Genomic DNA, 72,089 nt, shown 5'->3' on the forward strand with positions numbered 1-72,089 from the left:
TTATGTCTCTGTTGCTAGATGGTGAACTGTGAGAGGGCCAACCCACATACACAGTAAAAAATAAAATTTATTTAAGATGCCAGCAAGAGGTAAAGCAAGAGGTCAAATAAAAAGAAGGAAGTCCAGCCCAAGTGGAATGAAAGCAAGAGGTTCAAATGGCCAAAACAACAGCCTACAAAAATGCGGTGACGAACGACCAGGTGTGTTAACAGCTGACCACGAGTCAAGAGTTAGAAAAGTGGGGAGACCGTGTGATGCGCAAATACCACGCAAACAGTACTTATGGGGTAATTCTGCCATTGTATTATCCATGAATTATCCCTTTACTATGTATAGCTACAAACACTAGTGTTATAGAAGGCTGTAGAGCAATTTCAGAGTAGGGAAAGAAGTGTAATTAGTTGGGACATGGACTGGGAATAATGGTCCTGGAAGGTGGACCTTTAAAGGGAGACTTGACAGACTCCAAGAAAAGACTGTACCCAGCCTGTGATAATCATCAACTTTAAATCTCCACTTTACATAGAATGTGACAAAATTGATTTAGTATTGCAGAATATGAGCCAGATGTAGGTAAAACTCCCTACCTGATGTGAACTGTGTAACTCACTTTTAAAATCTAAGCAACGTTCTTCTAAAAAGTTATTTGAAAAATCAAATAGATTCTCCTGTTTCTGCAGTAATACAATTATATATGAAAGCAGAGAGGGATATTAGAACTACTATTCTTTGCTTCCTTCAGATTCTCCGTGGGAAAGGAGAGAGAGAGCAGCAAGGTGGGGGTGAATTCTGAAGGCTGGGAGCTCTGTTTCTGCTCAGTCACTTCTGCTCCCATTAGTCTCTAACCTTGGTCAGCTATTTAAAAAGAACAAAAGAAAACAAAACAAAAAACAAAACAAAACCAGCAGTAGCAGCAGTAATAACAATAACAATAGCCAGAATTTACTGAAGTTCACAATGTGCTGGTTACTGTACTAAGTGATTTACAGCTATTCTTTGCCAACTTGCGCAAGTTACTTAACTTCTCTGTGCTTTAGTTTCTTCATTTGCGAAGTATAGATAATAATAGCATCTAATTACTGTGATAATCAACTGAGCTGATATATGAAAAGTGTTTAGAACAGAGCTTGATACATAGTAAATACTTAATAAATAATATATTTTTATCTCATTTAATCTTCGAAGCAAATCTTAAAATGTTGCTACTACTTATTCCTCAATTTACAGATAAGCAAATTGAGACTCAAAGGGTTTAACTGATTTGTTTAAGACCATAGAGCTAGTAAGGGCCAGAATAAGGACTTAAACCTCCAAATGTCCTGCTTTTTTAACCTCTACACCATGCCGGCCTTCCCAGTTCAGTACCTAAATCCCAGCCACACCACATAAATTTCTCTGATTAGTGAATCCCTATGTTGAACACATCATGAGCTTTCAAATCTCATTGCCTTTTGCTCATCTTGTTATTCCCTCTATCTGAAATGACTTTCTCAACTTTGTCAAGCAGATTAAATTAAAATTATCCTTCAAGACTGAGTTCAAGTGTCACCTCTTCTATCTCACCTTCCTGCTCCCACTTTCACAGAATTAATTGCTTGTTTGTGTTCTTTTAACACTTATCTCACATATCTTCTTTACAGCACTTATCACATCATCTCATAATTTGTTGATGTCTCTGCTGCTAGATGGTGAACTATGAGAGGGCCAGCCCGTCATACGCAGTAAAAAATAAAATTTATTTAAGATGTCAGACTCTGCTAAGGGCTTCACAAGGGTGCACACTCCCTGAATCCTCTCAAAAACCCTAGGACATATGTACCATTGCAGTCCGCTTTTTATTGATGAGGAATAGAAAGGTTAAATAACTTGCCCAAAATCACACTGCAGTAGATGCGCAATAAATGATTGTTCTACTGAATTATGTCTAAGTAAAAATGCTTAAGAAAAATGTTCAAAAATTCCCTTTTTCACAGAAGAAAATGATCTTTTAACTTTTAAATTTTTGGATGAAAAAGAACAAACTCTTTTTTCATCTATTTAGTCAGATTTTTCCCCCTGAAAGCTATGAAAAGAAACAATTAATTAACTTTAGCTAGTTCAAGCTCAAGTGTCAATTCAGCTTTAAAAATTATAATTACTTTTCCTTATATTGTAGGATTATAGTCATCTTCCTTATATTGTGGGATAATGAATGACTTGCTTCCTTATCCCATAATCTTGAATACCCTTATAAGTTAAATGTTACTTTATTGTCTGTCAAAACCACACAAACCAGGAAATACATTACAGTATCAGTTTTAATATTTGTGTCAATAATCTATTATTTTCCAAACACAGAGAGAAAAAGGAATTGCTTTCTGCCTCCAAGCTGAACTTGGAACCTAGGTCTTTCTGAGCACGATGTTGTCCTACGTCCCCAGAAGGAGCCAAGGAGGCAGCTGTGAATGTCAGATGTGAATAATTCCAAACCCCAAACCACCTGGGGCTTTGAGGCCTTTTTTTTTTTTTTTTCCAGTTACTCAGAGGGAAACACAGTCTCCTTGCTGTCCTCTGGGGACCTTTCAGGGAGCCAGCCCTTGTAATAACTGCCTGTTGTGGTGAGAGGAAAACTGGCTTTAAAAGCCTTTTAACCCAAAGGGATTGAGAAGCTAATAGACATCATCCCTTTGGCAAAAAGGGATGATGTAAAACTCCTGCCCCATTTTAAAAACCAGGACTTGTTTATATAATCTTTTCATACAGTTAAAGCTTTTTTGGTTTTAATATATTATTTAGAGCCTGTTACATTGCAGCATAAGGAAAAAACAGTTATCAAAAAAACAAACAAACAAACAACAACAAAAACTTCTCTCTACATTGCTCCAATTCAAATATGCCTTTAACTTATTTGACTGTTTTGACTGACGGCCAAAAAAGAAATTCCAGTCATTTGCAAATGTTATTTTCATTTTAACCACTATACAGACTAATTATGAATTTTTGCCTCAAAACTGGGCAGTTCTACCATTTTAATGTGTAAAAAACGTTTCTGAGTGAATTAGAAAACTCACCGAACGCTGACATGCCCACAGCTGACAATAACAACAACAAATTTCAGCAGTAAACAGTTCTTAGTATATCCTGCAATTTCCATTTAAAACATTTATAAGAGAATATTAACAAACATGAAAGTGATATATTTTGCATAGAAAAATAAACTCACAAGGTTTTAGAACCATAAATAACCCACAATTCTGGTTACCATCTACCTTGATTAACGTCTTTAGCCAGTATTTGAAACATCACCATTTATCATCTTAGCTTCTTTCTTTTCTTTTTAATATGAAATTAATGCAAACTGCTTTTGTTTTAATAATAATAATACAGTCTATGCTACACATGGCATGAAATAATGAAACCCAGTAAATTTATCCAATAGTGAATACACATAAGTGAAGAGTTTTTGCTCTGTTTGCAACTGTCCTACAGTAATCCCAGGTGCAACCCAACTCATTATGACACAGTTTAGCTGAAAAATGTAATCTGTATGGTTATAAATCAGTTTCATTGTACTTACAATAGAAATAAATTTTGGAGGTCAAACCAACTTTTCAGCTGACAGGCGATTAGGGAGTTTTATTGTATTCCAATTAAGGAGCAAAAAAAACATTGAAGGGGTGGCATGCTTTAATAATAAAAGATATGCAGCCTGTTTCACAAGTTACTTGGGAGGGCCCCTGCAAGTCATCGTAAGATGCACACAAATAAGTCATTCCTTTGATTGCATTTTACCCATGCATTTTCATCCTATCTTGCAGGAAGATATGAGTATGTCAGAAAAGACAGCTCCATGTCTCTTAAAGCAGTTGAACTATCTCTGTTTTGGAAGTGGATAGTTGGGATATGAAGGGAACTTTGGAAGGGAAAATAGATTTTGCTGTTATTATGTAGACAGAATTAACTACATGGGAGCTGGTTCTAAAATACAACACACTGATTCGTCTAAGTGTGGGTGAAAGGTTCTTGGTGCTTTGAATAGAATGAGGGGGTTCCCTCTCAGTTGAGGGAGTATGTTATAATATATACGAGATCCCAAATAACACTGGGCAAAGATAGGTGATAAGGCACCGAAGTGAAAATGGAGAACAGTCCATTTATGGCCATTAAGACCAAGTTCTTCTTAGGGAATTTTTACCATATTAACACTCACAACTCATTGCTACTATGTATTTATTGTTTCTTTCCCACTAGATTAAGAAATCTAAATGAGAGACTGTTCTGCTTTGCTTTCCACCATGCACTCAGCACCAAGCCCAGCACCCAGCACATATTTGTTGAATAAGTAAATAAATGAACAAACAATTCAGGTAGCATCCATGGAAGTTGAGGCAAATGGATAAGTGGCCGTATTTATGTGTTAACAATCATAAATCAGTTAACTTCTATAGACAATCCTGGAGAGAAATCCAACCAGCTGATATCTGCAAAAGATAATTCAGTCAATAAGTTATCCTATCTACAAATAATTTTTTCATCTAATCACTATAGTCAATTTTGTGTTATTTAAATGGGGTCTCTGTGGAGAAATGGGCAAGTTACTCACCTCTTTCTGCCTCGGTTAATACCTGCATAGGATTCCACAGTCACAGACTGAATGCCTAGCTTCAGCCAGGCATCTCACAGATAAATCTATTACGTGCAAAATGAACCAGATGAAATAGTACAGATGTATCCATGCAAACATTATCACCACCATTATGAAAAACAATTTAAAGGCCGTTCAGCTCAGATGTGTGCTCAGTCCAAGAGGGAGACACATTATTATTGATAATCAGTCTCACAGGGAAGTTGGACACCCCCTGCCCCGCTACAGTGGGAATATATTTTTATGGATTAAAGATTAATTACATTAAATACTGAATTTTGGAATGAGTGCTAAAATAGATAATGTGATTTGGTCATTAAGACACTGAAGCAGGTTTTTATTTTGTATGATTACTACTCTTACCAGTTGAGTTACAAATGGCATTGATTCACTGAGGATGTGTCTTGTCAACTGCTTCCTGCTTGACCTGCAAATGCCAAGTTAGTCAGGAGTAGGCTTAAATAAAAGTCACTGCAGTTCAGCCTGACTCACTGATTACTGGGGCTGGTTGCTTACCAAAACTGTGGGAATCGGTTATTCCAAATAGCTAGGTGGAGTCAGGCAGCTTCACGTGGCCTTTGCTCTTGACTCCTCAGTCCCCAACTCTTAACCCATATCTGTTTTCTTGTCTATGCAATGGTGAACCTGTTCTCTCTGGCCTTAAGATTATTGCTGAATTTTCTACTGATTGCTGGTGATATTTGAACCTCTAAGCAAAGTTAGTCATTATCATCATTGAAATTACATTTCTACTATAAATATTTTTGAGTTGCAATCACAATGTTATCAGAACATCTTTTGATAATATTTCCTTTATTTTAGATAATGATTTCAGTACCAAGGAGACTTTATTGCTAGATCCAACTCACTGTTGTGCATTAAATTTTGTCTCAGATCTAATCAACTTTGCTGTAAAGTAAAAATGAGGTCAGAATGCTCACTAATTCATGGCTTGAGCTGTCCTTACAAGAGCAAAACTGAATAGTTGCATATATCATTGAAACATTTCATTGATTAATTTTCCTTATTTATATTGATATTCTCTTTACAGAAGTACTATAGCAATATGGAATTCTGTTCTGTTAGATTCCTAATCTTAATTATCAAATACCAAAAAAAAAATAAACTTCACAAAAACCAACCAATAAACAAAACAACAGAAAGCAAACAAAATAATAACTTTTTCTAGTTTTGTCATAATGTTAGTGTAAACCATTCTTCTTACAAGTTGTGTATTTAGAACCCCAAATTTCTATTGTACTATGCTCCAAATTAAAGTGTGATGTTTATATTAAAATTCTGAGCCAATTAACTAAGCAGGTACACATCTCTAAATACTACTGGCATTTAAGAATAATAGAGGGATGATTATAATAAACTACCAAATAATGCTTTTACAGATAATATTATGTCAGTTTATCAGCATTATGTTGATTATCATTCATACATTTCCAGTCTGGAATATAGTAGCTACAAGAATCAAAAAGCAAAACCATAATAAAGCTAGTCTTCCTAGTTTGTGCTTGCCTCCCAGATTAAAAAAAAAGTTGTTATGTGCCAAAAATGTAAAACTTATTTCAAGAAAATTAACAGGCTACACGGGTAAATTTTGGCAAATGCAACTTTATATTGAAGTTCACACATCTGTATCTTAAAGAATGAGACTCACAGACTCTAATGTATTTCTAAAATACCAGAAATCATATTATAAGCTTTCACAAGTTAAAACTGAAATAATTTAAACTACCAATACACTGAATGTGCAGAAAGTATAAACAAGACTGTGCCTTCAGTAGAATAAATGCTTCACAAATTGTGCAGGATGTCATACTAAGGCTGTGGTCTCCCCTTGACAGCTGACTTAAAATATAAACATACATCAACTGCCTGCTTCTTAGAACACTTTAGAAAGGGTAGCACACCTCAAAAGAAAATCTCATTATTTCAGTGATGTGCACTTTAAGTTTCAAACCATGTGAGAAAAAAGGAAAAAGTACTAAATGATCTTCCATGCACTTTCAGATGAATGACCATGACCGGTTACTGATTTGATATCCCTTGGCTATTTGCTCCAATGCTAAATAAGATGAAGGATACTAGATAACCCTTTAAGGCAACATGTGTTTATTCTGCATTATTAGAACTGCTCAGTTGTGACAGGCTGGTACCATTAATGTTGCCTCCCAGACCAATATCTAGCATTTGTAAAATATAAATGAATTGGAAAAACTTTATACCAAATCAACAAAAACCACATAATACAGTTCAATGCTAGCAATCTTACTAGTAGATAAGGAAAGTGGTATTTAGAAATAGCAATGTATTAATACAAAAAAAGTAAACTCTAATTGGAACCAATACACTGCTTTGGAATGCTCCCCAGAACTTACAAGGCGGTTTTTAAAGTGTGATATTCCAATAATTCTTGGCACATCTTTAGTGGATTACAGTACTTTAAGTCCCCAAATATTTTAGTCTTTGCAAAATAATGATAGTATGAAATGTTTTAAAGTCTTCCAACTTCTAAAATTAGTTTTTATCAACACATTTACCTCATGTCAACTTAATTTATTAAGATGTCCAATGCTAATTGTTTTTTGATGTTTTTTCATATGTAGTGACATACAGAGCATTTAGCACTGATACTTAGCACCTGCTACTTCATTATCTAGTTTTTGACCACATAAAGAAACTTAGGGCAGTGGTTCAGTCCTTTCTTAATTACAAACCTTCGCTGGCAGTCAGCAGGATCACTCTGAGATTTAAAATAGGATTATAGGTGAACTATTGCAAAGACTGCAGAATGTTGCCCAAATCCTTAAAACTGCTGATTCCATTCTTGAATTTCTTCTCAAAATCTGGCTATGGGCCACAATTGCTCAGCAGAGAAGGTTAGTTTTCACAAGGCTAAAGATTTACAGATGCTCCCTCATATAACACAGTAAGGTTCCCTTGGTAACCTGGATTTTCTGCAGTAAAGAAGGGTTGTGCTGAAACAGCGCCTCAGCTCCCTGTTTGAGAAAATGCAGACAAAAGGATTGATTCCTGCTTGGGCAAAACTCATCCAGACAGCAGCTGTTAGAAATCCCCCTGGTACTACAGGCCCTCTTGCAAAAACTCTCCAATAACAGGCCACCAGGTAGGGGCCCCACAAGGTTAGAAACAGAAAAGTCATTATATAGAACATTCTGCTGATTCTTTTCTCCATTTTGAACTCGTCTAAGACCAATAGCCTTCTTCTGCCTGTGGTGTTTGCATTTTGCCTGATGCCCAGCAAGGTGGGTGGTGTGGGACCCCTTCCAAATCCTGCTAGCCAATTGGCAGCTGCCTGGCCACTGGCTCCAGGACCATGAAAAGTCCAGTTCTGGCTGACTGCTGCTACAAACTGGACTGGCTTCATTTTCCTTCGATCGTGGACGAAAAATATCAGCTTGAGGTAGACAAGCTGTGTGGCTAGGAGGATGAGAGCAAGAAGCAGCATAAATCCTAAGGAATCATTAGCCCTGAAGGAGCGGTGTTGGAAGGTGCATTGATCTTCCTCCCTAATGAATGAGTAAGTGCCCACGTCTAAAACCGGGGGAAATGCCATGGCCACAGACAGAGTCCACACCATACAGATCACAGCCAGACACGTCCAAAAGGTCAGCCTCTTTGTATAGAAGCGGTGATGGGCGATAGCTAAGTATCTGGTGACACTGATGCAGAAGAGCATGAAAGCAGTGTGGAAGCAGGACAAAACCCCCAGAAAGGCAATCACTTTGCAAGTCAGAGTCCCATAAGTCCAGGTAGAGCCATTTTTGACAGAGTTGAATACAAATGGGAAACAAATTGCAGATCTGAGGATATCTGAACAGCAAAGATCCAACAGGAAGTAGTAAGGTGCTCTATGCAAGGTCTTATCTTTCACTAGCAAAATGGAGATCAGGAGGTTGCCCACCACGCTGACTCCTATTATGAAACCCAAGGAAGTCAGTTTCAGAAAGGCTGTTAGAGGCGATAGATTTTGCAAAATGTTGTCGGCTGCATGGCTATAGTTCGCCATAGATGGATGGAGGATAAGGATACAGCCTCAGTCAAGTCTCATGATCTAGATATAAGAACAAGGAAAAGATAGATCCATACATTTTACTGAAAATATAATCCACAAAGAGAACTGATCAGGATCTGCAGTCATGCTTCCTCTTTTCTTCCACTTGTTTTGCCATCAGAATATCTGGAAAAAAAAAAAAAGAGCTATCAGTTCTTAAGTTAACAAGCAATGATGTCAGACAGTGCTAACAAAGCTGTTCACTTACGGGGAAGCAAATAAAGTTTTAATTTTGAATACTAATATTTGCTTTACTAAATATTTTTGCTCGAGATTTCAGAGAATTGGCTTGTTTAGTTTTCCAAGCTAAGTGAATTTTAAAATGTCCCTATTTTGGACAATATCCATTCGATAGGGTACCTTTAGGAGAGAAGGAATAAAATGTCCCATTCTTGTAAAATATGCCAGTCCAGGAATTAACCACTGGAACTGCAATGGAATCTACAAGATTGCTATTAGGAGGCAGAGACACTACCTACATTTATTTGAGATCTGTTAGTATCTGTCAGTGTTTCACAGGCAGCTTCTCTGTTTGATGTGGGTCCAAAGAACCCGTGCAAAATATATCTTAAGTGCCACTATTCATGCTGCATAAGAGTATTTGTTGATTCATCTTAAAGCAAAATTTCAAAATTAGACTTCAAAATTAATAGGAACTTACTTGTCCCAAGATTTGATGTGATTTAATCATTTGTATTTCCCTCTCCACCCTACCCCCCACTTCTGGCAAATCTTTTAAGCCCACATGATTATTAAAATGGTTAATGTAAATATTGGACAGGGAAACACACCCAGAGGAATAATGCACTTCCATTTGTAAACCTTGGCTGCCTGGATTCAAATGAATGTAACATGAACCTGTATTTCTTGGGCAATTAAGCCTTTCCCATTTACACTGATAACCTTTGTTGCAAATCACTAGTGGCTTCTTTTTAAAACAAAATGCACATTGTCTCGTAGGTGCCTGGACCACATCAGGGAAATCGGCTTCCTCTGTTATTCCCACCAAGCGTGTTTCCTTTGCCACTTCTCACTGGCCCGGAATATGCTGATGGAAGCCCAGGCAAAACTGCGTTCGATGATTTTAATTTCCCCACCGGTACATCCTCGGGTAAATACCGATCGCATCATGCAACATTACGAAACCTGAAATCCGCCACCCCTGGATTTATAATGGGGGGAGGGTGGAGGAGGGGGAGAGGGAGAGAGACATGCATTACATACGCGAAGATGGGGAGAGAGATTGCTTCTGTGCTGCAAAGGAACCGTTCCCGGTGATTCGCAGTCTGATATTCCTCAGTCTTGAAAGGCTTTCCAGAAATGGAGCTCTCAGTAAGCCCTACTGAAGATGCATTGTCTGAATGTACTTCCATTATGCAGTTTATTGTCACAACACACACACACACACACACACACACACACACACACACACCCCACACACACACACACAACCTGAGGGAGGGCTCTTTCTCGGTGAACCTGCAGTTTCATCAACACTGTGCATTCCCCCACGTCCCCCAAACTTAACCAAGAGTATATCCTCCTACCTGTTGGTGTTGGATATCCCGACAGACTATAGCTTCTTCTTTCTATAAATTGCTGATTTTTTTTCTTTTTTTCTTTTTCTTTTTTTTTTTTTTTTTTTTTTTTTCCTTAGTGCCTTGACTGAGCATCCAGGCAGGGCTCGGCGGCGCCTGCGCGCTGGAGCCTCCTTGAGCTCCAGCCGCGTCCTCCCCTGTCGCAGCGGCACGGTCTCCCCCAGTAACGCAGGGGCCGCGGCGGCGGCGGCTGCGGTTGCGGTGGCGAGGGCGGCAGCGGGGCTGCTTCAGCCTCTGTGGAACCAACAGGAGCCCCTACCTGTCTCCAGAGCTGCCTGGGTTTATTGACTGCCCTGTCCAGTTCAACTGGCAGCATTAAGCTTTTGTCCCTTCGTGGCTGCTTCTGAACTTTTCCCTCCCTGCATTTGTAGTGGGGGGCTGGAAAGGCCCTTTCAGGACCTCAGGCCCATCCTCTTCCCAAAGGCAGAGCACGAGGAAGTCACAGTGCCCGGGACTCCCGCCCCCTCCCTCAGCTTCCCGGAATCCTAACCTTCCCCAAACACTTTCTTCATTTTTCTTTTAGGGTGGTCCAAACCACCGGAGGCTTCTTTTAGATTTTTTTTTTTAAGTGATATCTCCAGCTAACCTTTAAATTTGCAGGTTAACTGGAAAAAGACAAGAAAAGAATGGGAAAAAAGAAAAAAAGTTATTTAGTTATTTATTTATTTTTTCCCACAGTTAAAAATCTTGTCAATGGGGAAGAAGGGAAGGCACGTTAGGGCAGCTCTGTCTTTGTTAGTCATCTTCTATTCTTCAAAGCACGCAAATATGCGTAAAAGTAGGGAGAAAGCTAAGTTCAGAGGACAACTACAATATGATTTACATTCAGTCTACCTTAAAGGATGTCACTAAAGAATCAGGCTTATAAAATGTTTAAATGGCTATTCCTGGCATTCCACCCCACCAAGCAACAGTATTCCTTTTCCCTTCTTGCAAGTTCGGCTGACCAATGATGGGTGATGTCAAAGCAGTTATGTGTACGAGTTTCCTTTTTTCCCCTTTGTTATTACAGATGAAAAATACTAGAAATATAACAAATACATAAAACTTACACCAGTCCAAAAGGTCGGATGATACCACAGACACCACAAAGCCTGACACGTGGGTGCTTAGGAATGCCTCTAGAATCATGCATTTTCTTATTTTACCATTTCCGAAGAGTTTTGTTTGTGGAGGTGATATAAAATTTTAAGCAACAACTTCCCAGTTCTCCTACCCAAAACTAGCAGACACGCTTTCATTAATTCCCAGTGTAAAACGTCTGCTTCTTTTTCTGCATGCTTTTTGCTTTATAATAATCTGTTAATGAAACAAAAAATAAAAATCTTCTCTACAGTAATAATCTGATCTCGAGACAGCAGTAAAATACCTCATTGCTGGGTGGTGAGATTGTGACATTCAGGGGAACTCAGGCCAATCAGCATACAGATAATATGGGTTAATTTACATACTGTATTTCTATTGGACGAGCCGAAGTAAAGCCTTATCTGTTTAAAGCTTGATGTCACAGTCGTTACACAAAGCCCTATGTTGTTAATACTGAAATGTTAAATTTCCCTGATTTGTTCTTGAATTTCCTACGTCCATTTAAATACATGGATGATAGGTTTTTTTTTTAGAAAAGAATATACACAAGGCACTAAACTTTGGCATTCCCTTAACTTAGAAAAATCAATCCTACAGCTATGCTGAAAGTAACTTGAGGGCATTTCCATTCAAGTAAAACATTCCACTTTTTGCAAAGCAAATGAATTCAAAACTCAAAACCATGTGGTGGTTTGCAACTTCTAAGTAAAATGCCAAATTCGTTTTTATGAAACTACAAATCACTTCAACTTGTGCTTTTTTGCTTCCCAATAAGTGCTTCAATGTACTTTGCAAAGAGTTATTTCCTGAATTTTTACAGTTTTAAAAAAATGTATAGAATAAGAGACTTAAGTTTGCTGAAGATTCATAATTGGTCAGAAGTTAGGTTGTACAGATTAGGGAAAAGCTATTTAAAAGTAAATTAAAAGAGTCACTGCACTGCCAGGCCATGAAGCAATAATGTACTCTGCCAAAAGTTATAGGGCCAAGATCCAAGGGTTTTAACTAGTCTTATTCTTTAAGTAGATATTGATTCCTTAAAAATAAGGGAGAGGGTATGTGTGTATGCAATATTCTTTCATATCCACATCTCAGGGTATAGTAAAGCTATTTTTTTCCTTTGCGGTTGAACACAGTTACATCCACTAATTCTTCAGCTTTTCCAGCTGTTAGATAAGAATGTCATTTTCTTGCCTCACAAGGAGACTCAAGAAATTAATGAGATATTTTCCATTTAGCTCATTAACTCTACTGGAGAAAACATTGTAAGCTACATCCTTCATCAGCAGGGCTTTAAAAAATATGTTTAATAGCTGACAAAAGTTTCATATCATCTACAAGTTCTCAAATGTAAAGTTATCGCTTCAAATTGTTTAGATTGTAGGCTTAATTGGTCTTAACTAATTTCTTTTTTTTTTTATTCCCTATATCACCAAACCCAGAAAATATGATTTTCAGGTTAAGAGTAAAAGAACAAAGCAAATACAACAAAACTATATGCCCTAATCCTTGGGTTTGAAGGATTCTGAAGATTTACAAACTGTTGGAATACTACATGTACTATATTGATCAGTGTATTAGGAAAACTGATATAATTTGCTTAATTTGGTTCTTATAAAAAGTACATGCCATTTTATTTTAAAAACCAATGACCTTGCTTTCAAAATTAATCTATTTCAGATTTTTGCCAACTGATGCATAGTATCATGATCAGCAAAAAAAGTGTTTTTTTTCTGTGTATTGTTTACATGAAAGTGTGTGTCAGGAAATAACACTTGGTAATTGCAAAGAATAATAGACTAAAATAAACATTCTAAATAAAAGATTTTTAGTAATTCATTTCAAATGACATGTCTTCTGCTTAAAGGGTAAAACATGTGTCTTTGGTGCTCTCAACTGTTATCAAAATTTAAAGTTGAATTTGATAAAGAGCCTTTTTAAAGTTTTCTTTAAAACTTTAGCTATCTTGGTAAGAAAGGCTCTCACTGGGGGTTTTTGCACAGAAACACTTTCTGATTGATTATTTAAAAAAAAAAATCACTAACCTGGAATAAGTGACCGATACAAAGGGAGATTATACATCTCCCTTTTTTGATAATGGTTTTCATGTCTTAGTTGATAATGGTTTTGATAATGGCTTTCACATCTTAGTTGATAATGGTTTTCACATCTTAGTTGCTGCAAAAAGTGACCTTTTTCACAGTGACATCTAAGTAACTGAAGTTTTTAGGGCATTATATTCATCTATTTGAGGAGCAGAATGGTGAAATAATATGCTAGACAAATCATGACTTGGGAGTTGGGAATAACCATAATTGTGAACATCCCAGTGAAATTTTTTCAGAATGTTAATGAGTTTTTAAAAGACTAAAAATCTGGCATGTTTCTTTCCAAAATGCTAAAAGGTTCATTTGTTAGACTTTTCTCTCTGCTCTGCCCCATAACAGGTTCCAAAGTGTTAATATAATTCATTTTTAATTTTAAAGTTAACTGCCAGGTTTTTGAAAACTTAGCAGTTTACGTTTTCTTTTTCCCTTTATGTTGACAATTTCCTTCTCTCAGAAAACTTTAAGACTTGTTCCTTTATTCAATTTATTTAACAAATATTTCTTGAGCTCCTCCTACTCTGTATGAGGCACTGTGCTAGATCTTGCAAGAAATAAGAAATCAGGAGGTAGGACCAGTTTACAGATGGACACATCACAGTAGGGACAGCCTGAATTGATGGAAGTGGAGCGGGAAAAATGAAGAGAAGCAAAGTAAGAGGAGCCATATTTCTTATGGAGTAATTGGCTCAGGGAAGCAAAGGAGATCAAGGGGTAAGAACAGACTCAGGTTTGGAACTTGGAGAAGAACTGGGAGGCAGAAGACACCATTAACTAGAGGAAACAAGAATTAAAAAGGAAGGAGCTGGTTTGGTAAGGAAAAGAGTGAGTTAATTTTAGACATGCTGAATGTGAAATGCTGGTGGAATATTCAAATGTTGATGTGTTACACTCAGTTGGAAGTGAAGAGCCCAAATTCGGAAAGTACTTATAGAGAAACGGGCGGCATTGCCAAGGGAGAGATTGTTGAGAAAGAAGAAGGTTGAGGTTAAACAATAAACAAGTATGCCCATTCCCCTCCATCTGAGCAAACCAAAAAACAAAGAGAATGCCTACATATAAGAAACAGGAAGATCATGGAAGAACCAGACATAAAACAAACCAAAAGAGGAGGATCATCTATGTTATAGACCCTGAGGGAGGAGAGAATTTCAGAGAAGGAGTGGTCATCAGTGTCAGTTGTGACTTGGAGATTTAGAAGAACAACACATAAGAAGATATCCTTGGATCTGGGGGTGAGGAAAATCATTAGCAATCTTTGAGAAAGCAGTTTCAGAAGAGAAAGTCAGACTATAAGGGATTAACAAGTGAGGGACACAGGCTTAAAGGCTTATGAGGTCAGGCTAAGAAACTATTTTGTCATTAATGACAGCACTGTCTCAGTGATAAAGGTTTGAGTGAATTCTCTTGAGGTTTTATGAACAAAGTGATGGTTATTTAAATAAATACAGCGTGGTTTCTTCTTCTGGAAGTCTTTAAGCTCTTTTTATATTACACATTACTGAAATGTGACCCTGTGAATGAGAAGAGCAAATGCAAGTTTTCCTACTAGTGCCTGGTAAAACTTGAGAGCTTAGAGGAAAAGCCCTTTGTCTGTTAAAATATTCTAAGTTGTCTCATTCACCTTTGCCTTTTTTTTTTTTTAAAGATGCAGTTAGCCTCAACCATGTAAAACAAAAAAGTGACCCCCACATGGGTATGTCATGGGTGTGAATGTGTGTGCATGTGAATGTATCGGAAGGGTAGGTGGGAAGAAGAAGCAAGTGTTGGTAAAATAACTAAGAAATAGGAAGTTAATTTACTATTCAGGTTAATGGAGAGTCACACATATCTTACATGCATTGTAAATTTTCATGAAATAAAAATGCAATATAATTTTTAAAACTCTAGAAGTATGAGGTATTTTTTCTTTGACTATTCAGAGGTTATCTCAGTCATACAGTGCATTAGGACCGTTATTATGAGCATGTGTTATATGATATGAGCAGATTATGGTTATTTAAGCTTTTGTGGTGTTCAGCTTTTGGACAAATGAATGTAATTAAAACATGGCTGAAAGTAAAGACTCTAAGATAAGTAAAGTTACCTTAGACTCTAATTAAAGAGCTTCTCATATTGACTAACCAAACTTGCATTCTGTTTAGTCCTTCCACTTTCATTTCTCTTATTTTTTTTAAACTTTACAACTTGACCCTATAAAATAAAAACAAAGACAAAACTAAAATTCCCACCCCTCATAAATATGGTTACTACTTTAATTTGGTTAACATTTGGTTAAAACAGAAGTGTGCTATCATCTGTCTAATTTCACATTAAAAAGGACTATATTAAGAATAAGTCCTGGGGGTAGCATTATTTCATTCATTTAATGAATGTTCGAGACTCCATGAGAATATGAGCTCTATTATTTTGTCACTATTCATCCCTGGCATATCAAAGATACTGGATACATTTTTGTTCAATGGGAATTTATGACCCTACTACATAAAAAATGCTGTACTAGGCACTGTTGGGGAGGATATAAAAGAAGAAGAAAGACAATGCCACAGGCTCCAACTGGACTCCATGTTTTTCTTAATTTCATAACGTTGGGATAACTATTTGTATGACGGGCAGAAAGTTTTTTTGGCCAAAGATTTACTCTGGATTTGGGGGAATTTTGTTTGCTTTTTAGCCTTATTACATTAGCCTTATTACATTCTTTATTTGCTTCACTACTCAGTAATTTTAAACTATTTTCTAATAAGTTAATGTCTGTCATGCAGATTATGAGCCAAGAGCAGATATTTTGTGCCTTGAGCTCATAACCTGGTGCTCAAATAGATGACAAAATATCTGCAGCTTTTATCTGGCTTTGGTCTTTAATTTGGATCATTAAATTTTTAATAGCCAAAAGGGTGGTGCATCCTGAAAAAAAGACCTTAATTTATCAGTACAGAAGTTTTAGCTCAATAGTATAAAAATAAACTTTTAAATGATGGATACTTTCTGCTCTAATTTTGCCTGTGGATTATTAATAATTACCTATAGGACAGAAAGCAAAGGGGTTGAAACAGAAACTGTTTGTTTCTCAGAAAAAGACTGCAAGATGATGTTAATCTTGGGTAAAAATCAGGATTATAGTTTATTGCATTTTCTTTGTCCTCCTTTTAAAAGATATTCCTTCCCCTTCTTTACCAGGCATAAATTAGAGCTGAATATAAGAAGTTCTCATATAAAATAGTGCTTATTCATCTTACTAATTGAATATAATAAAAAAAAGCTACCAGCCAAATCACTCTTTAAGTCCTCTAAGCTTGAACACAGTTCAGAGCTGATAATAAGATTTTCTAATATCTGGAACAAGGAAGCACAGAACGAAACCTCCAACAATTCAAAACAGGGCGGCAGCAGCTCACTTTCAGAAGGTAGTAATGACTAGGGCTAGTAATGACATATAATTTCAGCACATAGAATTTGGTTGGGATTGCCTTTCTCCTTTATCTGATCTAGAATCACAGCATCCTGTATTGGCAGTTGGTATGTGATTTATAGCAGTTGTTTTCTGGCATGGCTATAGTTAATGGGCCATTAATCATTTCTATGGGATATAAAGAATACTGTTGCATGCATGTATTATGAAAAATGTGTCTTGTTTATAGAGATTCAAAATACCAAATGCCTTACATCTACAAACTCTATAATCTGTACTTCTAGCTGTTACCCATCATCTCTCTGAATGGCACTATACTGCGTAGTGGTGGGCACGTGAACAAGCTTAGGAGGTGGAGGTAGGAATGGTCCCATGCACAGGGTTCCAACATTTTTTGACTTGTGCATTTCATATCACTTAATCCTGATTATGATTGTAGAATAAAGGTATGATTCTAACACTTTCAGGATTAGTTTCTAGTTGTTTGGGCGAACAGTTGTCTAGGTAAACTGAAAGGCAGCAGTCCAGGTAAAAAACTGGAAGGCATCCAGGTAAATGAGCTATCCTCTTGTGAGAATTCTGAATGTGGAAATTTCTGGCAATTTTAATTAGTCTGGTGCCTCCTCTAGTTACTATGGGGGTGTGGTGTGCAACTCCAGGACTGCCATCATTTCGTTTTTACTTGTATTAAATCCTTCAACAACCACAGGTCTTTGTAAGCTCCAACTTTTTTCTAGCAGGTTTCTTCTAAGGGAGCCATGGGTCTTTTGCATTTCTTTCATAGTAGATCCGATCAGTTAATTAAAAACAACAATTCCATCACATAAAATTTAAAATTTCCTCTCAGGCATTCACCAGTTCAGGAATGTTCTGTATACAGGTACAGTTGTATATGCTGCATAGCATTATATAAAATACCTTCACATACATTGGCTCTTCTACATCTAAAACATTTATGCTTGAGTCAGGGACTAAGACCCAGTTGGTCTGCAGACTCAGGCCAGAGAGTGTTTTCCACTACACCAGGCAGCTCTTCAGCAGTCAGCCTCCAATAAGCAAAGTCAGAACACTGTGTGATCTGCTCTCCACTTACAGTCTAAACAGTTCTAAAATTTGATTTTAAAAGGCCCTTAGAATGGCTCTTAACAACAAGATGAATGATAACTAGTATTGGCAAAGATGTGGAGAAAAGGGAGCCCCTGTATACTGTTAGTGGGGATGTAAAGTGGTACAGCCATTTTGGAAAATAACATAGAGCTTCCTTAAAAAACTAAAAATATAATTTCCATATCATCCAGCAATCCCAGTTCTGGGTATATATCCAAAGGAATTGAAATCAGTATGTCCAAGAAATATCTGTACTCCCATGTTCATTTCAACATTATTCACAATAGCCAACCTATCCATCATTGTGGATGAATAGACAAAGCTATTACTTCCTTTGATGGAAGCAATGTATCCATCACTGTGGATAAATATTTGAAGAAAATGTGGTATATATACACCATGTAGTAATACACAATCTTAAAAAATAAAGAAATTCTGTCTTTTGTGACAACATAGATGGAATTGGAGGATATTATGCTAAGTGAAATTAATTAGGTGCAGAAAAATAAATACTGTGATCTATTTGTGGAGTTTAAAAAAGTCAATCTCGCAGAAATAGAGAGTAGAACAGTGGTTACCAGAGGCAATGGATGGCAGGGAGAAGGATGGAGAAAGGGAATATGTTAATCAAAGGGTACAAAGTTTCAGTTAGACTGGAGGAAAATGTTTTACTGACCTATTGCACTGCAGGTGACCACAGTTAATAATAATGTGTATCGCATATTTTAAAATTGTTAAAATAGATTTTTTATGTTCTCATCACAACAAAAAATAAATTAGTGAGGTGACTAATATGTTAATTAGCTTGATAGACTCTTTCTATAATGTATACATAGATCAGAACATCCCGTTATACCCCATAAATATAGACGATTATTATTTGTCAATTTAAAAAAAAATCCTTATCAAAAACATATAAAAGGCACGCTTTTATCTTGGGGATCTTCAAGACTTAATTTTCCAGTTAAGGATTGTTTATTCCGTTCATGCGCTGTTGATTTCTGTAAATTCTAATGGGAGTTAAAGCACATAAATCCTTGGCACTTAGTTGAAAGACTAGGAATCATGCAGCAGCAGTACTTTTGTGTATAGTCTACTTGTTCTCCACTCTATAAATGGTTTGTTTTTTGTGCCATCTGGCATCAAATAGGTGAGATTCTTGCTGGAGTTTCATGATGAGTCTTACTACTACAGAAGAACATACATAACTTGACATTTGGTGAAGAGATGGACTGAATTTTTGATCCTACTCACAAACTATGTTCAAAATAGTGTTTTAGTAAAAAGTCAAGGAAGTTGGATTGATGCATGCCAACGTCACCCTTGAAGTTGTGTATGTACATACACATATGCTTGATATTTAACTTGCTGTCTCTGTAATTTTGATACTGCATAGCTCCAAGAAGACAAGATCTGAGTCTGGGTTGACTGTCTTTGTGTCCCTGTTCCTATAGTAGTGCCTGTCACAAGGTAGGCATTCAGCAATTATTAGTGGAATAAATGAACGAATGTTTCCATTTTAAAAAATTATCACAGGGCCGGGGGTGGTAGCTCATTCTTGTATTCCCAGCACAAGGTAGGAGTGTAGCTTGAGGCCGGTAGTTCAAGACCAGCCTGGGAAACATAGTAAGACCTCGTTTCTACTGAATAAAAATAAAATAAATAAAATAAAATAATTAGCTGGGCATAGTGTCACACAGCTGTAATCCTAACTTTACTCCACAGGCTGAGGTGGGAGGACCCCTTGAACTCAGGAGTTCAAGGTTGCAGTGAGCTATGATCGTGCCACTGTATTCCAGCCTAGGCTGCAGAGTGATATCCTGTCTCATTAAAAAGAATTATCACAATTAAAAATTAAATGACTCTTTTGAATCTATTTCTCCTAATAAATCTTCAAGCACTTACGCATCTTTGAAAATAAATTAAAAAATAATCTCTTCCTTCCCTTCAGGAGCTGTACCATATATGATGATTGAAATCTTTTTTCTCACAGTATGTCCACATACTTCTAAAGGACAATATGTTATAGAAAGCCTCAAGTCAACCTAGTAACTATGCAGTATCAAAATTATTGAGAAAGCAAGTTAAATGCCCAGCATATGTGTATATACACAAGTATTGGGTGAGGTTAACATCAATCCTGAGCTTTTTTGACTTTTTACTAAAACTTCACTTTGAACACAGTCTGTAATAGAATAAAAAAGTATGCATAGTAGACCAACTTACTGATACACTAGAGTGAAAAGGTGTGAAAGCTGAACTTATATCCACTTTGGCAGGACTTGAACTTGGTAATGACCATCAAGCATTGCCTAGATTTGTTGACTTTTAGAGCTGAACCGTTACTCATATGTGCCTAGTTGTAATGATTTATAAATTAATTTTAAATATATTATTTCATTGGATTATAACCTCATCCTTTAAAGTATCATTCTCCTTTCAATATAATGAAAACCAAGTTGAGAGATATGAATAATTAATAGTTATATGGTACTATTAATATGACAGGTTTTGTTCTTCACATTTATTATTTCATTTTCACAAAACCTTATAAGGTAGGTTTTATGATTCCATTTTACTGAAGAGAAAATTCATTTTATGTGAGGCACACAGAGATGTAATAACTTGCTAAGGTCAATGGAAAAGTTAGCGTTTGTGCTAAGTGACCTACCTAAAGAAATAATAAAACCAGAAACTTGATTTAGGTTTTTCTGACACTAAATATTATGTGCTTTCAGTATGCCACAGTGCCTCTAGGGTGTAGATCAGCGCTGTCCACAGATATTTAATGTGAGCCATGTGTGTAATTTTAAATTTTCAAGCAGCCAAAATAAAAAAGCAAAATGAAACAGGTAAAACTAATTTTAATAATATATTTTATTTAAACCAATATATCCAAATATTATGCCAAGATATAATTAATACAAAATTATTAAAGAGATATTTTATATATTCTTAGTAAGTCTTCAAAAGTCAGTGTGTATTTATACAACACTTACAGGACATCTTAATTCAGATTAGATACATTTCCAATGCTCCAGCCAGCTTTAAGTCATCAGGAATAAAGTCTTTGTGTATAGATAAGGATAATAAGGCCTAGATGAATTCCTGTAGTCCCACAGTTAATCAGGTGCAGAAAAGTCAGGTTGGTGACCAGAGTTGAAGAGAAAAATCACTTTCCAAGACTTGAGCCCTGGTGAAGTCTCAGCTGCCCTACTATGTGAGTGAGGTAAGGCTTTGCGGCACTCTGCCTATAAGGTTTCTCTCAGCAACTGGTCACATAGAAACCTAACTAACCAGAACCCGTTGAACTGCATTCCATTTCCCAAACTATGAAGGCCAAAGCAGCTGTTTAGGCATGTTAAATGGTATTTATTTATTTACTTTTGCAAAGTTGCATGAAACAAAGAAAAAGCCAAAAAAAGTTCAAATGTCTGTGGGACATAGGAATCTGGAAATTCCCACTCCTCATATCTTCCCTCTGTTTAAACACAGATGGACTATGGAAAGCATTTTATCAGAATGTGATTCGATTTGGCAAGAAGGTTGAGCTCTTATGGACTTCGGAAGGTGTGTTGTGTTAGAAATGTTCCCTGACTTCATTACAAATATTCTGGGCTTTTACAGGTTTATTACACCGTACTGTTGATGCTGGAAACCCAGAATGGTTTCTGTATTTTACCCTAAACTCATTCAGACTTTTCAAGTTGTCAGAGCTGTAACTGATCTAAAAATGCACGTAATAAGTAGAAGTCTAAACTAGACATTTCTTTTCTCTAATACTGTTATTATAATTATATTACTAGAGTCCAAAGGATTAAAAATTTAGAGCTAATGAGGACCTTAAAACGTCACCTAACGATGGTTTTTGAACTTTTTTCTTAGGGTAGTGGTACAAATTTTCAGATGTGATCATACTTGGAACTCACATATAAAACAGATAATGAAAGAGCTGCTGTGAGTTAAGCAGGGTTGGAGCTGGGGACTGGAGCCACAGCCTGAAGGTCTCTTACTGCTTGATTCTGGCAGCTATCCAGGCAGCTCTGTGGAACCTGGGTGTCTGATTAACACAGATGAAAACCACTGATTTAGATTTAGTCCACCCCCCTTCCTTCATTTTTTCCTCCTTGCCAGGCTGATGATAGCCAGAGACTTTACAATTCTAAAGTATTTGAGCTTATGAAAAATTGTCCAAGCATGAGTACTATGGTGATAGAAGAGTCAGCGGAGAAAATGCAATGAGAAAGAACCAAGGTAGGTCAGAATTATAGCTGAGGATGGGCGTAGAACAAGTTCAAGCTTGGCTGGCTAGGAGATTGATGGACACACACACACATACACATGCACAAACAGACACACATACAATCAGACAAGGCATTCAGTTTGACAGGAAGATGAGTTAAATTTTAGCAAATGAATATGAGGTGACAGCCATGCAATCACATGGCATCATTTATTAGCACTAGTTTGTCTTAAAACTTGAACACAGAGAGTCAGGGCCAGCCAAATGGAAATTGTCTGCTCATAGGAGAAGCCCTGGGGCCATACTCTGAAAGAGGTAGCTTGGCGACAGACAAATTTTCTAAGAGAGACAGTATGGGGAGAAGAGAAGGCAAAGGTCCAAGACTCAAAAAATGAGTGAATGTTAAAACATCAGAAGAGCAAGATAAACGAGTTAAGAAGATGGCACAGGAGCCGCAGAGAGGTAGGAGGAGAACAATCCTCAGCCCCTCCCTGTTGGCTCCCTTGACAAAATGACTACCTTCTTTTCCTAAAGCCATTGCAACAGCCTCCAAGTTGGTCTCTCTCTGGTACCTTTTCCAACGTGGAGTTTATTCTCCTAAGAGCAAAAGTGATTTGCTTAGAACATTAAATTAGAGTGTATTTCTTGTCTGCCAGAAACCCTCAGTCCCTGCCATGACCTACACCATCTGGTAACCCTCTGGTCTCATTTACACTTGATATCTTCCTCACTTTTTGCTGTTATTTGAACACACTAAGCATACTTTCATCTCAGGACCTGCTGTTCTCTCTGTGTGTGGAAACTTCCTTCAGCCGGCCACATGGCTCAATCCTTCACTTCCTTCAGCTCTCTCCTGATATATCGCCTTCTCAGAGATACCCTCCCTGCCTAACCTCTGTGAAACAGCATCCCTCCCCACCCATTCCTTTCTATTTTTCTTATTGTGCTTTATTTTTCTTTGTATTTCTATCACCAACTGACGTGTGTGTGTGTGTGTGTGTGTGTATAAAATGTTTTTGGCTGGGTATGATGGTGCATGCCTGTAGTCCCAGCTACTCGGGAGGCTGAGGTGGGAGGATCCCTTAAGCCCAGGAGGCGGAGGTTGCAGTGAGCCAAGATCACACCATTGCACTCTGGCCTGAGCTATAGAGCAAGACCTTGTTAAAAAAAAAAAAAAAAAAGAAAGGTGGTTTATGCACTCCCAATGCCTAGAATAGTGTCTGACATTGAATAGGTGCTCAGTAAATACTCATTATATAAACAAATGGGTAAGACAATGCAATACTACAGAAGACAAAAGAAGCAGGTAGTTCTAAGAAGATCATCAACAGAGTCAAGTCCATGAAGAGGCCACAAAGTAAATGAATTAGGGAAAAGCCATTTCAATGGTCCTATCACCTGTGCTTCTTGTAACAGAGAAAGTCAGGTAGTGCTTCATCTTTATTCAGTTAACTGTTTGCTTCTCAGTACTTCCATAAGTGTGTTTATATATATCTTTTATGGCATGCAATGTATCATACATTGTAGTATTTGTAAAGGTCTTTCTCTTCCTTCTACGTTATAAGTACCTTGAAAATAGGTTCTATGGCTTTTCTATCCTTGTATCTCCAGCAGCTGATATATTAACACAGCTAAATGAATGAATAACAAGATGAATGAATTAAAAGGAAGGAGAAGAAGGAACAAGTAGTCAATGTATAAACAGTTGGTGTAGACTGGTTGAAGGAAAGAAAATTGGAAAATAGCTTAATTGGATGGTAGGCTCAGGCAAAGATTTCCTTCCCTCTCCCCAAGCTTATGCATATGGGAAGGAGAAAAATTCACAAGCTCTGGAGACAGCCTTGTTTCAAACTTTACCACTTGCTAGCTGTGTGGTGTTGGGGAGATCATATCCTTTTTGTGCCTGAGTTTTCCATGGGTAATATTGAGCTAAAGTAGTGTAACTGAGTACCCCTATTTTTCTAAGAAAAACCAGAATGAGTTATTATTTTTAATTATTTTTCTCTTATTTTCTCCTTTCCCCATTTTCCCCTGCTCCCCACTTCCTACTTAGCTCTTTAGAAATGCAGTTATAACGTTTTACCTCCCCTTCACCAGACACTCCTTACAGAGCAACTGCATCGATATGCTTAGAAGCTCCAGAGGAGAACTCTCACCTACCATGAAGTTGCCTCAAGAGATAACAGTTAATTTACAACCCAAAGTATGCCCACTACGAAACTCTCTCCCACCTGGAGAGTTCTGGACACTTTTACAACCTAGTTCTGCCCATGAAGATGCCAACTCACTGCCTGGTAGATAAAGCACCGAAGAGAGTTAAGTGGACTCCCATCTGCTTGCTTCCTCTCCTGCATGCCATTCATGCCACATCCCCTTTTAAAAGCACTCACTTTCTCCTCCAAAAGCAAAGCAGTACATTAAGGCAGGAAGCCTGTACTTCTTCCTCTAAACTAGCTATGGAAGTAAAAAGTCACTTTTTTAATACCAGACCTTGCTCTTGTTAATTGGACTCCGCAAGTGGGGAGGGACTGAACCTGCATTTCAGTTACAGTAGTACTTAACTTGTGGTTTACAGTGAGGATTGAAGGGGACAATTAGGTTTGTAAAACATTTAGCACAATACTTGCACATTAAATGCTCAGTAAATGTTTGACACCATTATTATTACTAAATCAGAAAAGTGTGTATGTGTGTGAGCGTGTGTGTGTTTTGGAATGGTAGAGTCAGAGGGAGCTAGATGGGCTGCTATAACAGAATACCACAGATGGGGTGGGTAAACAACAGAAATTTATTTCTCACAGTTCTATAGCCTGGGAAGTCCAAGACCAAGATGCTGGCAGATTCAATGTGTGGTGAGGGCCCTCTCCCTGGTTGTAGAGGTGGTCTTCTCATTGTGTCCTCACATGATAGAGAGGAGAGAGAGAGAGAGAGAGAGAGAGAGAGAGAGAGAGAGAGAGAGAGATCCCTTGTTTCCTCTTTTTATAAGGGCACTAATCCCATTCATGAGGGTTAGGCACTCCCTAATCATCTCTCAAAGTCTCCACCTGCTAATAAAATCACATTAAGAGTTAGAATTTCAGCATACGAATTTTGGAGGACGCAAACATGGTTCAAAGACAGGGGAGGCAATAGCCTGCTGGGAAGGGTGGGACAACAGGAGTGTTAAACCAAGTGTAGACATGGAGAGCAGGAAAGTGCAGGCAGCCTTTCTGTCTTCTCAAGTGAACAGGAATATGAAGTTGTCTTTACCCTTGCACTTTTTTCCCTGCCCAGTCCAACTCTCTGTTTTCCTTCCAAGAGCCCCTTTGTTGGTGAGTTAATTTCAGTGAAACCGTATCTTGTTCAACAAATACCTATTCAAATGAATTAATTTACTGGGGATGGGAGTTCAGACAATAAAGAGTGGGGGGGGAAGTTTTAGTCTCAGAGAAGATGTGCCAGATAAATAAAGAAGGATTATGTACAGCTGGAAAACTTCAATTAAAGCAGCATGAATTTCAACTGGAAAAATGTATTTTTTTTTCTTGCTTTAACCACAAAAGCATAAGCAAAAATTCATTTTATCTATAAAATTTTTTATTGTAGTAAGAGATCTTTAAAATGACCAGATTCCTTCAATAGAATAATTTCCTCTCTTCCTCCCTCTCCCCTTCCTTCCTTTAATTTTTGAGTCATGTCATTCGAGTATACTGAAGCCCAAGGAGGGAGGGGGATCTTTTCTTTGGAGTGGGAGTTCTGTCATTTACAAAAAAAAAAAAAAAAAAACCTATAGAGATTGTATTAATTTACATTACCACCAACAGTGTAAAAAGCGGTGGCTCATGCCTGTAATCCCAGCACTTTAGGAGGCCGAGGTGGGCAGATCACGAGGTCAGGAGTTCAAGACCAGCCTGGCCAAAATAGTGAAACCCTGTCTTTACTAAAGATACAAAAAAAAAAAAAAAAAAAAAAATTCAGCCAGGCATGGTGGTGTATGCCTGTAATCCCAGCTACTCAGGAGGCTGAAGCAGGAGAATTGCTTGAACCCGGGAGGCAGAGGTTGCAGTGAGCTGAGATCATGCCATTGCACTCCAACCTGGGCGACAGGGCGAGACTCTGTCTCAAAAAAAAAAAAAATCATTTCTTTTTCTCCTCATAATCACCAACATTTGTTATTTTTTGACTTTTTAATAATGGTCATCCTGACTGGTGTAAGATGGTATCTCATTGTGTATCTCGTTGTGGTTTTAATTTGCCTTTCTTTGATGATTAGTGATGCTGGGAATTTTTTCATACACTTGTTGGCCATTTGTATGTTCTTTTGGAAAATGTCTACTCGTGTCCTTTGCCCACTTTTTAATGAGGTTGTTTTTTGTTGTTGTTGTTGCTATTGAGTTGAGTTCCTTGTACAGTCTCCAGGGAAAACAGTATGGAGATTTCTCAAATAACTAAAAATAGAACTACCATTCAATCCAGCAATCCCACTACTGGGTATCTACCCAAAGGAAAATAAATTATATAAAAAAGACATCTGCACTCATATATCGATGGCAGCACTATCCACAATAGCAAGTCATGGAATCAACCTAAGTGTCCATTAAAAGATGATTGGATAAAGAAAATGTGGTGATGTGTGTGCATGTAATATGTGTGTGTGTATATATATATTTATATATATATATAAAAAATATATATAAAGATATATATATTATATATATATATAAATACAAGATATCCTCCATGTTGGAATGAGGTGTGTGTGTGTATATGTGTGTGTGTGTGTGTGTGTGTGTATATATATATATAATGGAATTCTACTCAGCCATAGAAAAGAAAGAAATGTCTTTTGCAATAGCATGGGTGGAACTGGAGGCCATTATCTTAAGTGAAATGACTCAAAAACAGAAAGCCAAATACCTCATGTTCTCACTTATAAGTGGGAGCTACACATGAACATACAGAGTGGAATCAAAGCCACTGGAGACTCCAGAAGTTGGGAGGATGAGAGGGAGTTGAGGGATGAGAAATTATCTATTGGGTACAATTTACATCGTTCAGGTATTGGTAACACTAAAAGCCTGGGGTTCACCACCATACAAAGTATCAATTTAACAAAACTGCACTTGTGCGCCTTAAATTTATACAAATAAAACAACTGCTATAGCAACCACTTTATGCCGGCATTATCTGGAAAAAACAAAAATATAAACAAACTGGAGATGTCCATCTTTGTACAAAAGCATGAGTGCTCTTTCCTTGCTTTCATTTTATATTTTTATGGTAATGCTTCTAATCTGAATTTTATTTTAATTCTACTTATTTTTTGTCAGGCTGCTGAAATAGATTATATTTTTTCTTGTGACATCTTTTGTTTTGTCATCTAAACCATTTGGGCTCTTTCTGTGGACAGAGTTCTTAAGTCAGACTACAAATGTTTATTGAATGTGTATTGTATTAAATGCTTTATCTTGGGTGTTCAAGAATAATGCAAAGCAAGAAGGACAAGTTTTCTATTTTTAAGAATATTGCTATTAGGCTGGCATGATTAATTTAATGAGCTATAAAGCAAAACTTTAACCTTCTTTTAGGTAGGACCAACTTTTGCTCACATGGTATAATTTTCTATGTATTTTTGGTGCATTGACTATCCACATCCCTTCTCCCCACTTCTGGTAATTTTATCCTTCATTCCCCTCTCTAAACCCAATATCAGGTGTTTAATCCCACTTTGGAGTTCCGTTTGGAGGTTTTTATTTTTAGTTTAATGTGTAGACCCCAAAGTCATATTAGCATTCAGTATCAAGAGCCAGAAGACCTCTAGGCCTGCAAGACCCAGAAGAGGCACCATTAATCAGGTATCACAAAAGTACTGGGGAGTGTATAGAACTTAGGCATTTGTGTTTAGGATGTTTCCTGATGGCTTTCCTTAAGTCATGTCATCTATCAGGAAACTGTTTCTGTAGCTTTTCAAGGCTGGCCCCACTTTTGGGTATTCTGTTTGCCTAAGCCTTCCTTCACCTTGCTCATCTTCCTTCAAAGGGGAATTCTAGTTTTAAGTGCTCAGCAGTGAGGTGTTTTGGGTAGACAATTTCTACTTATTTATATTTTTCTTTAAGAAAACGAGTCCCCAAATAACTTGTGAGTGATTGTCCTGGTGCCCTACAGCCTGTTTGCAGCATAGCCAGAACTAGGATTCTTATGGTTTTGACTCCTTGTTTAGTGCTCTTTTAATTATGTCACAGACTTTCATAGCCATAAACTTCTGTCACTTTGCAACACCACTGAAGAAAAAAACACTTCTTTGTGTGGTTTGGTACTTATTATTGTAATAATGTTTAATTAATAATATTTCTTGATAGCTATCATTAGTATGGACCACTAATAAAAAATGTAGAGATCATTGGACAAATAATGTTTTAATTTTAATTATGAAAACAATAAGAATAATCTTGAAAATGAATATTCAAGACCATATAATGATACTTCTTTCACTTAATATGCTGAGTCTTTTTTTGATCCCTCTTATGAACTGCTTATTATAAAAGTGCACAGTGACTCTGAACTTTTTCTCTAACAGGAGATTTGTTACTTTCTCTCCTAGGATAGAAACTTTTCTTTCCACACCTAGAATTCAGAGAGTGTTTTGTAAACCCAGACCTCTAGCATTTCTGGTACAGTAGTATATAGTCACCTCAGTTATCCTCCATGTTGGAAAACTTGCTTCTTTAGAAGATCAGGACAACAGACACATTAGATATATTTTTATGTATATATTTGCAACTGATGAATTATAATGTAAGAATTAATATATAAAAGTCAATTTCTAGGCTGAAACCACAGGTTCAAAGGATATGAATATATTTTTGGTACTTGGTAAAAATTATCTATTTTGCTTATTATAGTATTATCAATAATGACAAGATGTTAAATACCATTGGCATGTCCAGCATTATTAAAGGAATTGTTTTGGAATAAGTAATGGTAAATATAAGGGGTACAATATAACTTGATTGTTAAAATATCCGGGAAACACTTACATGTTAAACAGACAAAACTAGAAGACAAAATGGTATGCATGTTCCAATCCAGTTTCATTAAATTTATGCATGTGGAAGATGGCTTGGAAGAGTGAAAACAGTTTTGCTGAGGACAGGTAAGGTATGGGTCATTCTGATATTATCTAATGTTATCTATATATCATTACCATATATACCATATCATTATCTAATGTCATCTATATATCATTACCATATATACTAATTATTATCTAATGTTATGATTTTTTTAGTTAAAAAGCAATACATTAGATAGTGTAATAACCATTTAATTTGGTTTATAAGTTACAGAAAAAAATTGTTTTTGTTACTTTGAACTCATCATTTATTTTATCAAATGATGTAATTTTACCTCTGCAAGTAATTTAAACTCCCCAGTCCTTAGTATCTAGGTATAAATGAAGCTCAGAGCTCTCTTTCAATTGGATAATTAGCTCACAAGTGGTTGCTCTATTTCTCACTCACCTCATTCACATACAGAGCTCAGCTCTGAATTACTTCTGGCTCATTCCAAAAGCCAAGTGCTCAAACATGAAGACTTCTTTTTATTGGAAGTATTTTAAAGGGCATGCCATAGTCCAAATATGAATTCCAAATATGCTTTAAATAATGGCAGCATCAATAAAGTCCACTTTTCTCTAACAGGACTATTTTTTAAGAGGCCAAAACATTTGAATGAACCAGTTGATTTCTAAAAAGTGACTTTGAATGTTTCTTGTACCTTCAATCATACCTGGACACTGAATTGATTTCAGAAAGTCATAGGGCCTGGGTGAAAGCCCCAACACAACAGCAGAGTGGAATCATGGATTGGCTATTCTATATTCCACTCACCATGACTGAGGGTGAGAAGTGGAATTCTATTTGAGGCTATATTTGAGAGAGCCATCTTTGAAAATGAAGAAGTAGTTTGGGCTCCGGGTATCTTTTCTTTCCTTTTTTTCCCGTTTTTTTTCTGACACAGCCTTCACCTGAATGAAATGTGGGCTTTGAGATCACCTGTGATAGCATTCTCTAAGACTACAATATGTTGAAAACTGTCTTGTGATTACTTCATAATGGATATTTTCCAATGGATAACACTTAGAGTAAATCTGAGTTGCCAACAGCTTTCAGAAAGGCAGAGGTAACACTGTATGTAAAACGGAAGCTCCAAACCTGCAGTGTTATTGAAAAGCAATAATATTAGCTTTAATATTATACCTCTGTCAGCATATAGACTTGTTTATTCAATGCTACTCTATTAATCTGTTCCTCAGGATGTTTTGGGAACTGAATTTAATGCACAAATAAACAAATATTTATTGAAACCTCTTTTAGCTGACTGTGTTAGTACTTGCAATGATAAAAAGACACAATTTGATTTTAACACATTTAAGATATAGGCAACAGATATGGGGGTGAATGGGAAGGGAGGGGACAGTAGGGCTAGTGGTGAAAAAGGGTTGAATGAAATACAGTAAAACAGGTAAAAAACAATGCACTGTGAACTCTGGAGGATGGATATCATTAACTCCTTTTTGAAAAGATTTCATGAAGAAAACAACATTTGTAAATGTTCCATGAGCATGAAAGCATGGCAAGACATTTGATTTTGCCAATGCAGGAAGTCTGTTGTTGCTGGAGTATAGTATGAGTAAGAGAATGAGAGAGGGCAAAGGAGAAGATCATCCTATGGTGAATCATTTCTGCACTAAATGTTATACAGAGCACTAAATATGTCCATACAATGCAAGCTTTTATAAATAGTATATATAATCATTTAACTCAACTAACTAGCCTATATCTTAATATTTATTAAAATCATGTTTTATAAATATAATTTAATGTCCAAGAAAATGATACATATCACAAAGAATCTCAGGCCTGTCCCATGCAACATCTGAAAGGTTGGGAGAGCTGTACTGATGACAGTGTAGGCAGAGCCAGGCTCACTGGGAGGATGTCATGATCCACTGTGGATCCTGGGCTACATTAACTTTATATCACAAATTATTCTATAAGAATTGGGTGAGCAAATTCTACATGCCAGGAGTTATGCTGGCAGCTGAAATACAATGAATTAGAGACTCAGTGTGTGCACTCACAGAGCTTAGAATCCTGAGATGGGGTGAGGGTGTTTAGAGATAAAGATAAGTAACAGAAATTCCAATACAGCGTGATATGTACCTGTTAAGAGAGGTGAAGAATGCTATGTGAGCATACAGTGGGGTATGTGACTCAGACAGGGTCAGGTAAGTTGTCCTAAAAAAGTGTTGTTCAAGCCTAAAGAGATAGGAATAAGCCAGGTGAACTGGAAAAACTACTCCAGGCAGAGAAAGAACCATGCAGACACAGAAGTGGGGAGAAGTGAGGAGAATAAGAAACAGTGAGAGAAGGAAGGGGAAGGAAGAAGTAGAAGGTAAAAGGAAGAAGAGAGGAAGAGAGAGAACTCACCTGGTGCTTTCTAGAAAGAGAAAAAAGTTTAATGCAAGGTAGGTTAGGGATCACAGACATAGATGAGACTGGAGAAATAAGGGGAGGGAATATGGGCAGATCACACAGTGCTTTCTTAAGGTTAAAAATTTCATAAAAACAGGAAATCCCTTAAACAGTTTTGAGATGGGATCAGATTTGTTTTATGAAGTTTACCACAGCTGTGTTTAGAAAAGATTGCAGAAGGGTAAGATGGGAGGTGATATGGTTTTGCTGTGTGCCCCCAGTCAAATCTCATGTTGAATTGTAATCCCCAGTTGGGGGAGGGACTTGGTGGGAGGTGATTGGATCATGGGGGCAGACTTCCCTCTTCCTGTTCTCACGATAGTGAGTTCTCATGAGATCTGGTCATTTAAAAGTGTGTAGCACTTCCCCATTTACTATTTTTCTCTCTCCTGCGCCACCATGGTAAGCCGTGCTTGCTTCCCATTCATCTTCTGCCTTGACTGTAAGTTTCCTGAGGCCTCCCATCCATGCTTCTGGTACAGCCTACAGAACTGTCAATTAAACCTCTTTTCTTCACAAATTACCCAGTCTGAGGTAGTTCTTTATAGCAGTGCGAGAACAGACTAATACAGGAGGCTGGAAGACCAGCTGGGGGGTGCTGTGGATGTCATCCACGTCCTCATGATGGTCTACATGGGTAGGAGCCACAGGGATGGAGAGAAGTGGGTGAATCGTAGGGATAATTTGGAGGTGGATTCCATAGGACTTAAAAGATACATTAGATGGGGAGCGTGATGTGTGCCACCCATCCTCTCAAGTGTCTGTCTTGGTCACTGGGAAGATGGTATCTGTGACCTGAGTCTCACTGGTGGTGCCAGAAAAGAAGCCTATGAAACCAAAAGTTTGTTTATTCTTGAATAGAGCCAGGTCAACATCAATTAGCTGGTGGGCTGTTTGCTGTGAGTGAGAGTGGCAGGGCTATGGTTTGTTTTCATTCTTCCTTCTTGAGACAATCCCTAATCACACTTGTTCAGTACAGAAAATGAGCTGCCCCTCCCTGCTTCACCGAATTGAAATCCAAAATGTACCAAATGACTAGACTACTGTTACTGAGGAGTTCGAAGAAAAAATCAGCTCCTCATTGCTGCCAACTGAAAATGGATAATTACAATATTTTTAACACACTATACCTTATTATTTTTGAAATTAGGAAAATTCTTATGAAGCCACAAAATTCTATCAATAGGAAACCTCTTAGAAATTACTGACAAAAAATTGTACAGATGAAAAAGTTGTGGAGGTTAAATTATTGGCTCAAGATCATTTGCCTGATAGTTGATAAATATTTTTATTTCTAAAGAGTACTGGTTATGTCTCGAAAACTGTTGAGTAAACAAGTTAAAGTTAGCACATGCCATCTCAGGGGCCATAAAACTGTTTCATGTTGGTATTGAAATGCCCTGGTAATTTTTGTGGCAGAATGAAAGTGTTGTTGTGACAAATCATCTGAAATAGAAAATGGTATAGTTTCTGTTCTTGGTGCTCATGCCTGCTTCTAAATTCTTTTGTTAAGTGATTTATGCACATTTATCCAGAGCATAATTATCTTGATTAATATTGAGAAATACAGTATTTATAATCCCTGTGTTTAACAAAGTGCTACATGATTAGCCCTTTAAAAATAATTAACCCTCTTGTATATAAAATTTCATAATTTCATTTCATATTATGAAGTACCAACTAATATTTTCAAAATTTTAATCACCCATATAAAATGGATCCAGTGGAAATATGTGAGAAGAGTACTTTAGCTCTGATACTTACAAATCAATGAGAAATTAAATGACATTATCTTTTTTTTGCAGCAATCATATATTTTTCTGGTCTTCTGCGTTTTGCATTTAGATGTTAGGTGTATATTAGTCAGTTATACAACGTATTTAGAAAAATGAAGTTACTGAAAATTAGAAAAAGAAACCATGCTATTCTGCAAATTTATTTATTGATTTGGCCCTATTTTCACCTATGCGTGAAAATCATGTCTGGGATTAGTAAATCAAGATAAGGGCTTCCTCTCTACTCCCCACCATAGGAAACAAACATTAAACACATTGTATGTAGTTTATAATTTCATGACTTCTAATGAGATGAGATTTGTCAGTATTTTTCTTGGTGGAATATGGACCAGATCTGCTATTCTCCTGAACAGGAAAAACCAGATTACTTGCCTCTCCTTAAATGACCTGGGCAGTTGCTGCCAACCTTCTGTTATGCTACTTAGGAAGGAACCCATGGTTAACACATTAAGAATCATTAAAAAATAATCAATTATTTTCTTTCCTTTTTTTCCCCTTTGAGAGCATGAGGTACAAACAAGATTTAAAAAATTTTTAGGGTAGTCGAATTTTCTTTTCTTCACAGATGTCTTTGAGCTTTATCAGTTTGTAAGCTAGAATTGTGTGTGTTGGGAAGGACTATAATAAGAAAAAACAAAGACTGAGTATCATCTTCAAGGGCCTGTTAGGACTTGGGAAAATGTCAAAATTAAAATTAAAGTTTGATATAGGATTTGTTCATATAACTTTTAAGATATCCTTTTTAAAAATTCAAAATTGATGCTTGTAAAATTTCTTCCCCCTTCTGTTTAGGAAATATCTCTAAATACTACTAAAAATAATAACATACAGCAAGCCAACCCTTCCACATACACTACCTTAGATATTTCTCATCTACCTAGGAGGTGGAGTGGAGCAATACTATTATTACATCCAATTAACAGACAGGAGATAGAAATTTAAGAGAAAATAAGTGACTTGCCCATTATGACATTTTAATTCTTGGAGGTCTGTTAAATTCCATAGCTTGGACCCTTAGCCTCTATTATAGTACCACTGAAGAGACTGTTAGGAGAGTCCCTGGCTGGGAGATGGGTCATATGCAGAAAATTCTTCTCCATTCATTATGTGCTGCAGGCTATATAGCTGCATTACCATTCCTATATCCAAGGTTGGAAATGGCATTTGATAAGCTAGTACAGAGCTAGAAAGCTCAGCAGGACACAGGTGCATGTGAGGTGTAGCTTCTGAGATTTCCTGGAACTGGCTAGTTGGCACAACTGGTATCACATCAGTTTTTCAAGAAGCTCCCACTTGCAGTCTCAATGCTGAGACAAAATATGAATACAGCCCATTTTCTCAAACTTCATCTACGTCCCTGCATTTCTTGATGGTTAGTCTCACTCCCTAGTTGACACTATTGGGTTAAGGTAGGAATAAACAATATGCTGGATGGGTGAAGAGGGGAAGGTGGATGTGGGAGATGACGGGACAAGTCTGTGAGTAAAATACCTTGAAGTAATCACTTTCCTGGTGTTTTATGTCTCCATCTCTGGAGTATCTCAGAAAATTCACTTTTTAAATACGCACCAAGAGGACTTACACTTCTAGGAAGATGGAGTAGACATCTTTTTTCCTTTTCCTCCCACTAAATATAGCTAAAAACCCTGGACATTATGTATAAAACAAACATAGGATTCTGAATGGCAGGAAGAAGGCACAACAGCTGGGTACCTCAAGAGCAAAGGAACAACAAAGTGGTGAGTTGGCTGGTTTTTTTTTTCTTCCTGTTTCAGATTGAGAACTGGAGAAGTTGGTAGCGCAGAAAGGCCAACGGGCTTAGACTGAAAAAAAAAAAAAGGGTTGGGGGGTGGGAGACCAAACAAGACTATTCTCTCTAGTATTTAAAGGTATAGGAAAGGTGCAGCTTAGTGAAACAGAAAACTTTTAGAATTGTAGCCCCACTTCCACCATCAGCAAAGGCTGAGTGGAGTGCCAAGACCTCCACTTTCACCAGGCTGTAGATGTTCCAGGCTCCCCACTGAGGTATCACAGAAGGCTGGGTGGGGAGCTGGCACTTTCATCCCCACCAGTTGAAAGTAAGAACCTCCCTCTTCTACCCTGGTACCCATGAAGACCATGTGGGTAGCCTGGACTCCACTCCCACCCGGTGGTAACAAGGCAACCTATCACCAGTGTCAGTGGAGGGTATAGGAGGAGCAGTCATGAGGCTTCCACCTGCATCTGGCAGGAAGAAGAAGGCATCCTCCCTTCCTACGAAGGAGTGGTGTCAGAGGAATGTTAAAATACAAAATTTAAATAAGAGCCACAGCCTTTTAAATATAATACCCAAAATGTCCAAACGTCAATAGAAAAATCATCATCATACGAAGAACCGGGAAGATCTCAACTTGAATGAGAAGACAATCAACAGATGCTAAACACCAAGGTGACAGAGATGTTAGGATTATTAAGGATTTAAGCAGCCATGAAAAGGTGCTTCAGTGACAATCACAAACATGCTTGAGACAAATGAAAAAACAGGTCTCCACAAAGAAACTCAAGATACAAAGAACAAAATGGAAAGTTTTGAACTAAAACTACAACAGCAGAAACAGTGAACTGAAGCATACAATACTAGAAATTACCCAATCTGAACAAGAGAAAAAAAAAAGACTGAAAAAATAAATAAGAGCCTTAGGTATGCATCAGACTATAACAAAAAGATCTAACATTGGGTCCCTGGAGTCCTAGAAGAAAAGGAGAATGAAAGTGGAGTGAAATTTTTGTAAAAAGACATAATAGCTGAAAATTTCCTGAATTTGGGAAAAAAGCATAAAACTGTAAAAGTCTCAGATACCGAGTGAACCCCAAACAGGATAAACCCAAAGATATATCCATGCTGAGATATATCACAAACTTCTAAAAACTAATGACAAAGAAGAGTTATGAAAGCAGTTAAGAGAGAAATGATGTAGGAAATGTACTGATTTTTAGCATTAGGGAAATAAGCTGGTTACATTAAAACTACAGAGAATAGAAATGTAAGTATTGGCAAGGACCTTAAATTCTTCACTTGATTTCAACTATTTTTAACTCAACCCAGTGAGCTAACATGCACAGAGCATTTACTCGATATCTACAAATTGTGCTGGGCGTCAGAACATTTGCTAATGCCATTCTTGCTGTAACTGCTCCACAGCAGGTGTTATCCCTCATAGAAAACCAAGGAATTTTAGAATTGGAAAGATCCTGGATGGGCTTCAGCTCTGAAACTAATCTGAAAATGTCAGCATGCATGGGAATTTTCCTAGAGAAAAAGATGATAGCTTTCATCAGATTCTCAAAGGAACTGGTGGCCTAAAAAGGTTAAGAGCCACCATAAGGGTTCTGTTCTTTTCAGGCAAAGCCATATAATCCAACCTAAATAGATGAGAAAGGAGGCTATTTTTAGAGGAGGTGTTCCCCATCATATCCATCAAAATTCCTGCATGCCACCTCAAGACAATTCTCTACTTTTAAGGGGAAAATAGGGAAATGGCAGTTTTCTAATTCTTTCTAGGCACTTTTGGAAATACACGTTGACTAAAGAATGTTTGCCTATAGTCTTATTTTGAACATTTTAAAAATAGTACCTGGAGGTGACTAAATGACTACTGCACTGTGATTTAAAATGTACTTTACGTTTGATTTCTCCCATCCCAATGGAAAAGTTGATGTGCAAGGAAGCCGCAGCAGCCTTTCTACGTCAGCACCAACGGGCTGGTGTGTAAGAGATGACAACTGTTCTATAATTTGCATCATTCCTTTTTCCTTCTTTAAAACACACAAAAAATGCATGTACAATCAAGCTCTATTAATTATGTAATGTTTAACTGCCAATTAATTTGAATAAAGACTGTTAGTGCTTCCTCTAGCAAAAAATCGAAACAGCTGTGACAAAAACAAGTGCATTCAGTTTCCATGTCTTTATTCTGTGATCCTTCTTCATTCCTTGTACACTTTAACCGAAACTTTCATGCGAGCCAGGTCAGCTCACTCTAGAATTACACCATAAACAGGACTTTAGGTTGCCTGTTTTCGGATAAAAAATGAGGCTCCCAATGTCATCTGGAGAGCTACAGATTGGAAATTGCATTTTAGGAAAAAATTTCACTGCTTACCTCCAGTGTGACCCTAAAGTTTGATTTCCTTAGACTACTTTATGCTGGCTACAACTTGAGATCAAATGAATCACTGAGGACCCTTGTTAGACATGGAGTTCCAGGCCCCATCTCACAGCTATACAACCAGGAGAAAGACCAGGGAATCGAAAAGTCTTATCAAGTGCCTGGAATGATTCTTGGGCTCAAGCAAGTTGGCAGTCTTCTTAAATCTGTAATGTGCATACAAATTAACTCGGGCTTTGGAAACAAATGCTGTTCCTGATCCAATTGGTCTAGGTGGGGCCTGAGATTCTGCATTTCTAACAAGCCCTAGGTGATGTTGCTGGCTTGAAGACACTTTAAGTAGCTAGGCCAGAAAGGATATTTCATTTGGCTGGCGTACAAATCAGTTTAAGCCATTTCATTTTCCTTCTATATTTCTAGATTTTTTATCAGGGGCTTCTCTGACCTTAATGCTGCCCAGTTCTCATGTCACTGATTATGTCTCTTCAAGCTACCGCAGTCAGTTAACACAAGGCATCCTGCCCTTCTCCACTTAGCTCATATAAAAATCCACAATGGATACAAACAGCCCCAAATAAGAAATGGACGCGACACATTAACTTATAACATAATGGGTTTATATTTAATATAGTACTTCTCATCAGGAGGATGTTACTCAGTTAATATAAAGTTTTTTTCAAAACATTAAATCTCTTTTCCATGTCAATGTCTATAGTTTTTTTAACATTAAATTTTTTTCTGCATTTCAGTATTAGATACACTGAATACATTTTTCTAAATATTTTTTCCCTAGAGATAAAAGTTTTCCTTTTTGGCTGTCTCTCTGATATCTAAATATAATATTAACTTGGGAGACAACAAAACAAAAATCTAATAAAAAAATGGAAAAAAGACTCCTCAGCGATTCAGGAGGCAGTGATTATAACCGAACAGTGGTGATTTCCTAAGATTCTGGGCAAGAACTTCCTTCTTCCTATTTCACATGCTTTGTGAGAATTCTAAGATTATGAAATATTACTTATGTAAATTTCAGCCATCTTACTTCTTTGACTACCTTTCTAACTAGCAAATTATAGGCTGCATTTTTCTGTGCATTATTTGTTGTAAAGAAAACATTTTTTTTTTTCAATTTATAAATGTATGTTTGTTGCCATTTCATGGAAACAATGAAAAACGTGAAACTCCCTTATTTACTGATTCTTGGAACCTTTCACACACCAAAGCTCAGGTTTAGCCTCTATAGCACAAAGGTTTTCAGGGTGAAGTTTGACTCAGTAGGCCTTTCAAAGTCACATCTGTCCATTTCTTTTTCGTGCATATACCCCCAAGCAGGCACAAATGCCTGTAATGCTGAGAACCACACCTAACAAAAGGGCGATTGCATCACCGGCTTCTACTGCTTCCACAACAGGCAGCACCAAAAGCAGTGACATGAGGACTAAGGACAACTGTGTTGAAACTGAGGTCATGATGTTGGAATCTTGAGGGCTGAAGGTTCCTAGAAATTGAACATGGAAACAAAAAGGAACCATTAAAAATTCCTCCCTTTTCAAATGACAAAATGAACACATGATAAATAACAGGCCAGCCAATCTTTTGGATATTTTATGAATCATTTCCAATCCTTCTCCTCATCTTATAGGTGGAAAAACAGAGGGACGTTAAAGACAGTAATTTGAGGCTCATTTCCCTATCTCATGATAACACTCTAAACCCAGGAATTTTCCACGATAACGCCAACACCTTGTGCATCAACCAAACAAAAATTGAACAGGAGTTCATAATTAAGAACAAACAGAAAAAATGCACGAGCCACTAACTTGGAAAATTAAAATATCCTAGTGGGTAAAAATTACACATTTTCTTAGGGTCTCTCCCATCCAGGAAATGCAGACAAATTTGGCAAAAGTCACACAACATATAACTCTGCGAAGTTGTGGGGAATTAATAAGACTTACCAAAGAAATGGTATATATAGAATTCTATCTGACTTGAAATTTTCCCTTCCTGGAGCTCCGGATGCTGAGATTAAGAGGTTCCACGTGACACGACCTATTATTAGCATGGGGGGTGGGGAGGGGGCGGAGAGAAGGATTTAAAAATTAATTATTATTACTATTATTATTTTAAAGAGGCAGCTAGAGTCAGTGCAGAGCGTGGAGGCCATATGGACGGTAGAGGGATAGGTAATGAGTAGAGAAAAGTCTGTCCAACAGGGAACTAGACTTAAAAGTTGGTCAGTTCACCCACACAAGAAAAGGTAAAAAGAAACAGAACAGATAGATAACTTCATTTCAGGACTTGATATTAAGATTTGAAAAAGAATTCCTACTTTGGCCCGGCAAGGTCCAAATTTGCTCCTGTTTTACAAATACACTGGTGCAACCTAAGTATCCTTTGGAGATGAGTTCGTACATTACCTTCCAGGAAGCAGCCATTACAGGAATGGCGAGGAGGGCGGAGTCTCCAAACTACATTTCCCACAATCCCTGCCGCCGCCGACTCCCATGATGCCCCGGCGCGTTCCCCCTGTAAGTAGCAGAGGGCGTTGACGGTCACGCTCTAACGGAGGAGAAGAGTCGCGAAAGTGCGGGGTTTCCTTTCACTGCCCAACGTTTTATTGTTACATAGATGGTTTCGTGTGTTTATATAAAAGCTCACTTCAAAATAAAAGAAATGATAGCAAGTGTTTTCTACCCTGTTGAGTCTGTAAGGCGCACGTGTAATTCTGTCTTTTTCTTCCATTGAAATGACACAGCGGGGAGAGAGAACCCGAGTACAGCCCTCTGTTCCGGATGCTTTTAAACCAGCGGCTTCCAACGTTTCTGAAGAAGGAAATCTCTGTCACCATCTTCCTAATGAACCATATGCCATTTATTAATTTTTTAATCAATGGGGGAAAAGCGCGGTTAATAAGACATATCGTAAAAGGTTAAAAAACATTTGTAGTGCAAAACAAAGTTTAGGAAAAATGGGTTTAGCCCTGTTGCAGAAGATCTCTCAGGATTCAGGTGCTAAAGTGACAATCTATTCAAGAGTGCACTGCGGTGATTCCTTCCCAGCTATGTTTTTGTGAAACCTCAGCCCCAAATGTCCCTACATATTTATGAAAAGATGTAAAAATACTGCTTTTAAATCATAAAACAAGAATTAGTTATTTGTATATGTAAGTCGTAACCTTTCTGAAAGGCGCTCTTTCAATAGTCTAGTAACTGTGAACTCCTTACTGAACCTTTCTAGTCATCTGATCTTCTGAATTCTTTCATATTTACTGATTTGAAAATTTATTTGCTATCCTCACATTATAAATTATTAATGATGAGGGTTGGGTGTGAAGCCACCTGCCTGGTCTGAAAGTCCCCTAGTTCAGTCTGTTAGATAATGCAGGTGCGTTCAGTTCAATGCCAATAATTAGCATGTATTCTTGTGTTGTCGGTTACCCTTTTTCTTACACGTTCCTAGTCTCTCTAGCAAAGATTTATGTTCTTGGCTCCTAACAGGCACCCAGCAGGTGCTCAGTAATGTTTCCTAATAATAATAATGATTTGACTAGATAAATGTGCCAACAGGATCTTATGAGAGACCGAGAGGTGCCAAATAAACCAAACCAAGGTTACTAGAAAATTGGAAATCTGAGAATAACTGCACAATAACGTCAGCATTGTTTCTCTAACCTTGATTATTTTAACAAGGTTTTGTTCATTTCATCCTTTGTTTTCAGCTACTTTCCTGCCTTTGTAATCAATTATATTTGGAATAGGAGCTATATTTTTATAGCTTCCAAAATATTCTCTCATATCCTACTGTGAACATTTTGTTTTTCCCTACATGTTTATTTTTCTGTATGTGTTTATTTTAGTTAGCTAAAGTCAGCAGAGACTACTTTAAAGTTAGTATTGTTACAGACTTGTTTCTAGGCATGTCAACATTAAAGATAATGGTTTGGTTTTAAGTTTAAAGAGTGTAAGTGGCAAGAAACTTTCTATTTAAGTTATGATGGTTTTTATTAGTTTGTGATATATATTATATTTGGAAATGTCGATCTCGGGGGCGGGGTTCCAGTAATAGCTGATGTAGTTGCAAGGATTAATTTCTGGAGTACCATGAATATGATAATCTCCTTCACTTCTTTGACCTGCTCCTACTGTGTGATTTTTAACATGCCTTCACTCTATCTCAGTGAACTGTTACTTCCTAGCTGTAAACCAGATTAGATATTTTGGCTAGATTGCTGACCAGGATAATAACTGCCATGTTGTACATGTGTGGTCTCTCTTCTAAAAAAGGGGATGATAGATGAGCAGCTGCTTCTGTGTCCGTCATCTGCCAACTACAAGTTCTGCCTGTGAACATCTCTGGTAGCAATGTGAACCACCAATTTTCTGAAGCAATGCTACACTCCCATTTTTCCTAAGCTGTATGAATGTTTCTATAGGCTTCTATGTAGTTGTTCTTTTGACATTAAGTGTCTAGGGTTATAGAATCCATAATTTAGTCTTTCGATTAAACAAATCTGCGCCTACACCATTCTTTACTGAAATAGAGATCAATGGCACCAATGATACTTAAAGCACTTTACTTTAGTTACTTAACTGAGCAGTGGAGAGCAACATTTTCTGTCAGTTGTTACCCAGAAATGGTTTCAGAAAAAAAAAAAAAAAAAAAAGAAGTGGCTTCTGCTCATTTTTCTGTTAGAAGTGAGTCATTGGTAGGCCCTGAAGGAAGGCACCTCTGGGATCCATCAGAGGATGCAGGACAGGCCAATATCAGGATTTTGCAGTGACTGGTGTGTGTCAGGGAATTTATAAAACCCAGACTTCCTCATTAGCAATTGAGCCAAGCCAAGTGAGTCGAAACATTTTACTGGAGCTTCACAGTTAGAAAAGACCAACCCAGACCTAGTCGGTATTTCCCGTCATTAATAGGACTAATCACTGAGAATGTTAGAACTAACTACTCATTAGGTCAAAAGGATGGGATAAGCTACACTTTCCAGAGCTGTAGTTTTCAACTACTGCAGAAAACGTCTCCTGAGGCTAAGTACCTCTTGTACCAGCATTTACAGAAGTGTATGGGAGAGGTGCAGGCACCACCTAGAGCCCATTATGTATGTGGTCCTTACTCCCACTGGTGATCGTCAGTTGTCTGTGGGAATCAATCACACACGTAAGCTTGTGGAGGATGGGGAAGTAGAGAAACCCCACTCATAGGCATGACAGATTCCACTTTTACTTATATTGCTGACCTTCTTGGAGTAGGTTAAAAATTACTGGATGTGACAAAGTTCTAGTTTTGAAAAGTTGTGACATTATCTATATAGCACTTTATCCATGGTAATGGACTGATTAAGACAGGGTTTGGAGATCATCAGAGGTTGATTCCAAATTTACCTCTGCCACTTTCTAACTCTGTAAACCTGTGCAAATTATCTAACTTCTTGAAACTTGAGTTTTCTCATCTGTAATAAGGGGATCACCAATCTTCATAGGGTGTTAATGCAGATTAAATGAGGTGACATGTAAAGTGGCTCAGTGTGGTCAGTGTAAGTGACACTATTATTGGCAACAGACGACCTTTCAGAGATGGAAGTAGCTGATCAAATAATATTTATTAAGTGCCACGCAAGGAAATTTAAAATCAGAATTAGCTTATATCATGAGAGGATGAACAAACATTTATTATGGAAAAAAAGATTTTCTTAGAAAACATGGTTTCATGCTGCATAGGGTCAGATTGATTGATTGACAGTTATATTTAACAAACACTTAAAATAATGACTAATATGCATGAGTAACTATTCCACACATTAACAAATATAAGCCCCTCTACTCCTTAAAATAATCCTGTGAACTGGATACTATTATTATTCTCTGATGAAGAAATTGAGGCATAGTTAAGTAATTTACACCAGGTCACATAACTAGTGAGTGGTATATATCCAGGAAATATGACAAACTCTATACTTTTAATCATTGTCCACATACTGCTATGTGGAAAATGTCCACAGGATCAAAAACCATTTTAATTTTCTTTTTAATAAGGTGTTCTAATGTCACTTAGGAAGCCTAATCATGTTGACTAATTGAGGGGTTGCTGGTATTTGTGTACTTCCCTCTAGGCCCTAGTTTGGTGAATGAGGGGATGACAGTATTCACCTAATTTATCAGTGGATTTTGACTGAGATTTAATAAATATGTACAAAAAAGTGTTTTTTACAAAATTGAAGTATATCTGACCCAGGCTCAAAAGCACACATACTAACGAGCATAGATGTTCCCTGTCAATATAGATAGTGAAATGTTGGAAAATTTCAATTATCATGAAATAACTGAAGTCCATATAATATACAAAATTCAAAAAGAAAGTTAAAGAGACCCTTTGAAAATCTTTGCAAGAAGAAAAGATAACTATTGGGTATTGAGCTTAATACCTGGGTGATAAAAGAATATGTACAACAAACCCCCATGACACATGTTTACCTATGTAACAAACCTGCCCATGTGCCCCCAAACCTCAAAAGTTAAAAAAAAAAAAAAGAAAATCTTTGCTAGGGGTCAAGAGTTTAAACTAGTCCCTGCAAAAATGTAGGGAGGTTACTAACAATTCAGTATGTGCATTTCACAGGGAAATATTAATTCCCCTGTATAGACCAGGTGCTCATTATGATTAAGAGCTGGTAACCATGGAAACAAAGAGCATGAAATTTATAAAATTAAAGACATGCTGGATAGAATATGCAAATAGCCTAGGAGAGTGAATCTTGCCCCACCCAGTCTTAGTTTGATTTCCCTTGAATTGAAAGACTTGTGAAATTTCTGTCTGGCCATTTTTTGAGTAAAATCACTCAATTTGAGAAACTGAATTTACACTTTGGATATCTCACTTTGTTCATTTGATAATGCCTTTTAGAGTCAATTTAGACATGTTGCAGTGTATATAAGGCTAGAATTTATTGGTTAGCAGTATCTAGGAAGTGGTTACTTTTAAATTGATTCTGGAAGCTTAAATGAGTACTTGAAACTTTTATGTAGACATTTGTTGTGAATTTCCAGTTGACATATTGTAAGTGATCAGTCACTTTTAGTTTCTAAATTTCTTTCTTTTGCTAAATCACATAGGTGGTCCAAGTAGAACACTTTATGGTATAAGCATCAGTTTCTGTGTCACGGAATGATTTATTTATCTACGAAACGGTGAGTCAGATGGCAATAGTAAAGTTTCTTTACTCTTGCTTGTAATATTTTGATTGTTTATAAATCTATTCCCTGAGACCATTAAGACAACAGACTACTTGTCTGTAAATACTCTAAAGTAATGTTGTTTGAATTAAAAATCTTTATAATTTTTAAAATGACAAAAGATCTTACTTTCTGCAAGAATAAGTTTACTCAAGGAGGTTGCCAGATTTTCCATTTTACTTTAAAGATAATTTCTTTATTTTAAAGGTGGAATAGGTTATATTAAAAAGATTGCAACTGGTTCAGTTGAGGAAAAAGTCCTGTACAACACTATTTATAGTTTCATTTGATTTTGATTTGGACTCATTTTAATGCATTTTACGCTCTCATTTCTCAGGAGAGTCAAAATAAGTAATTGACCTCAATCTGACAGCCAGAATGAAGCACTGCTTTTGTGAGCATGCCTATCAACACTCGTGAATGTATTAAAGTGAATGTGGTGGCTATATAAGGGAAGGGACATAATCCTTTCATCTGCCCTGCTTCAATAACTCCTTAGTAGAATACCCTACATATCTTTGGTGACCAGACATTAAAAGGGACCTATACAGACAGTAGAGGATCCAGGGAAGAGTGACAGAGTTTATTCAAGTTATCCAAATTGGTCCTGGAAGAGTGTTCTCAAAGTGTGTTCTGTGTTTCACTTGCACCCCAATTATATGGAGAATTTATTTTAAAATGCAAAACTTTAAAATAAGTTCTCCTGGTAGTTCTTAGGTTCATTTGATCTTAGAGCCTTTGCCATTTTATGGAGGCTAATTATTTGGGAAGTGGTGACATAGGGGCAACTGAATGACATTAACCTGACGTTAAGTTAATTATGCATTTAACAAGACCCAGTTAGAATTATTCATCTTGCTTTCATGGATCCCTTTTCAGTTATTGATGAAGTGGAAAATACAAATACTTTTTACTATTTGTATATGTATCAAATGACATTTTTTCTTATCATTTCTTATAGCCTTTCATTTCTGTCTTTAAGTTTTTTTTTTTTTTTTTTTTTTTTTTGAGGCAGAGTCTCGCTCTGTTGCCCAGGCTGGAGTGCAGTGGCGCAATCTCGGCTCACTGCAAGCTCCGCCTCCCGGGTTCACGCCATTCTCCTGCCTCAGCCTCCTGAGTAGCTGGGACTACAGGCACCCGCCACCACACCCGGCTAATTTTTGTATTTTTAGTAGAGACGGGCTTTCACCATGTTAGCCAGCATGATCTTGATCTCCTGACCTCGTGATCTGCCCGCCTCAGTCTCCTAAAGTGCTGGGATTACAGGCATGAGCAACCACGCCCGACCCTGTCTTTAAGATTTAATTTTTTAAATATGTAAAACCATTCTAATGATTTCCATCATTAAAAATCAGAACCATCTGATTCCTTGAAGAGAACAGAGCCTTTGCTAGCACTGAGAAGGACTCTGAGTAACAAAATGGACAGTACCTCAGTTATAAAAAATAACAATGTGGATATGAATTTTATGTGGTTATTTCTCATAACAACCTCTGTCAAAGATTAGGACCAAGTAGTAAATGTGAGTCAATAAAATTGATCAGAAAGGTGTTGTGGGTTCCTAATATGTATGTTTCTGGTGACAACATTAACCAAAGATTGAATTTGTAAGGTCTTGGACCTATCATCCCTGAACATTTCTTCTCTCAGTAGGTATTTGGATGAGAGCTGGATATCCTGGAGTGCTAGTATTCTAAATTGCTGGCTGAGGGCCCATCCATATGCTTTGGAACAGAGAGATAGTTATCCTATTATGAAAGTAGTGAGATAGTTATCCTATTATGAAAATTAAGTAGCTCTAACAAGTGTCCTTCCTACATAGATATAGTTGGATAAAGTGGGGCTTGGGCCCAGAATCCTACCTTTTTTGGTTATATCACACTGATTTCTCATACTGTTCTTAGTATGATAATACCCACATAGTGACAATCCACAAATACTTATTGAATAAGTTAAAAGCTAAGACTTTAGGGTTTTAAGATTTTAGCCAACATAAAGCTCAGTTTGCATAAACATGTATGACATACCCACCAAAACAGTGATTATGATCTTCGGCTGCAGGAATTGATGTGAATTATCTAGAAGAGGGAGGGAAGCTTTGCTTTGCTATTTCCAGTGTGGGCTATGCCCAGCAGTTTGCTGTTCTCTTATGGGTTCCTACTTTAATAGAAACATTAACAAACTGGATATTAACAGTATAGTGATGAGATTAAACTCATTAGTTGAAGAAAATAGTTGAAAAACCATGGGATGTAAATGAGAAGACTCAATGAGAATGTCTGCCATTTTCAGTGGCTCATCCCATAGGAGAGGCCATAAAAGAAAGAAATTGGACCTGTTCTAGATGGCCAGTGGGGGAAAGTAATGGGCATGTTTTTAGCTTGATAGAAAAAAAAAGCTCTTCTAATGTTCTAAGAGGGAATTGGCTGCCTCAGTGAGCAGTGAACTCTTGATCAGTCAGAAGGGTAGCTTAATGAACACTTGGCTAGGATGTTGTAGAAAGGATTCAGACTTCAAAAAGATAGTCATATTAGATGTCCTTGAAGCTTCCTTCTGAACCTGGCATTTTCTGATTCTCTTATCTCCTCCCCCCACCCACCCACAAGTCCTGTGCTAGTTGTCTGGTACTCATTACAAGGGCTTGTTTTAAGAATCTCTGAGACACTGTTATTTATCTTTCCAAAGGCTTTATTTTTAGTATTCAAGAATTTCTATATTTCTTTATTTGAAACTAGGAGAAAAATAGACTTTTTTCTACTTCTGAAAACTTTGGTTAATATTTTGTTAACATTTATATATACCTAAATATATATGATAGATTCTTAATATTGTTGTTAATATTTTAACATCAGCCTTTGTAATTGATACTAATTTCATAAAATATCATGTAGGCTACAGTGAACAGATGAAAAATGGGTTTTGTATATTTTATTTATACCAGCAACGGTTTATAATCTGAGGATCAAGATATAAGGTTGATAAGCTTTTGAATGTGATATGTCCTGAAAGTGGATTTCTAATGGAATACCTACAAAATAGTTTTTTGCCATGAGTCAGAATGATCTCAACAGAATGATCTCAACACTCTTGTGTATATCAAGTCATTGTATCAACCATTTCTGGATGGTTCAATCTTAGGCCAAAGTAGGTTTTCCTATTTCTTCCTATTCTAAACAAGTTCTGTTTTTCTGGGAGATGAGCTATTTTAATTTAATTTTTGAGTGAGTAAATTCCTTAAGCATTGAACATCAAAGTATATTTGACTTTTTAGCATGTGGGTACCAAAATATGTATAGTGTAAAGATCTGAAAGCATGTTGACACTGCCTATCACATTCTTTAGATGCTCAGCTCTTCAGGGAAGCAAAAACCTGAAAAAGAAAAACAAAGTTAAAGATTAAATATGCAATCAGTACTGGATTATATAAAATGTTTCTCATTTGTAAATGGAACAATAATCAGTAGACAGGAAAGATTGCAATTATTACAAAAGTTCAGAAGCGAGCAGGCTATTGTTGTGTTCCTCCTTTGTTGAAGCACAACAGTGAGAGGAGGGCTACACTGACTCTTCTCAATCATTTTCTTTTATCCCCAAGTGTCTTTCTTTTACTTTCAGTTGAGATTAAAATAGTATATTCTAGCCACAGTCTTGGTGCTTCCATAAGAAACTACACCTGCCGGGATCTTGTCAGGCCCTCGGTTACACAATTGCAGTACCAGAATTAGGCCTTAGATCTCCCCATACAAGTGTTCTTCCAAAACCCTGAAAGTTTTCAGCCTTAGCCACTTTTACTCACTAGTATGGAGCATGCATGGTTTGTCTTATGGTAATGAGAAGTGTTATGTGGCATGAGCAATGTTAGGAAGTAAAAGTGCAACTATTTCCCAGATTGAAGTTAGAGTGCTGGCCAACATTATCCAGTGGGAGACAGATGTTCCTATAAAGATGTGTGTTTTATAGATTTTCTGTAAATATGTAATATTTTCTCTTGATTTAGACTATATATTCAAAGGTAGTCTTCTTTTTTTCTGATTGATCTCAAGTGAATGTTAGACATTGAATGTTTGTGTTAACATTTCCTATCCTTTAATATCTTGATGAAGTATTTTATAATTTTTAAAGCAACTCTCTGCTTAAAAGACAAAAGGCTGGGCGCGATGGCTCATGCCTGTAATCCCAGCACTTTGGGAGGCCGAGGTAGGTGGATCACGAGGTCGGGAGATTGAGACCATCCTGGCTAACACGGTGAAACCCCGTCTCTACTAAAAATACAAAAAATTAACCGGGTGTGGTGGTGGACGCCTGTAGTCCCAGCTACTTGGGAGGCTGAGGCAGGAGAATGGAGTGAACCTGGGAGGCGGAGCTTGCAGTGAGCATCAGTCATGCCACTGCACTCCGGCCTGGGCGACAGACCGAGACTCTGTCTCAAGAACAAAACAAAAACAAAAACGGAAAAAAAAAGAAAAAAAAGACAAAAACCCCAAAACATTTTTGCAGTTTCTGTAAACACACACACACCACACACACACACAAACACACACACAGTGGTGAATGACTGATTCAGTCCTTCTGTTAAGTTGGCAATTATTTTGTCTAAATATGGCCTTAATAAAGGCCAGGCCAGGACTGGGTACATTTTCTAGGCCCAAAACAAAATGAAAATGTGGGGCCTTTTGGTCAAAAGTAAGGATTTCTAGACAGGGATAGAAGAGCATTAAACTGGACCCGTTAGTCTTCTAAGTGCAGGGCCCCATGTGAATGCACAGATCACATGTCATGGGTCCACCCTGGACCAGGTCATGGTGAGTCAAATCAAACCTTTAATAATGGTAACTTTCCAGCCCAGTTTTCAAAGTTGGCTCCACTTTTCTAAGACAGCAGATGCCTCACCATGCCTGAGGCCTGACTCAAACCCAGGGTTGGCAGCACCTAGTAGAAGGAAGTGCTGCATGAGGTCCAGGCACTTTCACATCAGAACCCTTCCAGAAAGTGTCCCTGGCCTGGAGCTGCCACCTATTAGAGCCCTATGGACTGTAATGGGGACCAGGAACCCTCCATGTCCTTCTGCCTGGCCACATTGGGCTTTCCAAGAGCTTTGGAAGGAGGTGGCAAGCCACAGCTACATGGGTGATGAATCCTGTGTGCAGTGTACGGGCTTGGAACTACCAGTGCACTTAGGAAGCTAAGGATACAAGGTCTGGTGGATTCTCCATCGGCTAGAAGCTTGTCCCAAGCAGACTTAACACAGCAAACTCAGACCCAGCTAGAGTTCCGGGTTTGGCTGCCTTTGGAGCTAACTTCAGATTCAGGACTAGTAGAGTCCCCCACTCCCAGAAAACATAAAAGAATGGGTCTCTGTCCCCATTTGCATCTACCCTTTTCCCCAAGAAAAGTAAGGCCCTGGCATTTGGCTATAAGAAACCATGGTCAAGTTAGTGCTTTATCTGTACTTGATAGAATTTCTACTTAAAACAAACAAGCAAAAAGCAAGATTTATTTTTGTGGGCAATACTGCTTGTTTTCTGTGTGACAACATCTATGTATATTTAAAAATTATATTGTCTTAAAAGAGAGGCACATCACCATTTTTTCTCTGGGGTTCCCTTTCTATTTAGTTTGTTTTGTGTCCAAATGTTCTAGAAAAGAAGCTTAGGTTTTCATCAGCCTAGAAAAATGAGACCACAGTCAGGAGGACAACTTATTTAATTTCTTCTTCAAAGTAGTGCTACTAAGACAACAACAATACTCAAAATCGAGAAGACAAAGCCTCCAAACCTAGAATCCCTTTAGACCCTGTGGATCGAGAAGTGGATGAAATAAAAGAATTGGTTGATTCCTTGGCAACTTTTCATTAACATTCAAAGCAGATTTTAAAAGATTAATTGAGAACATGAAAAATAGATGTTATTGTAACCATTCTTTTTATTTTGGTTAGAAAAGGCCCAACTGGGTTTTTATAAGTTGAACAAAATATATTTCCCATTATCTATGAAAACATGGTAATCCATTATGGATAAATCATTTTTATTATCCTTTTCTTTTTGTGCTTTTTCAATGAGAATTTCTTACTCTGAAATGTCTGATCCATTACTGAATTCAAAGACGTATGCACATGACTTTAAATTTTGTCACTTCTGAACCCAGAGAAAGATGAAATGAATGACCTATAAAACATTTTATTTAATAGTAAATCTATGTAATATAAAGTATATAGATTATAATAGTATCCCATTTTGATTTGAGCATATCCCCATAATGTGTAATATAGAGAAAAGCTGAAGAAATATAAATGAAAAAATATTTCAAAGGATGAAATATAAAGGTTTATTTCAAAAGTGAGAATAGATTAGCTGTCATATATCGCTCTCTTTGTATGAGACACTGAGCATATCTGGCTGAGTGGACATTCTCTTCCTTCAGCTTCCTATGTGGTTCCCTAAAAGCTATCTATGTGGGAGAAATGAGAATATTTAAGATAATATGTAATTACTTAAGTAGCATGGCATAGATTTACTATTAAATAAAATGTTTTATAGGTCATTCATTTAATCTTTCTCTGGGTTCAGAAGTGACAAAATTTAAAGTCATGTGCATACGTCTTTGAATTCAGTAATGGATCAGACATTTCAGAGTTAGAAAAATTGGCAGAAGCAGTTTAGAAAAAGAGCATTCAAGATTTAGGAGTATATTGAATCATGAGAAAAAACTAAAAGAGAAAAAATAATAAAGGTACCAGATTAAAAAGAAAAAAAAAAAGAGAATTTCTTCTGGACTCTTACCCCTCTTATAATTGGGTAATGATAAAATTAGATAAATTTTAATACCAATGAGTTGGCTTCTAAATGTTGTTGCAGTTAAACGGAATTGGAGCCATTTAGCTCCAATTAAATTCTAGATTTAAGTTCTAGATTAAAATCTAGATTAAATTCTAGATCTTGTCTCTGTCTCAGTGAATAGGTTCAGATTTCTAATGGAAGACCAAGACTGATATTAGGACCAGCTACTGATAAAATCGGCAAAACTACTATATGCCACCATGTTTGCCTTACATAATTATAGAGGTGGGTTTTACATTAGGCTGGCTGAAAGTAGAATTCTGAGATGAAGAGTTATATGTAAAGATTTTTTGAGATGTGCTCTCCAGAACTGCACCTGTGAGGAAATGAGAAAAGGAAGATAGGGTAGAGGGGAAAGCTGACTCACAATGCAACTGAGGCCTCAGGAGAGCTTACAGGGAGCTCTGGAAAGGAGATGTCTCTTAAGAATTGTTCCAAATTGAAGCAAAGGGGACTTTATTCCTTGGCGTGGGTTGGGCATTGACTGTGGCTCTCCCCTGAGAAGTACTTAGTGAGGTAGTTTTTTGTAGCCAAGAGCATTTCTCTGTCAGGGTTACAACTGTAAGCTTTTACCAGATGGTATACTTCAACGCTGAGGGCAGCATGCTTTAACCCTGAAGAGGGAACCTGGGTGGATCATCATAGTTCCAACAACGCTTGGTAACGTAGCTTGGCTTTCTGCAGTCTACTATATATGGCATAGAATAGCAGGTTGGCAGGGAGGATTTATAAAAATCCATGTGGATTATGGCTTCTTCTGGAAAGGCTTCTTCTGGAAACTGTGCTTACCATACTTGTTACCTCTATACCATGAACGCAAGCAGAGAATAGTCATACTTTACCTCTTTTCCCACATGTCACACTCAAAACCATAGCTTAGATACTGTGTTTGAGAGTTGAACCTTATATTTTTTATTTAAATGACTCTTCTAGATTGGACAGGTATAGTTTATCTTGATGCCAACTGGCTTATAGCAGATTAAGTTTTAATATTATGAAGTCTCCAGTTCATTAAAAAATAGCTATTTAACAAAAAAAAAATACTTTTGGAACTCATTTAGGGTAACTCAAAACCTTAAATGGGTTCTAAAGTATTTTTTTTTTTTTGGTTAAATAGCTGGTTTTGTATTAGTCATTTGAGAAAGTAGTAATGCTTCTTTTGATTAAATTTGCTCCCGGTTATCATACTTGTTTAGATTTAGAAAACAGGAAGCATGTTAGAGCTGTGTGGTGCTCTACCCTCTGTTAGCTAGGTGGCTACTAGACACCGTGAGAAGGAAGCAGTTGATTACCTTTCAGACTACATGTCACTGGGATGATCCTGCAGCAATAAAGGTTAATTTTTATATTAATAAAACTAGAGAGATCTTTTGGCAACCTCAAGCCCTTGGCTTTCTGGAAAATATAAACCCATTTTTATACTTATGTGACTTGGTTTTAGTGATATCACGGCCCCTGTCAACCCTTGATCGTGTAGAGTTAACATGGCCTGGGTGGATGTGTTTCCAGGCATTGGAATGTGGGATACAAAGCTGAGTGGTTTAATTTGTTGTTACTATGTTGTATCTTTTCACACAAGTGCTACATCCAAGCCAGTTGTGAAACAAAATGATTTGGATTTTCTCATTTTTTCAAAAAATACTTACTGATGTGTTACGGAAGCTAAAAGGGAACACCAAATTGATGATAATCAATTCCTATGGACATATCAAAGCAGGTAGAGTAGAAGGCATCCTGGAAGAGCTACTATCTGAGAGGAAACCTGTAAGTTAAGTAAGAATTAGCCATATTAATGGCAGAAATATGGCAGGGATGGTTTCTTAGTAAGAAGGGGCAATGGATGGAAAGGCCTCAGAGAAAGAGAGCCTGTCTGTAGTTCATGATAGCTAAAACACAGGCTATTTTCATGAGAATCAGTAAGGAGAAGGGGATTAAGAGGTGAGCAGGGGTATGATTAGAAAAATATTATATTGTGAGCATATAAGACTTTATCTGGAGAACACAGGGAGCCATTGAAGTGTCTTCAGCAGAAGAGTACTTTGACCAGATTTGCATTTGGAGAGCAGTATAAACAGCAATTGGAGAGACCACAAGGGGCATCAGGACCAGTGAAGAGACAAGGAAGAGGTCACGAGCACCCAGATTAGGGTAGAGACAATGAGGATGGTGGAAAGTGAGCAGATTTGAGAGGCTTTTAGCAAAAATGTTAGGTCGATGTTAGGCCTTGGCAACTCATTGGAGGTGGGGTGATGACAAACAAAGATATTGTTGGAAAACTGGACAGGTATAGTGGGATGAATAAACATGCTATTATGTGTGAAAAGGCATGGCTCACCTTAGTTCTTAACCTACTGTTTTCTGGTGTCATAACTCCAGTGTATTTTATTGCAGGTGTTGAATATCTGAAAGCTCTATTACCATTTATCTTAGTTTGGCATGTGATCAGAGATTTTGATATTTCTGGATTGAACTGGGCATGGCTGATAGTGAGAGATAAAGAATTTTTGATTCCCAATTCCAAGTTGCCACCTTCATATAATGAGAACAAAATAATATATTTTATAGAAAATAAAATAACAGATTTTTATCATGGGAGGCTCAATCTTTACTAAATCTTGCTACAACTGCCCCAAATGACACTTACCTTCATATTTTCTCTGACTTGTTTATGTTCTAATCATTCTTACTATAAGTTTCATTATGATCAATGGACAAATGTCACAATAATTATTCTGCACAATTTCATGGTTAATGTATACATCTAATTAAAAGGACTTTATTAAACTTTTCTTCACTAAACAAATTGTTTTATTTTTCTTAAGAAAAAATAATTTTAAGTCTCCCCACAAAGAATATGGAGATTATTCAAAATCAAAGAGCTAGGTTTTTAGCCTATGCTATAGTGTTGACCCAACCATATAGCAAGTCTATGATCAATTTCAATAAAATAATTTCCCTTTTTCTTATTTGATTTTTAGAGATAGCAGTAGGAATTTGAATTTAGAAGTAATAGACCGCCATTTCCAGGAAGATGCCTGAGATTTAGAAATTGTTTGCATAGATGTTGTGTATTAAACAGGTTAAACAAAGGTGTTCTTTTTCAAGTCTGAGAGTTTATATTCATAAATAATCTTGTTCTTTGGCAATGGGCATTACATTTAGAGAAAATAATGTCTGTGTAAACACATCTATCCAAAAAGGCACTTTTGCTCACAAAGATCAATATTTGTGACTGAAGCAGTGAGGCTTCTAAACATAACTTATTATGCGGTAATTTAAAATCCTTTAGAAAACGAGTAGGGACTGCCTAATGCATAGACTCCTAACTGTGAATTTCAAGATGACCTCCTACAATTATAAGAAAGCCACTTCTCCAAGCATACTGAGCATCAACCCTGGGCCTCCAGGTGGGGCTAGATGGAGTGTTATGGCATGGCCACAGACAGTGCTGTGAAACCCCAGCATTTCTGATAGTTTGATTGCAGATCACTGTCTTGTCTCCCACCTTCATCCTTCCGTGACCTCAAATTCTCTCTTGTGCTTAGGTCTTTTAATAGAGGAACTGACAGCTAACAAATTTCTGTTCTACTTTGGATGCCTTCAGCCTTCTTCACATTTATCCTGCCCCTCTTACCCGCTCTGCATAATTCACTGAAACTATTTATTCTGCTGTATTCCTGTCACTCTACACTGGAGAAACATCCAGCCCAAGTAATTCATGATCCACTGGAAAGCACCTGCATGTTTCTTCAGATTTAATTTGGATCATCCGCTCCCTCCACCCTTCTCTGATCTTCCTGATTAGAGCTAACCACTCTTGCCTTGAACCCCCTGTGCATGTTGGACCTGTTTCTATCACAACCACAAAACCCTGTATTGTGCTTGTCCTTATTCACCACCACTCCAGACAGTAGGCCCTTCTAGGATGGGAATTGTGTCATTCATTTGTAATGCTCCCATATCTAGCACCATGCCTAGCCACTTCTGAAATGACAAATACATGTTTTTATGTTTTTCTTTTCCTGAACAAATTATTTAAAACAGGAAAGTCTGATGGGCAGGGAAGTAGGCACATCTAGTTCATCATCAAGTTCTGCCTATTTTGTTATTTCAACATGTCTTGTATCCAAGCTCTCCATTTTGCTCTCTCTACCTGAATTCATGTTCTTATTTTCTCTCTGCTGCACTATTAAAATGGCCTTCAGATGGGCTCTGTTCTCTCTAGGCTTAACCCTCACATTCACCCTCCAGGTAGGTGGCATAATCATTTTTTGATGTGCAAATCTGAAGGTGTTCCTCTATAGTTTATGGGATAAATTCTAACATCCTTAGCATAGCACATAAGACTTTTCATGATCTGGCCCCTATTTGTCCATTTTCATCTCCTGCTATTTTCTGCTTCTGCCATAGTGGACATCTTGTGTGGTCTCATACAGTGCAGTTTATTGTGCCTTGTTCTGAATTTTTCTGTTGCAAAAAATGCCCCTCTTCAGTCCAATTTTTTCTGGCAAATTCCTCTGCATGGACAGAAATTGAGAGAGAACATGTTTATCATAACCTGGCTTTACCACTTACTTACAAACTGTTTAAACTTGGGCAAATTGCTCACTTCTCTGTGTCTCAATTTTCTCATTTTTAAGTCAGGGATTATATTCTTTCTGCTTAGTAAGTATGCATATTGCATTAGTCCGAGTTCTTCAGCGAGACAGAACCAACAGGATGAATAGATAGATAGATAGATAGATAGATAGATAGATAGATAGATAGATAGATGAGAGAGGATTTATTAGGGGAATTGGCTCACATGATTATGGAGACTGAGAAGTGCCACAACGGGTCATCTACCACCTTAAAGATCCAGGGATGCTGGTAGCATGGCTCAGTTCAAGTCTGAAAGCCTCAGAACCAGGGAAGTCAAAAGCCTGAGAACCCAGAAAGCCACTGGTGCAAGTTTCAGAGTCCAAAGGCCTGGAGTTCTGATGTCTAATCATAGGAGAAGTGTGTCCCAGCTTCGAGAGAGAGAGAGAGAGAGAGAGAGAGAGAGAGAAAGCGTGCAAATTTGCCTTTCTGTTCTATCTAGCTCCCCATCTGATTGGATGGTGCCCGGCCACATTGAGGGCAGATCTCCCCCACTCATCCGTCGACTCACGTGCCAATCTCTGCCCAAAACATCATCACAGACACACCCAGAAATTATGCTTTAGCAGCTATTTAGGTATCCCTTAATGCAGACAAGTTGACACCTAAAATTATCCATCACACACATCAGCTGTTATTGCTTATTTTATTCATTAAGGCTTTACAAAGAATTTCACTGCTACAAGCAACCTTTCAGGATTTCCCAGGATGGATTAGATTTCCCTCTTATGTGCTACATAGTTTCTCTTGCAGATCTTGATTCTTAGACTCACCAAATTTTGTTGGAATTGTCTTTATGGAATTGCCTTCTTATTGGACTGTGAGCCACATGAAAGAAAAAAAAATCATGGTTTATTATGTTTTGTATCTTCAGCATGAAACACGCTGATAGTAAATGCTCCATAAATGTTTGATGAAGGAGGCCGGGCACGGTGGCCCACGCCTGTAATCCCAGCACTTTGGGAGGCCGAGGCAGGCGGATCACGAGGTCAGGAGATCGAGACCATCTTGGCTAACATGGTGAAACCCCGTCTCTACTAAAAAATACAAAAAATTAGCCAGGCATGGTGGCAGGCACCTGTAGTCCCAGCTACTCAGGAGGCTGAGGCAGGAGAATGGTGTGAATCCGGGTGGCGGAGCTTACAGTGAGCCGAGATTCCAGCCTGGGTGACAGAGTGAGACTCCGTCTCAAATAAATAAATAAATAAATAAATAAAATAAAATAAAATAAAAAGTTTGATGAATGAATGAGTTATATAGTAGGAAGAATCCATGATTTGGATTCAGAGAGATCTGTGTTCAAATTGAATACTTACTAGCTCTACATCTGCAAGCAAGTAACTTAGCTTCTTGGAGACAGTTTCTTTATAAATAGGGATAATTCTTTTTTTTAGGATTAGGGATAGTATTACACATAGAGTTTACTGCAGTGCTTAAAATGTTGTTGTTTTTATCCTGAAAAAATATTTAATAATTTTACTGCAAAGTTAGAGTTAGCTGGCAGATGCAGTTTTCCCCTTGAAGAATCATATTAACTCTGAAGAAAATATCATCTAGTGCTTGTGTTTATCTAAAGATAATGTCTTGTTGAATTTCTCTGGAAGTATCCATATCTTCCTGAACTCCTACATTGTCTGTAACACCTAGCAAACACTTAGAGATTTCTTTCCTTGTAGTTTAATCAACTTCTTTGTTTACTTTTTCTGTGCAAATAGATTGTAAGCATTTTGAGGACAATAACTACATTTTATATATTTTTAAATCCTCTTCCTGCCTTCCCATACATTGTCCCCTCCTCTTAATTGAGATCTCTGCATGAACTAATCAATAAGTAAATGTTGATTTATAAAGATGGGTGGGGCCCAAGAACAGGCAGTGGTGACTGGAATGCTATGACTCTCAGAGAGTCCATCTCATCTGGAGTAGAATCCCAGCCAACAGTTAATGCAAAGATTGCACTGGACGTGAAGGGGAGTATAAAGTAAGATATGGTGCCTTCTTGGCAGGAGCCGAAGATCTATTTGGCAAGATAAAACATGCTCAAACAGAACCGTTGAGGAGTAGCACTAAACAGAATGTGATTAAATCCCCCTCATGTTCGGAAGAAGAGAAATTAAAAATTCATGCAGGTGAGGCTGAAGAGAAGAGATTGTTGGGAGACTCCAAAGGGAGAGAGACAGAACCTCATATATATTTGAATCTTATGATGTGCCAGGCATTGTGATGAGTGATGAACATGTATTCTTGGGTCTGTGTGTGTCTGTGTATGTGTGCGTGCACATGTGTGCATACATAATAGTAACTTTTATTCATTCATTCAATAAACATTTTTTTCTATTTTTAAACATTTATTGAAGTTCATCTGTTATCAGTGAACCGTGTGAATAAAAAAGACATTGTACTGTAGATTAATCTTCTCTTATCTCCATAATTAGTAAGCATGGGACACTTGTGATTGTTTAAACAGTATAATGAAGACTACAGTCATCAAAATTAAAATGTTTCATTTTTTAAAAATTATTATTCTACTTTAAGTTTTAGGGTACATGTGCACAATGTGCAGGTTAGTTACATATGTATACATGTGCCATGCTAAACGTGCTTAAAAGACACAAACATAAAATTTATTATCTTAACAATTTTTGAGAGTATAGTTCAGTAATGTTGAGTATATTCATGTTGTTTTATAACAAAGCTCCAGAACTATTTTGTCATGCAAAACTGAAAGTCTATATTCATTAAACAACTCCCCATTTCCCCCTTTCTCTGAGCATATGTTCGTTTATCTAATCCCTGTTACAAATTTGTGGGATAGTTTTAGGAATGCCATTTCACAAGGAATCGAACAAAGCTTAGAGGTTAAAAAAATGTCCAAGGTCTTATAAATAATAAAGATAAAACCAATGAGCCATTGATCAGGAAAGGAGTAAACTATTAGGAACACATAATTTCAGGTGAGATAGAAGAACTACATTTCGCTTTTTTGCAGGAGTTGGTTTTTATGGACCATTCATGGGCATGGTAGCTCTTGCCTCTAAAATGTGCCACACAGCACCTGATTCTGCTCTACTCTGAATACTTCTCTTTCCTAGAACTAAGGTCTCTGCTGTCTCAAACAATGCTGAGGAGAAATGGCTGCCAGATTGAGAACATCAGAAAAATGGTGGGGGTTCCTATGTTCACATTTTGGGCCTGTGATCCTCCCAGGCCACAAGGTATCAAAGACTGTTCTTTAGGGTGAGGGATGTTAGATCAAGTTTTAAATCTTGCTAGAAGTTTTCATGGGCAAGAGAGAAGGAACTTAAATGTGTCTTCATGGATCAGAAGAGCTGGCCTCTTGGGTTGATAGTGGCAAGGGCAAAGGAGAATCTAGGTGAAAATTTTTTGCCATATTTTCAGGATTACAGGAAGGAAAGGAAGTTAAAATACAAGATCTATATATTGTCTCCAACCTGGAAGAACTCCGTGTTGGCTAAGGCCTTACAAATAGCTTTTTCCTACTGAGATACATCCTGGCAATAGATTAGACCACATGTGGAGTTCTACGAAGTGGTTGTTTAAGAAAGGTACTGGGGTAGTAGATGTACTTGGAATGATAAGGCAGGAGTGGAAATCATTAACTGTTGTGAAATAATGCATTTTATTTGTCAAGCACTATGTGAAGTGCTTTATGCACATTTTGTCTAATTCTTAAAATGACTTTTTATGTTAGGCATTATTGTCCTTATTTTATAAACTATGTCTCAGGAAGGTAAAGAATTTGCCTTTGGTAACTGGGTTGGTTATTAAATTAACATCTCTCAGCTTCAAACCCAACTGTCTACATTTTGCTTTTTGATATACGGGCTGTGGGCATCTGCAAACCATGTTTCTGCTTTTTTGGTTGGTTAAACCCAGTCAGTTGGGGATACTACAGGAAATTGCAAGCAGGAGGAGGTAGATGGAACATGTTCTTTCTTTTTTGATGTTGTTTTTGTTTTTCTTCCTATTTGCTTTCTGCAGGCTTTCTTTTCCCATGAGCATCACCCAGCAATGCCTCTTCAGTCCTGCAGCAGCAGTTTGTTCCAATAGCAGCAGAGGAGTCCAGTTTGTAGTTTCCCTGACACTCACAGAGTCAGCACCAGTCGCTGGCTCCCCTTCTTCGGAGATCTGGGACCCAGCACCATGGGATGCCTCCTCCCGCTAAGCTCAGGGACTCAGCACCATCAGATTCTCCTTAGGAGTCTGTGGGGCCTGTGCTCCAGGCTTCTGTTAATAATTCTAATATCTTCATTTTGTTCCTCTAATTCTAGGAATGGTTGCTACCTCTATGATACCTTAGAGTTCTCTTTTTGCCATTTCAGTACTTAATTAACAACTTTTACAGAATTAACAATTCTTTATTTTATTTTATTTTATTTTGAGACGGATTCTCGCTCTGTCGCCAGGCTGGAGTGCAGTGGCGCCATCTTGGCTCACTGCAAGCTCCACCTCCTGGGTTCAAGGGATTCTCCTGCTTCAGCCTCCCGAAGAACTGGCATTACAAGCACATGCCATCACGCCCAGCTAATTTTTTGTATTGTTAGTAGAGGCGGGGTTTCACCATGTTGTCCAGGATGGTCTCTGTCTTCTGATCTCGTGATCTGCCCGCCTTGGCCTCCGAAAGTGTTGGGATTACAGGCGTGAGCCACTGCGCCCGGCCAAAATTAACAATTCTTTATATTAATTTCTTTCTGTTTAACCTGTATGATTTCTGGCTCCTGGCTGGATCCTAAAACAATTAAATAACTATTACTACTGCTCATCATCGTCATCATGGCCTCCATTTATTATTTACCAATGCTTTTAAGGTGGTAGAACTAAATTCCTCATAGTGGGTGTGGGCGGAATGCCCACTATATTCTTTTCTTGCTATCCATCTGGCTGGCTACCTTTGGGATGGAGCAGAATTTTTCAAGGGCACAGGCAGTTTGATCTTGCTAGCACTGGTAGTGTCTATTAGCCCTGACTTGATGTTTTGTAATCTATATATTCAGTGCTAATTAAGCCCCAAAGCAATTCCAGCAAAGCTCTTTATAAGAACCAGAGCTATGTTTATTTTTCCCCATCAACTCTGCAGAGCCAAGAACAGTGTCTAGAAGTGCTTGGTAGGTGTTTAGTATGCATTTGTTGAACAAAGGATTGAATGAATGCATGAGCAAGGCTTAGGAATATTAGAATCTTATCCTCTCCAGTGAATGGATTCTGGAAACTGACTTCTTGGATATCTGGCCTTCTTCCTGATTTGTACTTACGTTGCCATCTGGGACTCAAGCCTTGAACTGAAACCTAGTATGTTCAACAGAGGCCTGACAGCCATTCTATTCAACAGAACTTCTCAACCCCACACTTCTTGTCCCTTTCACTACCAATGCCCTTTGAGTTGTTGGCTTGAGATGTGCTTCCAATCAGATGGACCCTCCTTGAACCATGGCATTACTGCGGTTTCTGCCTGCTGCTGAGCTCTACTCTATAGGTCTCTGTGGAAGTAACCCCACTCTGAGCACTGGGGAAGGCCTCTTTCCCATTAGGATTTGTACAGCAGCTAACCTCTCCTGCTCTGTACTTTCAGCTGGCTGAGCTATCTCTGTGTCTGCCCCAACCCTAATTCCCTGAACCCCACCCAGGATGCTGGCCCATGCTCTTCTCTCTGCCGGCCTTTGAAGTTCCTGCATGTCTCATGGTTAAGACTGCACAGTTTGGTGTGTTTATAATTCAGGTATTTTTCATTGTTGCTCATTATATGCAGCATAAGTCAAACAAACAGAATTTCTTCTCCACCTGACCTCAGAGATGAAATAAAAACTATCTTTGTGTTTAAATAAACTTTTCCTGGCCACCTTTATGCATAGACAAACTTTCCTTGGGATACTGAAAGAAGAGTATAAGAATATACATACCTATATTTGTAATTCAACGTGATTTAACATTATTTCCCCCAGCTGAAGTTATACATGATTTTGTGTAAGATTTAAAATTAATCTCATTTTCAGTTTCAACTTGTTATCGTGTCGACTTTTTTTTTTTAACTTGCAGAGAAGAACCATTCCATGGGTCATATCACCTGATTGACATCTTTCTGGTTTTGCTCTCTCTGTCTAAAATATCAGAGAACAGTAGAAATTTCTGCATGACTCAGAATGTTGAAAAGCCTTATGTGATAGTAATATAGCATAAGAGCATATCCTGTGATGATTTTTCTTTTAATAATCAGAGTTCTGGTTGTCAGGTTATACTAGGAAGCTTTTCAAGATGGGATGCCTTTGAAGTAACCACACAGTTCCTTCTCTCCTTTTTCTTCTATGATTACTATTTCTTTAAAATGAATAAGTAGGCGATTGATTTTATGCCCAGAACCCAACAATGAGACCCCCACAGAACAGGGATAATTGGAACACAGATATGTGAGCCAATGGGGAAAAACATCAGCAGGAAGGAAATGACCCAATGAAGTCTCGATGAGTAGAATATGGTTTACTGGAAAGTGTATAGCAGGTAGTAGGGACCCAGCAGTAGGTCTGGAGTACAGACATTACTCCCTTAGAAAACTGGGAAAGGCAGGCAGAGGTTTAGGTAAGGTAGATGAAGAGACCAAGGTCCTGGAACAACAGTTTGAGATCAGGAACTCAACAGTGCAAGTTCGCATAGGCTGACTGAGTTTTAGGACATTGAGCTATGGCCTAAGGCTCTGTGATCTTTTCACTAGTAACTGAGGCAAGCAATAATGAACATTAATTTAGGAGTGAAGTTGGACATAGTGAGTCTTGTCTGATTCTCCTATGTGTATAATTTAGAAATCAGAACATTGCTATTAAACAAGAGTTAGAAACAGTTTAGGACAAAGGACTTAGACAGCAATATTCTTCCCCAGACAATACCCGCTCCACTTTTCTTCTTATTGTTGTTTTGTGATTAGTTGGAATTAGTTGGAAGGGACCTGGGAAGTCGTTATAACACATTTGTGAATATCAGGTTTGGTGTAGATTAGTATTTGACTTCTGAGGTATGGATGATGATTTGTGACCAATTAAATATCTAAACTTTCTATACTTTAGAAGTTGTCAACTAGCTATAATTTTGCCCTCCCCTTCCCTCAACCCAGGACATCTGGCAATGCCTGGAGACATTTTCGTTTGTCATGACAGGGGAAGGGGGAATGTGAGTTACTGTTACTTCATCTAGTGCAAGAGTCCCCAACCCCCAGGCCGTGGACTGGTACTGGTCTATGGCCTGTTTGGAACTGGGCCATACAACAGGAGGTGAGCGACTGGCGAGTGAGCACTACTGCCTGAGCTCTGCCTCCTGCAGATCAGAAGCAGCTGATTGTGTACCTTATTGTGAACTGTGCATGTGAGGGATCTAGGTTGCATGCTCCTTATGAGAATCTAACTAATGTCTAATCTGAGATGGAACAGTTTCATTCTGAAACCACTCCCCACCCCTGTCCTTGGAAGAATTGTCTTCCACAAAACTGATCCTTGGTGCCAAAATGGTTGGGGACCCTGACCATTTAGGTAGGTAGAGGCCAGTGATGCTGCTAAATATTCTACAGTGCATAGAAGTCCTCCACATCAAAAAATTATCCAGCCCAAATGCCAATGGTGCTGAGGTTGAGAAGCCCTGCTATAAACCAAGCAGACTGTCATTCATTTTTTTTTTTTTTTTAATCCTGGGATTCTTTGTCACTGTGGATATGTTTCTTGGGCAATTGTTATACCCCATAAATAGTCTAAACTTGTTCTGAATATAACAGAATCATCTTTTGGCACCAGTTGCCTACTCAGTCTCCACAGATTAGCATTCTCTGACTATGGCATGTGTGTTTGGGTGCGTGCAGTTCATAGTAGCAGAATAGAATGAAACTAGACATTCACAGACCTTCTAAAAGGATTAATACATGACCTTCTCTTTCAGGGTTTTCACCATCTGAGCCACTAAATAAAATAGGTGCTTTACCCAGAGATGCAAGCTTGAACTACAATGTGACCTAATATGTTGTTTTTAATGCAGATTAGTTTCTTCAGTGCCAAGGCAACAAAAACCTGGAGTGAAATCCTATTACTCTTGCAAGCTGATGTGCATATTCTCTTCTCATACACAAACAGCTTGGAGACTTGGACCTAATTTTATGGCATCTGTGTATGCTAGGGCCACTAATAAAATGGACGCTGACTGACAAGAGTTGAATGAACTTTGTTAATCTGTTAACCAGCTGGGTTCACTTAGGCCTAGTTGACTTTTCTAGAGGAATTATTCTGTAATTGGAAATTTCTATGCCCCTTACATTTTAGGTGATTGTGAGACTTGGTGGGTTTATTCTGCCTTTTGATCTTTAGGTGCTTTTTATGTATCTATCGTATAGAATCACAGACTTCAAAAGACTTGAGTGAGGTCAGCAAGCTACTGCATGCATCCAAATCTGTCTTGCCACCCTCCTGTTTTTGTAAAATAATATTTTATTAGAACACAGAAATGCTCATACATTTACGTATTATCTGTGGGTGCTTTTACATTAAAGTGGCAGAATTGAGTAGTTGGAACAGAGATTATATGTCATGCAAAGCCTAAAATACTTATTATCTCTCCCTCAGCAGAAAAAGTTCGTTGACCCCCACCACCTAATCCCACTTCCTCATTTTGCAGGTAAGCAAACTGACTCCTAGAGGGACTGACTAGACCAACGTCACACCACTAACAGAAAATCAAGGTTAAAGCGTGATTAACACATGTTTTGAGAAATGAGGATGATGAATATCAGACCACTGACAAGCTGTGTTCTAACAGCAAAATGAAGAGAAAAAAATATATTCTATAACTTGATTTACCAAAGACAAAAAAAAAAAAAAAAACAGGCTTGATGGATTTACTTCTCCCCTGAATAGATCGGTTGTCTTTATGTCATGCAGGTAGAGCCGAAGCAGGACTTCAGTCAAATGACATCACAGTTTTATGCAGCTAGGTGGCTGTTTTCCAAAGAATAGCAGAATATTTGTTGGTCAGCCTCCTGTGTCTCAGTATTATGTTCCTCAAAAGTTGAATTATTGATGGTAAGTCAGAGAAGACACTTTGGTAATTGCTGAAATCTTCACTGTATTAAGACTGACTGTCCCTGTGTTCTGCTGTGGCATCAGCTGACAGTGATGAAATCTATAGAAGTAGGGCACATTTCCATAACATGAATATTCAGGGTTGGTGATGCAAGAATTATTATTAAACCACTGGGAAGGAACACATTCTCATTATTTGATTGAATACTAAATGCTGCCTTTTAAAAATAATTCAGTATGAATACTTTGATAATGAGGAAAGAGAGATGCTTGGAAAAAAAAACTCGTACTTTTTTTTTCTCTGGTACATAAGAAGGAAATTAAATTAAGTTTAAAATATATAGCATGTCTACAGGAACTATTTTGGAACCATTAGCTATATTTCATCTAAACCTGTCTTACATATATTGAAGTATAATGTAATAGAAGCCTGAATAGGGTTTGATGTAAATGATTTATATAAAAATAAATCATGTAAAGAAGCATGCTTCAGCATAAATAAAGACCCCTGAAAATAAATAAAATGCCTATTACAAATAATAACTTGAAAAAAACATTAAAAATCCCAGTATTTGTTAGACGTTAGATGTGTTTGCTACAGTTCTGAGTTGGATGTGTTTGCTGCATTTCTGTAAATGACACAGTTTATATTTTTCAAGGACCCCTGGCACCTCTAAGAATCCTGGGTATTCCTCAGAACTGAGTGTACTTCATATATGATGACAGTTCAGACAGCTGAAGTGCCATCATATATGAAGTACATCCAGTTCCTCATAGCCAAGATGTTATGCATAGGAAATAGAAAAGAAAGGAAAATGATTTGATTCATTCATCCATCAAACATGAATCAAGCCTCTGCTACATGCCAGACAGTGCACAAGGCTCTGGTCCTACACAAATTAAACAGGATCCTTGTCCTCTGAAAACTGATGATCCAAAGGAGGGTGCAAGCAAGTAAACAGAGATTTTCAACAGAAAATGGTATGTATTCTGTAATAGAGGTAAGCTCAGATGCCATTGTGGAAAATTTCTCTTCCTTTTTGCTAGTTTCTCATCATTCCTTCTAGCTCTTCTCTCCTAATCAGTTTAGGTGGGGTTGTCCCTTAGGCCCAGATTGAGTTTGTACCCTTTTGCATTTCTCTTCCTACCTCCTCCTCCTTCCTTGAGTGTGCTAACTCCACCCTTGATTTACTAACTGGGTTGTGCTTCCTTGACTGCCCTCCTAAAGATGGCCATCCTTTGTTAGTGTCTTGAGTTTTCATTTCCTCCTTCTCCTCATTCTCTTCTCTCTTACAAAAATGAAGCCGCTGAATGCCCAATTACTGAGGTTCATGCTTTCACTAGCAAACCAAATAGATATTGTGTTAACCCATCTACTAGGTGTTCCTATTTGTTATCACAACTATACGTAGGCATCTATGTAGCAATTTTATTTTAAATGAAAATTCTTGCATACTACAAATCTTTTATTTAAAAAGATAGAGGGGTACAAGGCTGAAATTTCAGACATTGTCCCTGGAAGTGCCCTCTGGTTGCACTATTTAGGTAAAAAACAAATGAACAAGGGACTAGGTGAGGCAAAGTCAGTGAGAGACTGGAACAGAAGTCACAGACAATTCTTTTTAGCACAACAGCCACTCATCCCATATTTATTCTTCCCATATTTCTTAAAAGGACATCTGCTCTGTGTGGCACATGGCGGTGGGATGTATTGGGAAGAATCTGGATTTTGAAATCATACTGTGTTCAAATCAGAGACTCAGCTGTTGCAAAAATAAAAATGCATGTGCAAACACCTAACACACTGCTTGGCTTCAGATCTGTGATCAATACATGTGTTTCTTCATTATTTTATTTCTTTCCTTCACTAAGAGAGATAATAAGCAGTAATCATTTACACATATCTGAGAAAAGAAGCTTTGGAGAGAGAGCAACGAGTGTTTCTGGAACTGACCTCCACACAGAGTAAATTCAGAAATCATCAGATCTACATTATTTATTCAAAGAGAGAACTGCATTGTAATCACTTTCCTGGATGCATGGGGTGAATGAGTGACAGCGAATACCTCAGTCATTGTGAGATGGCAACCTGAAGTGAGTGCATCTGAGCAAAAGAGCAGAGACCTCCCCAAAGGTCAAACAGAAGCAAGGCAGCAGGCAGCATTGCAGGGGAGGCAACTGCTGGGAAAGACACAGCAAGGAGGAGCTATTAAGGGATGCCTCTCTGTGAGGTAGGGAGTGACTGTATATATGTTTTGAGACATCAGATCCTCCTCACCAAAGAGCCACTCTGGAAATTCTTGTTTTGACTTCATCCTTTAAGATTTTAAAAAGCAGTACCCTGAAGCTGTTTTCTTCATTTTACTTTGCTTTAATGACTTAACAGCATTACAACATGGGTTTAAGTGCAAGAGAATTTAGAAAACCTTTAGAAAAATAAGTCAAGCAAAGTTCAAAAGAAAACATGAATCTTATGCTAATTTTACCTGCAGGACTCAGGGCAGAAGTGGCCAAGCTTTTTGGCAGAAGGCACTGCTGAAAGGTATTGTGTGGTTGTGGCGGAGACAGTGGGAGGATGAAGTGAATCAGAAACTGTTGTTCTGTCTGGGATGAGGGGAAAATATCTGAAACTACTCCTTCATTGAGCAGAGGGCCAAGGATAGAACCCCAAAGAACCAAACTAAACTCAGTCATAGCAAAGCATCCTCTTTCTCTTTGTTTCTGCTGCCACACGGAAGAGATGAGGTGGGGATGGTCCATGAAGATGAATGACTGCTTCCCAAGACACTGTGGGGAGAAGGCTATGGAAAGATGGCAGCAGCAGACTGTGGAGAGAAGTCAATTCACTGTGAGTGGTCAGACAATACCTGAACCAACAAGACACATGGGACAACCTCTTGGGAACAGAAAGTTCAGAAAAGGGCTAAGAAATAGGATGGAGATAGGGATACTCAACGATCTAGTCATAGGATCAAAATGGGAATGCAATTAGGAAGTAGAAGGCCTGAGATAGACAGCAGCCGCTGGGATTGGAAGCAATTTTAGGATGATTTCCCAAAGGGTAGAGATGTTCCAACAATAGCTTGATGATAAATTTTGTATTTTATCAGAGCAGCTTGACACGTCCCTGGGTAATCCGTTCTCAGAGTTTCTGTTCAATCAAAAACTGTAGCTTCTTTGGTTTAGGAGTTTCCTGAGTCTGTCTCAGGGTAATAACGCCTTCTGGGTTAACTGGAGACTTCATCAGAGCCAGATGGGAGCTAACTCCAAAGAGTCATCATGATAACTGCTGTTGATCAGATTCTTTATTTCTGGGCATCACATAGAATTTAGATTGGGACTCCTTTTCTATCTAACTGAGGGATGGAAATCATAATTGCATATTTAATTTTGTCATTAGAAATGATAATAAACTCATTGCCGTTATACCACATGGTTTAAAAAATAATCTGTTAGAGCATTTGTTTCTTGTTGTTCAATGTAACCAACCTTATTAGAGACCCTGTATCAACAGTGTTGTTTTGTTTTGTGGCATAATTAAAATCATATTTCTGACTTGTGTAAAAGTATACACACATGCAAAGTTGTCATATTTTTGATATAAATACAGTGATAGAATATATGGGACTTTTGATAACTTACTGGTTTTTAAATGACAGAATTCATTTTTTTTTTTTGCATCCTGAATCAGAGTTGTGATTTGCTAAGTCTGGTATTAAAAAATAACTCATTCCTCCAGAGCTGGAAGAGGTCAGTGAGACAGATAAGAACATTTCCTCAGTTTACATTCCAGCAGTGTGTCTATGTGCAAAGCCTATGGAGTTGGAGGAAGCATGGGGAAGCCCAGTAAGGAGAAGATAGACTAGGACAGGGATGAAATGGGCTGCTGTTAAAGGCCAAATGCATCTGTGACTTCTATTACTGAGGAAATGCAGTATTTCAGAACTCTTTTTAAGGAGAGGACTATCTGGATCCAGCAGGGCTAACTTCTTCCTAAAGATCTGCGGTGTCCTGCTGCTGGGTACCATTTGCCTTCTAGTGAATTGCTCACTCAGGTAGAGTTCAATACTCTATGAAGAAGAGTTGTCTTAATAGAAAGAATGACTGTTTAGAATGACTTTGGGTCTCATTGGAGAGTGAGATCATGTGCCATGCCCTTCAGCACATTCTTGCCAATTGGCAGTGGATGAAAATTTCTCCTCTGATTGGTCCTTGAAATTTCATAGGACAGGCACAGCGTCCCAGGTGAATAGGATTATTGGCATCAGTGACTTCATTTTTACTTCTTATATTAGTTTACCAGGACTGCCATAACAAAATATTGTGTCTGGGTGGCTCAATCAAGAAAAATTTATTTTCTCACAGTTCTGGAGGCTGGATGTCATCCAAGTTCAAGGTGCTTGCAGGTTTGGTTTCTAGTGAGGCTTCTCTCCTTGGTCTGCAGATGGCTGCCTTCTTGCTGTGTCCTCATACAGCCTTTTCTCTGTGTGCCAGCATCCCTGTGTCCCTTCCTTTTCTTTTAAGGAAACCAGTCCTCTTGGATTAGGGCCCTACCTGATGACCTTATTTATCCTTAATTACCTCTTTAAAGGCTTCATCTCTAAATATAGTTTCATTGGGGGTTAGGGCTTCAACATATAACTTTTGGAGGACACAATTCTGTCCAAAACACTTCTCATACAGCTTCTGTTGGTAGAGAACATCAATAGAAATGTAGCATGAGCAAAATATAAACCTCATTTTTTGAGGCACTGAGATTTTAGGTTTGCTTGTTAATGCAGCACAACCTCGTCTACTCAGATTAATAATCATGGCTTGTATTTACTCTGAGTCGAGCAGCAACATAAGGTCTTGTTTAACGAGACAGGTCTTTTGGTAGGTCCTACACCCCTATGTACCTGCATATAATCAGGTATACCACATCCCCTCAGAACGGATGCTTGAGTATCCTTTCAGGTGAGAGGTGCCAAGTGAAATTGCATCAGTATTTAACTATTATTTATTGAGAACCCATTGTGCCAGACTCTAGAGATACAGTGGTAAATAAGACAAAATCTCCACCACATTCCTCATAACTCAAAGGAAGAGAAATATTAAACAAATAAACATGCAGATTAGTGTTTACTTTATTACAATTTAGGTAAGTGCTGATAAAATACTATATTTTATTTTTTCTTGTCAATTTTAGCTTCAAAGAGGACTGTTTTCTCATAACTGAAGCCTGGCATATCTAGAAATTAGGTGCCAATACTCCATGGACACAGGCAGAGACTGAAAGAGTAGTGTCCTAGGCAGGATGGCTGAAATTGTGTCAGCTCTTTGCAGTCTGGTTTGGGAGTCATCAGTATGTAGATGATAACAGAAGTTATAGGGATGGTTGAGATCACCCATGTTGGGTGAAAATAAGGTTGGGTGTGAAAAAAGGGAGACCACAGTATGAGCCTGAGAACATCAACATTTAAAGAACAGGTAGAGAATGAGTTTCATTCAAAGTGAGTGGAAACAGAACCCCTTGGGAGGTAAGAAGAAAGCAAAAAAAGTAGTACTACAGAAGCCAAGTGAAGAGATCATTTTCAGGAGTAGGAGAGAGTGGACAGACCTGTCAAGGATTAAGCAACAGAACAAAAATGCACACATGGGATTTAACAACGAAGGGGTTATTGATGACTTTAACGAAAGTAGTGAAAGTAGAAACAGACCCAGTAAGTTGAGGCATGAATGGGAGTTGAAGAAATACCTGTGGGGTATCTACAGCTCTTCTAAAATATGTGGTTGTAGTTATTTTAAGAGTATAATTGGATTTTTTTTTAACACAAAGAGGATAAATGCTTGAGGGGATGAATACCACATTTACCCTGATGTGATTATTACCCCTTGTATGCCTGTATCAAAATATCTTACATACCTTATAAATATATATACCTACTATATACCTACAACAGTTAAAACTAAAAATATTTTTTAATGTGTCTGTAAAGGAGAGGAGTAAAGCAGAGTCAGTTGGGAAGAAATGAAAACGAGAAAATTAAGGGTGAGTTTTTACATTTTAAGATAGGAGAAACAAATATGAATTCTGATGAGGAGGTACAGGAGAACAGGAGTTGAAGATGAGGGAAAGAGGAGATAATTCATAGAAGTGGGTCCTGAGATAATAGGAACAGAGGAGAAAAAGGGAGTTTAGTCAGGAAGGACTTCTCTTCTATTGTTAGAGTAGGGAAGGCTGAGCTGATGGCTGGGGAGGAAAATTTATAGTTCTGTAGTGGGAAAGTGAAGACATTTACATCTGATGGTGTGGTGATCTTTAATGCTATTTACCAGCTCCTTCTGTTTTTTTCTTCAGGGCATTTTGGGATTGCACTTCCCTCCCTTCATGGAGTGGCTATGAGACTTACTTTGGTCATTCAAATGTGGGCAACATCTTCTAGGTTGAAGCCTTTAGAGCCACTGCCACACTCTCCTTTTTCCTTTGCCAAAATGATTAACAGTGTTCCAAATGGTGACTTCTTGATTAGCCAGGATCTTGAGTGCAAACAGTACAGAGCAGACCCAGCCGATCCACAATGGACATGTAGCGCGAGTGGAAAGTAAACC

The 72,089-nt window shown here is 37.8% G+C and overlaps 2 protein-coding genes across 8 annotated transcripts; both read right to left on the bottom strand.

Moving 5' to 3' along the window:
• Positions 1 to 2,123: 2,123 nt before the first annotated feature.
• On the bottom strand, positions 2,124 to 11,692 carry GPR85 (G protein-coupled receptor 85). Of its 6 annotated transcripts, none has more exons than XR_010126971.1 (4): positions 10,259 to 11,692; positions 9,936 to 10,053; positions 8,747 to 8,837; positions 2,124 to 4,460 (listed from the first exon to the last, which is right to left on the bottom strand). XR_010126971.1 is itself a non-coding variant. In XM_063667741.1 (4 exons), the coding sequence occupies exon 4, from the start codon at positions 8,664 to 8,666 to the stop codon at positions 7,554 to 7,556; it is 1,113 nt and encodes a 370-aa protein (XP_063523811.1). In that variant the 5' UTR covers positions 8,667 to 8,837; positions 9,936 to 10,053; positions 10,259 to 10,543; positions 11,362 to 11,692; the 3' UTR covers positions 5,432 to 7,553. The 6 variants fall into 6 exon arrangements, 5 of the variants coding, with proteins under 5 accessions (XP_063523811.1, XP_063523810.1, XP_054352780.1 ...); XM_063667741.1 differs by lacking the exon at positions 2,124 to 4,460 and having other exon boundaries at positions 5,432 to 8,837; positions 10,259 to 10,543; positions 11,362 to 11,692; XM_063667740.1 differs by lacking the exon at positions 2,124 to 4,460 and having other exon boundaries at positions 5,432 to 8,837; positions 10,259 to 10,914; positions 11,362 to 11,692.
• A 26,629-nt stretch (positions 11,693 to 38,321) lies between these two features.
• SMIM30 (small integral membrane protein 30) lies at positions 38,322 to 40,250 on the bottom strand. Of its 2 annotated transcripts, none has more exons than XM_054496888.2 (3): positions 40,142 to 40,250; positions 39,680 to 39,773; positions 38,322 to 39,219 (listed from the first exon to the last, which is right to left on the bottom strand). In XM_054496888.2, exon 3 carries the CDS (start codon positions 39,188 to 39,190, stop codon positions 39,011 to 39,013), a length of 180 nt encoding a protein of 59 aa, XP_054352863.1. In that variant the 5' UTR covers positions 39,191 to 39,219; positions 39,680 to 39,773; positions 40,142 to 40,250; the 3' UTR covers positions 38,322 to 39,010. The 2 variants fall into 2 exon arrangements, with proteins under 2 accessions (XP_054352863.1, XP_054352864.1); XM_054496889.2 differs by having other exon boundaries at positions 40,054 to 40,168.
• Between the last annotated feature and the right edge of the window lie 31,839 nt (positions 40,251 to 72,089).

Source organism: Pongo pygmaeus, chromosome 6 (assembly GCF_028885625.2).
Source record: "Pongo pygmaeus isolate AG05252 chromosome 6, NHGRI_mPonPyg2-v2.0_pri, whole genome shotgun sequence".
NCBI lineage: Eukaryota > Metazoa > Chordata > Mammalia > Primates > Hominidae > Pongo > Pongo pygmaeus.

What these genes read in the sequence shown, in the direction of transcription:
- GPR85 (XM_054496805.2), bottom strand. Translation starts at nt 8,666, where the DNA reads ATGGCGAACTATAGCCATGCAGCCGACAACATTTTGCAAAATCTATCG.
- SMIM30 (XM_054496888.2), bottom strand. Translation starts at nt 39,190, where the DNA reads ATGACCTCAGTTTCAACACAGTTGTCCTTAGTCCTCATGTCACTGCTT.